The sequence below is a fragment of the Herpailurus yagouaroundi genome, unplaced genomic scaffold, assembly GCF_014898765.1.
Source record: "Herpailurus yagouaroundi ecotype Mexico unplaced genomic scaffold, PumYag 139, whole genome shotgun sequence".
Lineage (NCBI taxonomy): Eukaryota > Metazoa > Chordata > Mammalia > Carnivora > Felidae > Herpailurus > Herpailurus yagouaroundi.
The window spans coordinates 25,416,305-25,488,393 of record NW_024412394.1 but is presented as its reverse complement, the minus strand read 5'-3'; positions in this window follow the sequence as shown (position 1 = coordinate 25,488,393).

The window sequence follows — 72,089 nt, the reverse complement described above, 5'->3', positions numbered from 1 at the left end:
TATGCAAAGAATTCCCTTAGGAGTTTCATTGTGACAGGCACACCAGTGATTCTGATGCAGAAAGAGCTTGGATTACATGTTGAGAAATACTGCTTTAGCGAACACAGAGTTTATACCAACTCATTAGACTTGGGATGAAATATGAAATAAGTAAGAGAAAGAACTTTGACTACTATAAAATGTTATATTCATATGAAGTCTCATATTTGTTAGACTTGGGATTTTCTGTATTTGTTAGATTCTAGGAAATGGATTAGAAATGAATGCAGTGTTAGATGAGATGATGGTGACAGGGCAGGTAGGATGGTGATAGCAGAGACAGCACACTTAATTGAATATGGTCTGGAGGGAGACAGTGGACTCATCTATCTGCCTCCTAGTAATGATGGATGGTGACATCATCCCTTTTCCATCTGTGGCTGTAGAAAGTTAGGTAGGAAGGGAAGGCTTTAGTATATAGCCCATAACAATAAGTTTTTGATTTGGCTTCTTGTTGTATCTTGAAAGGTCTACTAGGGTGCCATGTAAATTGAAATTGGCCTGGTTCCGGTCTCTAGTCTTTGCAGACTTAGAAACCTTATTTTGTCTGAAAGTATATACAACCATTGGAGGCTATGTTTGTTAACCAAAGTAACTCAATTGATGTAAACAGATAAGAATGCCAATTTATCAATTCACAATGAGAAATATTGCTACACAAAGTGGAATGCTTATGTTTCATTGATTAATGCATTTTATTCCTATAGATCATGTACATAAGTCATGAAAACATAATCTAGGATTGTTTACTAGCCATGAAATAAAAAGAAAGAGAGTATATTAATTGATGTATAATGCCTCCAGACTATAAGGAGATGGAAGCATCCATATCACAGCAGACATGGTCTAATAATGGTCCAGAACACCTGCTATCCTATAGCTGGATTTCCTCTCTCCTGGACAGTGTGAGGATGGAATCTGCCAACATTTCCTTCTGTGACTTTCCTTCCATTATGCTTTCATGGCTAAATAAATCACTGTTTTGTAGGTACATTCTTTCTCTAGATATAAGAATGCATTGAATTGGGCTTTAGTCTTGTGTTAGCACTAGCTCCTTGAAGTTGCAAAGAACAGACACTCTCAGATTTCTACAAGAGATAATGAATGAAGGTTTATTATATGATTTCAAGGAAGGAATAATTTTGTAGCTGATATCAATCAACTGTGGAGAAATTGAATGTATTTCATGATACAACAATGATCCCAGTGACCTTGTATTAACCAAGCTGATTTTTATACTTCTTTTCCATTGTCTCCAGTCCTCTGTGAGTATCTCACAGTCAGCATCCTGAGGGACGTTATGATTTTATCTCATTCCTAAAAGAAAACACTCACATTGGGTGGGGTTCCTAGGTCATCTCTCTCCATAAGCTACTGTCTTCTCAACGTTCAATTTGTTGATAGCTGCCTTTGTTAGAGTGCTGGTCTGCGGTCTCAATATGAAAGACATGGATGCTTGTGAACAAGTTCCTGTTTCATACAGCTTCCTTCACGGGGACGACTGTAGACTTGTCAGGTTTAGGCCTTCATAGTCTTTGTTCTACATCCCAAGTCTTACAGGGCTAGGGACGAATGTGTTTTCCTGAAATGCTTCATAACTCTTTTCTTATATATTGATTTTAAAGTTTATGTCTCAGAGAGCAATGTAATTTCCTTTATTTATAAGTTCTTGAGGGAATTTGTCTTCAATACTCCAACAGAGATTAAAATGGACCAACTTATTTTAAACAGAATTTATTGATCAAGCAAGAAAGATGAGATATGAGATCTGATCAAAGTAATTAGGAGGATAAAAAAGAAGCTGCAAAATAACATTTGTGAAAAATCTAAGACACTTAATGTAAAATTTTTACAGTCATCTTAAAAGTTATGGTTATTATTTAGATGAATTTTTATATAAAGATAATTTAAAGTCAGGTTTACATATTATAACACAAAATACAAATTACTATGTACAAAATAAGAAAATGTGCAATTTTTTCATTAGAAGAAATGAATGAATATCTATTATGTAGTAAAATGTACTTCCTGTTCTTTGTAAGATATATAAATTTTAAAGAAACCATGATCTGCATGAATGTAAAATTGTATATATTCTATATTTCATAAATATTAAATTTTGAATCCAAAGTCAAATGCTGCATGTAGTAATATTCAGTAAATTTTTATAAATGTGTCAATTAAAATTTTAAAAGAAATGAATATTAATATCTTATATTCATTGCCATTTGAATTTTCTCAAATCACTTATTAATTATCCTTCCTACAGATATAATTTTTATCCAGTATATCTTACAGAATGCATATCATGTTGGACAGAAAAATCTACTTATGTATAAAGTTAGATGATCTCAGATATTTGTATTTTTGACATTTGCCATCATTATAAAGCAATTCCAGTAATTTATTTCAGTAGTAAAAATCTCAGGGGGTAAGTAGAAAAATACGTAAATTTTGAGTTAAACTTAACTTGCTTTGTATTTTACAATACTATCTTGCATACATTCTATGCATAAATGCTTTGTGTTGCTCCGTTATGCAGGTATAAATGTCAATATAAGTAAATGCTCAGTGTGAATCTAATCTGGTTTGTCGCACACCCACATTATTGAAGATATGGTGACACTGAAATAAATTATTCTTAAAAATAGGAACAGATGTTTTTCCTACCAGAAAAGGGGGAAAACCCACAAAAACTCTGTCAATGATTTACTCATGATTTCTTTGTTAAGAAAACCTAAAAATGAGAAAGCTATATAACTTTTAAAATACCTTTTGCTTTTGTAACATTTTACAGATACTCTGCTACATAAGTGGGTAAAGTGTACTATTTTGTAGTCATTCCCCACCATAAAGATAAGAGAAAATCTTTAAGGTGAGAGGTGGGGAAAACCTTGGACCACACATATATCTTAATTGCATTTACGTGAGGAAAATGAGTCTCAGAAAGTCTTCAGTGCCTTGATCAAAGTTACTTATTTTACAATTATTCTTTTTTTTTAAATTTTTTTTAACGTTTATTTATTTTTGAGACAGAGAGAGACAGAGCATGAACGGGGGAGGGGCAGAGAGAGAGGGAGACACAGAATCTGAAACAGGCTCCAGGCTCTGAGCTGTCAGCACAGAGCCCGACGCGGGGCTCGAACTCACATACCGCGAGATCCTGACCTGAGCCAAAGTCGGACGCTTAACCGACTGAGCCACCCAGGCGCCCCTATAATTATTCATTTTTTTAATGTTTATTTATTTTTGAGAGACAGAGCACGAGCAGGGCCGAAGCAGAGAGAGGGAGACACAGAATCAGGTTCCATCCTCTGAGCTGTCAGCACAGAACCCTACCCGGGGCTCAAACACATGAACTGTGAGATCATGACCTGAGCCGAAGTCGTACTTAACTGACTGAGCCACCCAGATGCCCCAAAGTTGCATATTTTATAGATAGATGATCCAGGAAAGTTCACAGTACTGCAAATCAAGAGTTCTTTCCCTCATCCCAATGCTGTCATACTGTAGAATTCCAAATATTGTTTTTGATAAAGTCTTCTATAGTGGTCTATTTTCTGTCCTAAGGTTGTTACTACACGTAAGGAGGACAGTATCTTAGGCTTGGTTGTGCCATAAGATACTAACTATTCAAAAGCCTGAGAATGGTGTAGAAAGGGAAGATTTGAAAGTAAGTGTAGGCTCTACGACTCTAACTCTTTCCCAAATAGGCGGAGAATTTGAAATACTAAAAAAAATAAAAATAAATTTTAAAAAATCCTAGAAACCTTTCAAAATTAAAAATGGAGAAACTAAATCTTCCTTTAAAATGTCTTTTGTGGCTTCCTTTAAAATGTCTTTGTTGTTAGATGATTGTCAGCATTATGTAACTTACCTGGCTGATTTTTAATACGAAAGAATTCTATATCTCACCCACATGATTCTAGTATATTTAGACAAACATCTCAAAGCTTTATCTTAATGAAAGCAAAATATGTATAGAAAAGGATAAAGCAGTTTTAATTCTGAAAAACATCAAAAGTGCTTGATTTGATTCTTCATATAGTTGAGGCTCTCTTATTGGAAGTGTATGGATTTATGATTGTTAGATTCTCCTAATTTATTGAAATTTAATATGCCTTTAGGCAAGAGTGAATTATTTCAAACACCAAGTGGTGTTTGAAACACAGCTTTTACTTTCTGGTTATACTCTGTGGCTTGAAGTTAATATATATACAGCCACTACAACTTTTCTATATTGACTGTTTTCATGGGATATCTATTTTCCATTTACTTACTTTCAACTGATTCCTTAATACACGACTAACTCCAAGATATTGCAGGTTCAGTTCCAGACCACCAAAATAAAGTGAATATTTCAAGGGCATCTGGGTGGCTCAGTTGGTTAAGCGTCTAACTTTGGCTCAGGTCATGATCTCACAGTTTGTGAGTTTGATTCCTGCATCTGGGTCTGTGCTGACAGCTCAGAGCCTGGAGTCTGCTTCAGAATCTGTGTCTCCCGCTCTCTCTCTACTGACACTCTCTCTCCTTCTCAATAATAAATATTAAAAAAAAATTTGTAAATAAAGGGAATATTGCAATAACCCAAATCAAAATAACTTTTTGGTTTCTCAGTATACAAAAAATTATATTTATGCTATACTGTAGTCTATTAAGTGTGCAACTGCATTATGTCTAAAAAGCAGTTTATAAACCTTAATTGAAAAACATTTTATTGCTAAAAAATGCTAATCATCATCTGAACTTTTAGCAAATCATAATTTTTTTGCTGGTGGAGGGTGTTGCCTGGATGCTGATGGCCAACTCACTGATCAGGGTGGTGGTTGCTAAAGGTGAGGGCGGCCGTGGCAACTTCTTAATATGAGACCACAATGAAGTTTGCTGCATCAATTGACTCTGCCTTTCCCAGGCGGTTTTTCTGTAGCATGCCATGCTGTTTGACAGCATTTCACCCACAGTAGAACTTCTTTCAAAATTGGAGTCAGCCCTCTCAAGCCCTGTAGCGGCTTTCTCAATTAAGTTTATGTAATGGTCTATATCCTTTGTTTTAATTTCAACAATCTTCACAGCATCTTCACCAGGACTAGTTTCTGTCTCAAGAATCTACTTTCTTTGCTCATCCATGAGAAGCAACTCATCTGTTCAAGCTTTTTCATAAGATTGCAGCAATTCAGTCACATCTTCAGGCTTCATTTCTAATTCTTCTCCTCTTGCTGTTTCCACACATCTGCATTCTCTCTGGTGAAATCTTAAAGCCCTCAAAGTCATCCATGAGAGTTGGAATCAACTTCTTCCCAAGTTGATAGTTTGACTTCTTCACATGAGTCATGGATGTTCTCAATGGCATCTAGAATGGTGAATCCCCTCCAGAAGATTTTCAATTTACTTTGCCCAGATCCACAAGTAATCACTATCTATGGCAGTGAGGGCTTTATAAAGTGTATTTCGTAAATAATAAGACTTGAAAGTTGAAATTACTCCCTGATCTAATGGCTGCAGAATGGATGTTGTGTTAGCAGGCATGAAAACAACATTAATCTCGCTGGGCATCTCCATCAGAGCCTTTGGGTGAGCAGGTGCATTGTCAATGAGCAGTAATATTTTAAAATATTTTTTTTCTGAGCAGTAGGTCTCAACAGTGGGCTTATTCAGTAAACCATGTTGCAAACAGACACGCTGTCATCTAGGCTTTATTGTTCCATTTATAGAGCACAGGCAGAGTAGATTTAGCATATTTCCTAAGGGCCCTAGGATTTTCAGAATGGTAAATAAACATTGGCTTTAACTTTGAAGTTTTCAGCTGCATTACCCCCTAATAAGAGAGTCAGCTTGTCCTGAGAAGCTTTGAAGCCAGGCATTGATTGCTCTCTAGCTATGAAGGTCGTGAATGACATCTTCTTTAGATAGAATGCTATTTCATCTACATTTGAATCTACATTGAAATCTACAATTTCAATAAGAAATTGAAAATTTCTTGTTTAGTGTAGCCACCTTCGTGAACTCTCTTAGCTAGATCTTCTGGATAACCTTCTGCAGCTTCTATATCAGCACCTACTGCTTCACCTTGTGCTTTGATGTTATGAGATGTCCTCTTTCCTTAAACCTCATCAAACAACCTCTGCTGGCTTCAAACTTTTCTTCTGAATCTTCCTCACCTCTTTCAGCCTTCATAGAATTGAAAAGAGTTAGGGCTTTGCTCTGGATTGGGTTTTGGCCTAAGGGAATGTTGTGGCTGGTTTGATCCCCTATCCAGACCACTAAAACCTTCTCCACACAGCACTACATTTGTTTCACTTTCTTATCATTTGTGTGTTCACTGGAGTGGCAGTTTTCATTTCCTTCAAAACTTTTCCTTTGCATTCACAACTTGACTAACTGACATCAGAGGCCTAGCTTTTGGCCTGTCTTGGCTTTTAACACACCTTCTTCACTAAGCGTAATCATTTCTAGCTTTTGATTTAAAGTGAAAGATGTGCAGCTCTTTCTTTCACTTGGACAGTTAGAGGCCATTGTAGGGTCCTTATGGGCTTAATTTCAAAATTGTTGTGACTCAGAAAATAGGGAATCCTGAGGAGAGGGAGAGAAATGGGGTAACGGCCAGTTTGGCAAAGGAAGCAGAACACACATAACATTTATAAAGTTCACCATCTTACATGGGAGCAGTTCATGGTGTCCAAAATAATTATGTAATAGTAAACATCAAAGATCACTGATTACAGGTCACTGTGACAAATATAACAATAATAAAATAGTTTGAAATATTGTGAGAATTACCAAAATGTGACACAGAGGCATGAAGTGAACAAATGCTGTTGGAAAAATGGCGCTGGCAGAGTTGCTCATTGCAGGGTTGCCACAAACTTGCAATTGCTGTAAAGTGCAATAAAGTGAAGCCCAATAAAATGAAACGTGCCTTTACTTAATGTAAGTTTTATAGATAGCAGAGTTGGGTTTCATTTGTTTGTTTGGTTGGTTGGTTAAATCCATTTTGGTAATCTATGGGTTTTAATCAGAGCCCTTAGCCAATTAGCACTTAATTATTGATATGGTTATATTTAGGTCTACAATTTTACTATTTGTTTTTTGTCTTCTCTATTTTTCTTTCTGTTGCTATTGATGGTATTTTGCTTTTTTTTTAAAATTTTTTCCTGCCTTGTTTAGAATTGTTAAATATGTATTCAAACTTAGTTTTCATTTATCTATTGTTTTCACCTACACCACTTTGCATTTTTTTTTTAGTGGTAGTTATAGGAATTACCATACGTATCTTTAAAATCACACAGTATACATAGCGTTCATATTGTACCACTTCACATTAAATGTAGAGATCTTACAGAGACTCATAAATATGGAGAACAAACTGAGGGTTACAGGAGGGGTTGTGGGAGGGGGGATGGGCTAAATGGGTAAGGGGCACTAAGGAATCTACTCCTGAAATCATTGTTGCACTATATGCTAACTAATTTGGATGTAAATTAAAAAAAAATAAAACAAGTGACAATAAAAATAAATAAATAAATAAAAATAAATGTATAGATCTTACTCAGTATAGGTCCATTTAACCCACCTCTTATCCTATATAGAGTTACATAAGAGCTATCATACTAGAGTTATTGATACACCTCACAAAACAATGTTATAATTTTTTAAACAGTAATATTTATTTTAATAAAATTAAAAAGAATAACAGACTTTTAAATTTACCCACACATATATCATTTTTAGTGTTCTTCAGATTTTCCTGAAGATTTGATTTCTATCTGGGAACATATTCTTTCAGTCTACTTAGTCTTCTTATAGTACATGTCTCTTGGTGAAAATTGTATAGTTTTTAAAATGCTTTCTGAAAATGCTTACTTTTCTTCATTTTTGAAGGTTGGTTTTATGGGATATAGAATTCTGGTTGACAATTTTTTGTTAGCTGTTTAATGTTGTCTTCACCTAAAGTTAAGCAAACAAAGAAAGAAACACTTGAACCTCAGGATGGTGTGATCTCCAGCACCTGTGTCTGCATTCCATGTCTGTTTAGTTCCATCAGTTGATTCTAAGTAGTAGTTTATAGTTTGTGTAGTTTTGATTTCTTTGTATTAATCAATGTTACTGTGATTCTAACCTCCGTTTATATTAGAATTAGTAATATTCGAATTGTTTTGCTCATATATACCATCAACATACTTATGTTGAAAAATCATGTACTTTCTTGTGCATTTTTAAGTTGAAATAAGAATTTTATTACAGTTTTTAGAAAATAAAGATGTCTTCTGAATTCAATTTTTATAAACTAGAATGTACTCGAAGGTGTTTTTAAGAGATCCAGGTTAGATAATGGCTAACATTCTAGGGTAGACTATTTAATTAGAAATTAACTATTTTTAACAGAATTTTTGGAATGTAAGACATTCTTAGGGCACAGAATTAGAAATAATACTTTTTGATGTCCTTAATTTAAACAGTAATTCAAAAGTTAATTTCTGACACATCTCTTTAGCAATTAGTATTTACCCATCTTTTAAAATAAGTGGTCCTCGGGCGCCTGGTTGACTCAGTCAGTAGAGCATCTGACTCTTGATCTCAGGGTCATGATGTGGAGCCCTACATTGAGGGTAGGGATTACTTAGAAAATGGCTTAAGCAAATAAAGAGAACCAAGAAAGAAAGAAAGAAAGAAAGAAAGAAAGACAGAAAGAAAGAGAAAATGCTTGTATAACTTCCACCCTTAAAAAAAAAACTAGTCCTTGGGGAACCTGGGTGGTCCAGTTGGTTGTCTGACTTTGGCTCAGGTCATGATCTCATGGTTTATGAGTTCGAGCCCTGCTTCAGGCTCTGTGCTGACACCTGAGAGCCTGGAACCTGCTTTGGATTCTGTGTCTCCCTCTTTCTCTGCCCCTCCCCCACTCATGCTCTGTCTCTGTCTCAAAAGTAAATATAAACATTAAAAACAAAATTAAAGAAAAAGTAGTCCTCAATCTTTTTTTTTTTTTTGCCTTATACATGAATAATAACTTCACCTTTTTGTAAAAGATAAAATAAAATCAGTCAAAGTATCACCTAATAAATTTCATGTTTTTCCAACCTGCAAATGCCTTTTGCCTTCTCACTTGTCATATACTTTTTCGGTACTTTTTTTTTTTTTTTTGGTGTTGGTAATTTTCACACAAAATCAAGTCATTTCTTCATTTTCTTAACTTTCTTTTTATTTAGTCTGTTTGCTTCACTTGAATGCAAGATTCGTGTCTAGGTCCTCTGTACCTCCATGTATCTGCTTGAGCACTTAAAGTTTCTGTGAATATAGAGTATTCAGTAAATATTTTTTTATGTGCAAAGAGATTGCTTAAAACTCCTTTTATGATTTTTTTCTGCTAAGGAAAGAAGAAGTTGTCAGCCTGTTTTTACTGAGGAATTACTGAAAGATATGATTTTTTTCTTGGTAAAAGGAAAGTAATATTCATGTTGAAAGTGTTTAAATTTTGATAGTATGTGTGTTTGGGCATAAATGTGTATTTGTGAAAAAGTGAACTAGAACCCATTTAGTGCAATTTAGTGAGATTTGGTCATAAAGATATTCTAATTTTAATGCATTATTCACTTTTTAAAAATATTTATTTATTTTGAGAGAGAGAAAATACACATAAGCGGTGTAGGGGCAGAGTGTGAGGGAGAGAATCCCAAGCAAGCTCTGTGCTGTCAGCACAGAGCCCAATACTAGACTCGAACCCAATAACCGTGAGATCATGACCTGATCTCGAAATCAAGAGTCTGGCACTTAATTGAGCCATCCAGTTTCCCCTATTAACTTGTTATCAAAGTAGTTGAGCTTTTAAACTCTTGCTAATAGTAATAAGTCTTACAAGGAAATAAAATAATGAAAAGTATACTCATATTCCTGATGTAATAAAATTGGATTGTGAATCAGTGAGAGTTAGGTGTGTGTTTGATTGAAAGATGAACAAGAAGGGAGAAGTGGGGCACTAGGAAGTCTCAAGGTTAAGGGGAGATCTGTGTATGCTCTCTTGAGATCCGATGCATCTTCTACAGGCTTCTTCTGATCCATCGTCAGATGTGTTATCCATGGCACCACCGGCCTACTTTCTTAGGCCTTCTTAAGAAACTTAAGAGATGATATGGGAGTAAACTAGCACGTCGAGAAGGAGCCATTACCATTCCACAGACCTCCATCTTCAGTGAGTAATGGCCTACTGTTACAGTATCCTGAGTTATAATAGAGGCAGTAGGAATTTGATGCCATTTGTACTTTTTTTCTAAGTGACCAATCTTAAATTCTCAGACTACTGAGGTCACTGGAGAAATAAAATAGGTTGTTTTTGTTTTATCTGATTAACGTAGAAGCCATCTGTAGTATTAAAATAAGTAGATGAACCAATAAAGGTAATTTTCAACATTATAAATATGCTACGATTTACTTAAAAATTAAGGAGTTGTGTGACTTAGGATGCTCTTGGTTGCAAGTAAAAGAAATCTTGAATATATTGTGTTTCTTAACTCACAGAGAAGGAAGTCTAGAGGTAGGACAGGATCCTGGCTTGATAACATCCCAGGCTCTGATTCCATTTCTCTGCCACTCAGTATTTCTTTCCTTTTGGTCTTGATTTGGGCTTTGCTCATGGTCAGAAGATGGCTGCCAGCACCTTCTGAGTGGCATATATCTTCTTTGTCTAAATAAGAAATAGAAACTCTCTTCTAACTATGGAATTCAAGTCCTCACCTTCAGTCTGATTGATCCTTACATGTTCTCCAGACCAATAACAATCTCTAGGAGAATGCTTTGTAACATTGGCTTAATTCTGGCTTTCTGAAGAAACGTTGCCAAAGTTTCATATGATTGACTTAGGATAATAAAAATATAGATAAATATTTTTAAAAGAGAGGAAGGAAGGAATGGTGTTGGTTAGACCACCTCTGGATTAATGGAAAAAGGACCCTGCTATTGGTAACATAATAAGTGTAAAAGCAGAGAAGTAAAAGACAAAAAACCAAAATGAATCATTGTGTATTTTTCTGCATTGAAATACCACTTAATTTCATGTTACTAACTGCCTTTTCCCATCAAAACATTCAGTTATGTAAATGAACAAAAATATGTTTAAAGAACAAATGCCATTTTAAAATACCATGGGAGGGGCGCCTGGGTGGCGCAGTCGGTTGAGCGTCCGACTTCAGCCAGGTCACGATCTCGCGGTCCGTGGGTTCGAGCCCCGCGTCGGGCTCTGGGCTGATGGCTCAGAGCCTGGAGCCTGTTTCCGATTCTGTGTCTCCCTCTCTCTCTCTGCCCCTCCCCTGTTCACGCTCTGTCTCTCTCTCTGTCCCAAAAATAAATAAACGTTGAAAAAAAAATTAAAAAAAAAAAAAATAAAATACCATGGGAATGAATCACTTTGCTTTTTAGAATATGCGAGAGAACACCTGAAAACACGGCAAGATAATCTTGCTGCCTTCAAGAAAGCCAAAAAGTTTGACAATCCTTATTCTAAAAATTTTCCTGTGGTTATCTTTTAAAACTTATAACATATCCTCAAGATTTATACAACTTGCAATAAGAAAAAGATATAATAGGTCAGATGTATAATTTATGTAAGGAGGTTGAAATATTTCAAATGACTTTTTTAATGGGGCTTTGATAAGTGGCTTACTTTGTTTGGGGACTCAAATCACAATAGAGCTTCCTCTGGGATGAAAAAAAAATGTCTCTTGAAAATTTTCATAATTAGCAGACAGTTGGAGACTCTGAATGACTATGACTAAAACACTATAAAATGCTTCACCTAAATTGGCTTCTCTGTCCAAAATATTTTGCATATTACAGGTCAAAATTTGCACCTTGAACAATTAGGTATAAATCTGATGCAATATATTTAAGCAGTCTTAGTGCTCTTTTAGAAGTTATTATTGATTTGCCTAAATCTATCAACAGCCTAGTCTATTGCCCCCAACCTGTGGCTGCTGCATTTCTCCCACGACACAAATCTGCCTGCCAGCCCAGGGGAAATGAATAAGACCTACCTTAGAAAAAGTGTAGGTAGAAAGAAATTTCCTTTAAAGTAAAAGTGACTTGATTTGGTGCTTAATTCTTTCATAGACTAGGAATTTGGCTCTCTCTCTAAATTCGAAACCACAGTCTATGGTAATGACTTATAGTCATTAGGAAGCTGGAGGCAGAAACTGAATCGTGAAAGGGAAGGGATACCTTGTTTTATCATCTACCAATCATAGGTCTGATTTCTGCCTAGAAATATAATACGCACCAAGTCTGTCGAAATGATTCTATTACTGTAACTTCTTAATCTGCCTCTAAAACTACTGTAACTCCTACTAGTCAAAGAAAGATGAATTGAATAGAAATAGATAACAAAAAATAGGTGACCTGAAAAGATCTCTCTTTTCAGGATCACATAAGCTTTTTAGAAAGATGCTGATAAAGTTTATGCATAAACATGTCAGAAAATAATTATTTAACTTGAATATCAAGGAACTTTGAAACTGCACTATAGTAGTGAAAATTAAATCAATGGCTATTGTTTCTTTTATAGGAACTGAAATCATTAGGGAATTAAAGTTGGCAACACTTTATTTTTTACTGGGAGCTCCATAGAAAATACCTGACGAACATGGAATGTGTGGAAGATGAATAACAAAGAATCCAGCTAAATTTATCTGACTTAATTTCAATAAAATGTATTATTCTCATTGATATTTATGGTATTTTATAGTAGTAAAAATAAGTTCTGTCAACTATCAAGAGACCAGAACCTTTACACCAATTTAATCACTTTTAACCAAATGAGTGGCTCTTCCAGCTTATATAGACATAGCATTTATTAAACAAATACAACAAAATTAAATATGGTTTGGATCACTAGAGATAAAATGGTAAAAATTTTCATTCTTTAGGGGAAAACATTCTCCAATATATAGCCATTAACTACTATATTAGTCTTCTTTATTTTTTCAAGGAAGATTTTATCAAATCTCCTATGAAGGTTTATCTTTTGGGCTTTATAAATTAGTAAGACAAAGACTCTCATTCTTTTAACTATAATACAAAGTTAAAAGCTAAGCCAAACCCTTAGCAGTAAACAAAGTAAACAAAGACCCTTCTAGAATAATTTTCAAGTCTCTCTCATGAAACGTATTAAAAAGAAAGTGGCATAATCAATAGGTTTTTCATGTTACTATTTTAAGTGAGAATGAGTATACATGTGCACTTAATACATAACCAATTTAATATAAGTAATATATTAATGTAGAGTTTAGCAATATATTAAATGTATACTTGATACAGATTTAAAAACTGCTCTTCAAAGTGAACAATTGTGATATTCCTTTTGATGTCTCAGAGATTTGCAACTAGCTTATCAAGTAAGCAAATGAATGAATGATAATCCAGTGGTAATTTACACAAGAAACAGCATTGAACACAAATATTTTTCAAAGTACTAATTTGGAAAACTAAGACTCTGTGTCTAAATGTGTAATTGCTATTTCCTGTGATATAAAAACAAATATAAATATTTACAAGTATGCTTTCAAAGCAGATTTGTATCCAATATTGCTTCTGGTTGAAAATAACCATGTATGTTTTCTTAAATAAGGTTTCTTCAACTTTCTCTTTCCCCCAAAGCTAAGTGCAATGCTAACCTGTTTCACTGTATTAGGTATGGAGTATTTAATGTACCTAAATGAATAAGAATTTATTCATGGCTTCTGGGAGTATTGATGAATTTATACTAAAAAAAGAAAAAAAAAGGTCATGACTAATTACAAAAAGAGCAAGTAAAAAGAGTGCAAAACATATCCATTTCAGCAGACATTCAGCAAAAAGAATGCTGTGTGTTCTCAGCTGACCTTTGGAGTTCTTCAGTGCCAGTCCTGGACAGCATTAGTAATGCCTCTGTGAAGGGAATGGTGGGAGCTGAGTGAGTGAATCAATAACTCACGGTGAATCTATACAGAATTGTGGAGCTAAAAAGACTCAGTCAATTCTTTCATTCTTAGCTAGAATCCACACTGGGTTAAAATAAGGATAAACATGGAAGCACCAACCTCTACAACTACTAAGACATTCTTACAAGTGTTTCTCTACTTCCGTACCAATGCAGAAACCATAGATAGAGCCCTCAACAACCTGAGGGTATACAAGATAGTAGAGAATACAACTTAACTCTAAGAAGACATAAAGGAGTTGACTTCTAACCAAACTGAATTGCATGATTCACATATTTTGCAGGATTGACTTTCTGTCAATTCCTTTGAACTTACTTAAAGAGTACATCAGAATGGAAAATCTGATCTAACTTGAAAACCGTTTTTTGGTTTTTATTGGTAAAATTACACGATATAAATAATGTGATGATCATGTTAAAGGGTATATTTAAAAACCTTATATGCATGGTCTTCTTAAATGTAAACTGAACTTAAAGTATTATATTATTGACAAACCTAGACTTATGTAACTCTCTGAAAACCATGCTGTGTTTTAATTCTACCAATAGCATCACCACAAAAAGTGAAGAAAATTTACACTATTAGGTTTAGTTTTTCACTCAATAAGCATTTATGGGTCATATATACAGAGTGCCTGCCTTGTGCAAAGAGCTTACAATGTAATGGGGAAATCATTCATACACAGCTAAATCTAAAATTGTGATCGATGGGAATAATACTTGGAATTACTAAACAGAAATTTTCTTCTATAAAAGCTTTCTAGTGGATTCAAGATTTTCTTTACTGGTAGATCTAGTGGCTTTCATTTCTTCAGGGACCCTATGGCTTGCAGGTGAAGACAGTAGGCACCTTGTCAAGGACCTAGAAAACATCTAAACTCTGCTCAGACTCCCCTTAATCTTCTCTCAAAGTCTGTTCCTTCCTTACTCAGAAAGGGTCTTGATCATCTTTGCATGTGCAATGAAATTCAGTTTATGTTATATGCTACGTTCTGCTAAACACTCTGATTAACTTTTCTAAACCCTTATCCTTGTCCTTTTCATTTGGCCTCAGATTCTAAAGCTAAGTTCTTTTGGAACTCAAAAACCATAACAAAAACATTTTTTTTCCAACTTTAATATATTGGAAATATAAAATGGTTTGGCCTCAGACTCTTGAGTACACTCTGATTAAAGAAATTCATTCACCCTTTCAATATTCTAGTGTGATATTATGCTATTGCTAGGGTCAAAAAATGAGGAAGAGTCAGTAAGAAAACTGAAAATGGAAAAGTGGGATTCGAGATTAAAATATTTAAATGTTGTCCCATTTTATAAAAAGCAATCACTACTTTCTCGAAATTCTGACTAAAATAGATAAATCATGCCATTTCAAGACCCTGAATCTCTGTGGGCTTATCTTTATGTGGCTTATTGAGGAGAAACTTTAAAAGGAGAGCGAGTGAGTAGTCATTGAGTAGTTGGAGGGAATACAGTAAAACCTTGGATCGCGAGTAACTTTTTCTGCGAGTGTTCTGCAAGATGAGCAAACATTTCTAATAAATTTTAACTTGATAAACGAGCAATGTCTTTCAAAATGAGTAGTACATGATGCCTCTGTCACAGATCATGACTGAGCCAGTGGTTCTTCTCTCTCTCTCTCGCTCACTGTGGAATTATGTGTGATTGTCATTGCAATGTCACATTTCCATGAAATCCTCCAAAAGAGGCAAAAGTAGGTGTCATTGGACAAGTTCCTTGTTAAAGTTGCATGAAAAGAAAAACAATCCATTGAGCAAATAGGTAGCAGTGATTCCGTTAGTGATAGTGAAAGTTGTCCTATCCAATAACCCTCCTTTCTCTTGTCTCCCTCACACCAGGCCCAAAGGTTTTCAAAGGTAAGTGCAGGTAATTTGTTTATTTTTCTTTATATTTTGTATTTTTTTTATTATTTTGTATTATATTACAGTATTTTAATCATTTTTATATGAATATTTTTTGGATTGTGGAATGAATCATCTGAGTTTCCATTATTTCTCATGGGCAAATTTGCTTTGATATACAAGTACTTTGGATTACAAGCATGTTTCTGGAATGTGTTACACTCAAAAACCAAGGTTTTACTATACTTCTGAATTTCATTACTAGCAATCTTACATTGCTCCTCACTACCTCTTTAAACAATTGCTTCAAATGTTTCTAATTATGAGCAACACATGGAGGATATGGAGCTGAAGAAGGCTTTGGAATAATATTCAAGTGTGGGCATAAGTCAAAGAAAATAGTAATTAAATATATTAAAGTGAATGATTTATAGGGCACCTGGGTGGCTCAGTCAGTCGAGTGTCTGACTTCGGCTCAGGTCATATCTCACGTTTCTGAGTTCGAGCCCCACGTCAGGCTCTGTGCTGACAGCTCAGAGCCTGGAGCCTGTTTCAGATTCTATCTCTCTCTCTCTCTCCCCCTCCCTTGCTCATGCTCTGCCTCTCTCTGTCTCTCAAAAATAAATAAATGTTAAAACAATTTTTTAAAGTGAATGATTTATAGAAGAAAATGAGTATTTCCTAGAATTTTGGTTCTGGATGCAGTTGCAGAGCTCCACCAGTTTAGGCATCTTCCTCAGGCTGATGCCCTGATTGGCTGACTGATGGAGGCAGGGAAACACAGATATGTGTCTATGTCACACATAAAGCCAGGTTCCTTTCTTTCCCTTTCCAGGGAAGCATCTAGCCTCAGATGGAGAATCCAGGGGAATAAATAATAAACTGATCATAGTCTTTTCCTTCTCTGATTTGTTGTGGGGCTCCCCACTGATCAACTATAACCAGAAGCCAGAGGGCAAGGAACTCCTATTCCTGTAGGATGATATAGGGTATATATAGGTGAGAGACAGACAGGTGGATAAGGGTGGAGAATAAATCTGGAGGGGAAATAGAGACAGCCAGCATGGCAAGTTTTCTTTTCCCTTTAAGTTTTTATTGTACTAATTAAAAACACTTTATATTGTGATCACTATTCTCTTTTTCACTTTTATAATTAAAAAAATTTTTAAACATTTATTTAGTTTTGAGAGAGAGAGAGAGAGAGACAGAGACAGAGAGAGGAGGCCAGAAAGAGGGAGACAGAGGATCTGAAGCAGGGTCTGTGCAGTGTAAGCAGAGCCCAACTCAGGGCTCAAACTCACGCCCTGAGCTGAAATCAAGTCTGCTGCTTAACCAGCTGAGCCACCTGGGCAACCCACACTTATATAATTTTTTAAGATACGGAACAAATACATTTTACTTCAGAAAACCAGATTAACCAGTGTTTTGCCCACCACTCCTACCTAGTTTAAATGGCATAAGACAAAGATGTTACAAGTAATTTGAGATAGAGTGACATCAGTGAAGTAAAGAATTAAAAGTCATACCTCACCATGCCGATTATGAAACTGAGTTCCTTACTATTGCGTTTAAAAGTAATTCTAAATGTGAGGGACTTGTTTACGTATTGTGTAACGCTTGTGCTATCTGTAAGTGTTTTCTTTCCTCTTAAAATATTTTTATGCTTGAGAAAGTAACTCGGCCACATCACACAAACAAAAATCAAATGCTGAATACATAGGCAAAAGGAAAATCATTCCTGACCCATGTAGGTGAATGGTTCGCATCCTAAATATAATGTTTTATTACCCATATCATTGTCCTAGCTTGAAAATATTTATGAGTGGTCATAAAATTAGCTATCCCTTTTCAAATATTCAACTCGCAGCCTGTATGCTGCTGACCTCCAGGGAGAAGATATTGCTCTGCTTGACTATTTTATATATATTATTGAAAAAACGACTTCTTTTTATTGGCTTAAAATTTGCCTATTTTAATTGTATTAAAAATTTTACACATTTTACAATTTTATATTATGAAAACTTTGAGAGCTTAACCGGTTTTCATTGTATCCTTCAAAACAGTTTCCAGACAAATATATTTTCATGCTTAACTATTTCAGATAATTAAACTTGATGGATATGCATATTTATATAGAGAAAATCAGAAAAACTGATTTCTAAGTATTTTCTTAATAGGAAACTAATTTCACCACTTAGCATCTTTACCTTTTCTATAGAAAGAAATGTTGCTTTCATTCGAGGTCTTAACATAGGGATTTATGCAATTGAGACCATGTCCTAAAAATATAATAAAACAGTTCAAAATTCTGTTGTAATTTTATCCAGGTTCATTGCCTTGTGAAGGTGAAAAGTCTGTGTAATAGAGAAGAAATACAAAATACTGTTGTGTTGCATTTTTAGGCACTTTATTAGACTTGGTTCTTTAGAAATCAAATCCTGAGGCAAAGATTAAAGTACTTCCACTTGCTTTGGGAGGTGCAAGCCCACAGTGCCCAGGACAAAGGAAAAAGGAAGGCAGGCAAAGATATGAAACTGGCCATCGATCACAATTAGCAAAGCAAAATAGGGCCTTGTTTCAGCAAGAAGGCATGTTCCTGAGATTTTTTTTTTTTTTGTAAGAATTATAAGGAGAAAGCAGACTGTAGAGAAGAGTAGGAAAGGAATAAGGAAAGGAATGCATCTGTTTGTGCATCATTTCATGGAATGGGATTTCTTTAAGTTCTGGGTTTTATCATCCTTCCGTTTGGAAGTCACTCAGGAAGCTAGCCCATGCTCAACCGAATGGCATTCCATCTGAGTAAGAAAATGGCAGGGAGGTGAGTACATCAGAGCTTGTAGGGAGAGGCATGGGGAATTTGAAAAGATGGGTGTGGGACTGAAACTTGGACACCAACCAGTTAGGTGAGCTTGTCAGAGGGAGGCTTCTTTGAGTGGGAGGAATTAAAGGAAAGATTCTGAGAAGGCACATAGTTTGTGCACAGGAAAAATAAATTCACCAAAATGGTTTGAACTTGATACTGGCTTTGAAAGAGGGAGCATTCAAGACAATGAAATAACAAATATTTACTGATAATTGTGTTATGTTAGAATTATATGTGTACTTGTCTCTTCCATTGGATTGTGACTATTTGAACAAGACTTTTTCTGACATCGTTGTGCAATCCTTGTATGCTTAGACTTTATAATTAGTGGACAAATACAAATATATATATATATATATACACACACACACACACACACACACACACACAAATATATATGAACATACTTTAGTTACCAAGGTATTTCCAATAATAGAGTTTCAAAAATGCTTTGGATTTTGTATATATTTATAATCTCTAAAGGTGGTAATTTGGAGGGAAATTATGCTGTTTTTTGGTTAAAATTTTAGATAATATTGGTAGGGAAACCTTATTGGAGAACAGAATACCCACAAGATAAAAAAAAAAGTTGAAAATTTAAAGCAGCGAATAAAAGAAGTATCATACTTCATTTCATTTTACAAGTTCTTGATTGGATACTAGTAAAAACTATGATTTATTTTATTCATTAAAAATTTATTCAATAGTGTTCATGAAATACCTTCTGTATTCGATATCCGTATACTGGCACTGATGTCAAAATGAGTAAGACAATATTCTTTCTAGAATCTTAGAATCTAATGAAGGAAACAGGCATATAAACAATTCATTATTCATTACAATAACTTTTAAGAGGTCCTTTAATAGACGAATAATGAACAAGGATTCCCTAAGCCAGCTTTTCACAGCTGCAAAATTACTCTGGACTAGTTCCACCTAAAATCATAGCAATGACAAATAGAAAATCAAAATGATCCTGAACATTTACAACACCTCCAACATATATAATGAAGTAAACAGAATGAAAATACTAGAATAAAATCTGGTACATACCACTGGCATTGCATAATTGTAATTTAGTGCACGCAGACTGCTATCATTTTCTATAAAATAAATCAAAATTTCCCAACATCAGTAGAAACACAAATGTCTATATATAAGAATCCCATATAATTTATTGAAGAAAAATCGAGGTTTATTGAAAATATCATGTGGTCTGAAGTTTCTCTGAAGGTTTTTTCTCCTATATTTTGATTCTAGTGCCTGAGAGCAAGTACCTGTAATTGAGCAAGGAGAAAAGAAGAAATGCTAAATTATAATTTTGATAGTGTAGATTAAAAAAATAAAAACAGAATATACTTACATTTTTTTCTTGTTCCCTTCTACCCCCTCAAAAAAGATGTAAGGCAATTTATGAAGATAAAGCAAATTAAACATGGAAATGAAAGGTAAAGGGAAAATAGAGCTCAAAAATATGTTGTAAACAGCTTATTCAAGTTACTTAGAATAGTATATAGTATACTTCCCAGGAGCAGGGCACAAATGTGACATTGAACTTTTTAGTGTGTGTGTGTGAAAGAGACAGGTGCAGAAAGAGACACTGCAAGTCCTAAAATTAAGAGTTTATAAGATAACACTGTTTTCTAAACAGATACATGATTATTCTTGATACTGAAATTCAAGTTATTTCTGTAAACCTAGTGACATATTTCATAAGGCACTTTGTTAATATAAATTAGTGGCATAATACCAAAGCATAAAAATAAAAAGCATGCTTTGTAGCAAAGCATAAGTACAGAAAAAAGCAAAAGTAATTGGACTAAGGTATGTGGCTCTCTGATGATCTAGCTTATTCCAGGGATAGATTTTAAATGATCTAAAGAATGAATGAATTGCACATCCTTCCTGCTCTATTACTGAAATAAGGAATTGAATATCCATTAACTCCATTTCTCTACTGAGCTTTTAAAAGCTTTCTATTTAGTGACAGAGCTTTTGAAGCTATACTCCTTGACAAGGGCTGGGGTACTTGTATTCTTTATCAAATAAGTGCACAGCTGTGCGTTTTTAATAGCAGAGCTGGAGATAGGGTAAAAATTGAAGGATCCAGCAAAGAAAGGGGGAGCGAGTCTAAATATAATGCCATTCCAAGTTCATGGAAGTAAGCAAAAAGAGAACTAACTGGAGTCACATTTCTGCTGGATTTTTGGCCTAATGGATTTTCAAAACAGATAAAAATAAAGTTTTATCTTATTTTATTTTTACTTAAACATAATTTGCAGATAACATTGTATAAATTTAGGTTGTGCAATATGTTGATTCAATATACGTATACAGTGCAATATGATTACCACTGTAGTGTTAGCTAATGCCTCCATCACATTATATAATTGTCATTTCTTCTTTGTAGTGACCACAACTAAGATCTAGTCTTTTAACAGCTTTGAAGATTATAATACAATATTGTTGACTATAACCTCTGTGTTGTGCATTAGATGTCCAGGACTTATTTATCTACTAGTTGGAAATTTGTTCCCTTACACAACATCTCCCCAATCCTTCCATCCTTTAGCTCCTGGTAACCACCATTCTACTCTGTGCTCCTATAAGTTCAACGTCTTAAGATTCCACAAATAAGTGATATCATGCAGTATTTGAAAAGACAGTTATTTTAGTTGTGATAAAAGCCAAGATAAATGCATGCAACAACACAGTATTAGAAAATATTGATCGTGGAGCTACGTAAGTTTCTTATGTACCTTCTAAGATAAACTAAATGACAAAATGTACATATGGGTGATTAATTGAAGTGACTTAAGTAATATAGTGGAATACCTTTTTTCAGTTTTATTTCCTAATTCAAATTTAGAAATGTTTATGTAAATGGATTTGTTAATAATGGTTCAATTATTTGGCCAGGAATATATATACAATACTAGTTTATAATAAAAATTGATAGCAGAAACATCTGTCTGCAACAAATATTCCTAATTCATGATAACAACCCCACTTGATTTTTAAAAACCATGGAAACACATATAATACAAACAACAGGCAAATAACTTGCATCAGACCATCCAACCTGGTATGAAATCATTAAGAAGCAAATTTAAAAACAAGGTTCAGTTCTCATCCCTTTTTAAGTGCAATAGTTAGATAATACTTTTGAAATTCTGGTTTAAAAAAATCCCATAAATTCATATGGCTCTTCAGCTTTCTGCCCATGGAAATTAAGGCATTCTTTGTTTTGAGAAAGGGAGAAATGGCCAGAGAAAAGGAACAAAGAAAGTTATAGGCAGCTCTGATTTTCAAAGAATGATTTTAATATCCAAAGAAGACAAAAATAAAGTCTTAAAAGTGTGGATTTCTTTTGCAGAAGCGAGGATATTGAAAGAATAAAAGATTTGTGGTCCTCTGAACCAGAGTAAAAAAGAATGCAGAAAATCACATAAAGGAAGTTTCCTGGCATGCAGGGAAGATAATGTTTCCTTTTCAGGCTGCAGATGAAGTGGGAGAGAAAAAACAGAGAGACAAACAGATTTAGAAGTTATGGCCAGAGATGGCCAGAACCCACTGCATCCTGGGACTGCAAATTAGACTTTCCCTTTTCCCAGAACCCCTGAAAGGGGGGCCCTACACACTAGAGAATTAGTTGCTGGCCTCAGTGCTAGGGGCTGGGGGCCTCAGCCACTGCCAAGGGAATTCTGTAGGAGAGGACCCCTAAAGCAGAGTTTGGCTGGGGGATGTGGCTTTGTGTCAGAAGTTAAAAATGTCACCGCAGCTTAAGGAGGACAGAGCTGGAGGATATGTGGGTTTGAAGGCTTGGGTTAGGCCAGAAATGGCGGGGGGGGGGGGTGCCATCACTGTGCATTGATTGCTCTGAGGGAACAGACCATACATATCTTATGCAAATCACAATAACTAAATAGTAGCTGGTATGAGGACAGATATCACTGTCACTGTAAAGCATCATATCAATTATATGCTCTGAGAAATTATCTGATCCGTGTGGACCTCCTCCTTCTGACATTGACTTGTAATTTTATTGTGGTTTCAGTAGGATCATTGGTAGCCACAGATCTACGGTGAGCTCATGGAGGTTAGGTCATAATTGATTTCTGTCCACAGTGTCAAAGAACAAAAGAAGGTCACTGCGAGCTGTTAACAATCCCATACACACGATTTCTTTACAAGGTTGTACATAAGGAAAGAGTGATCTTAAGCAGAGTATTTCATGCTAAAGAACCACTTGCCACTTGTATTATCCATTGTCTGGAGAGGTTTGCAATTTACCAAAAGCAAACATTTATTGAGGCTTATCTTTTTTTATGTTTTACCATGTATTACAACTCACTGTACTTATATGATTTTTGAGTAGGTGGAAGATACAAGGTACGGATTTCAAAAGGTGAAAAAGGTATACAGTGAAAAATACTCTCATCTTGTTCATTTCCCACTCTTATGTTTTTTCTTCAAGCACAACCACCATTACCAGAGTCTTGTGTCTCTTTCTTCTCTTTTTCCTATCAAGTCAGCCTAATTTAATCTGCTTTCTGGACCCATCATTTCATGGAAAAAATATCTCGCTTAAGTCACTGAGTCACTAACTCCAATAGATATTCAAAAACTATTTTGTCCAGGTCTCTCAATAAAAATCAGTGTTGATTCTTGGCATGCGCATCCTTTCTATTTGGAGGAGGTAAGAAGTCCTAAAGGCTTGCTCTTAGTATTTCTATCCTCCCTTAGGATTAAAATCCACATCTGTAGATTTAATTACCATCAGATATAGATGACTCACATTGTAACTCATGCTCAGGTCCAGACATCTTTTTTAGATAGAGAGCCAACTTTTCACTGAATACTTTCTATTGGATAGCCTAAATCCATCTTAAAATCGTCAAGTACAAAGCTGACCTCAGGGCCTTCTCCTTCAAAGTTGACTTTTCAGTTTGTACACCTCAGTGAAAATCAGCACATTTCAGCATCCTTAGAGCAATTTTGGATGTCTCTTTTTCTCTCTCTTTGTCTCATTGTATTCAAATCATTAGGGAAAACAAATTCCTTTATTTCTTTAAAATGAATTGTCCCTTTTCTTCATTCAACCACAGTTACAATTATCCATGCTGCCTTCCCTTTTCACTTGCAATGCTACAATGACCTCCTCAGAACTCAACTTATTTTGGGTGTTATTTTTCAAATTAAAAACTTTATCATGTCATCCTCCTTCCTTGAAAATGTTAATGTCTTGCTCTTGTCCTTAGAATGACGCGAATGCTCTCTAAAATGGCTTATGAGGTTATGCATGATCTAGCCTCTACACATAAAATCACTTCTAGCCAATGTAGCAAGTCTGTGCGGATCAAAACAAGGTGCCTCTTCTGGGAGATAGTCTTCTCTGGGAATTTCTAACTATGATTCAAAGTAAAAATTTTTGTTTGCTCCTGTTCATTGATAATACTTTATTGAATAGCAATGGTTACAGGGAAATCTCTTCCATTACTGGCTTTATGCATATAGCTCTGTAGTCACCCCTAAGAACTGAAAGTCCCAGATGCTTAAATATATACACAGTTGCAATTTACTTGTACTTTCCAAGGATTTGACCTATTTACAGCTTCAGCTTCGACTACCCTTCATATTTTTGGCACATGTAAATTTTATGGCATTTCCTTTCAGAAATCTGCTATGTATTTAAAAAATCTTTGGTAATATTTCACACAGCATTGGTATGATATGTTTCCTTTTCCTTATCAATTAGAAGTTCACTGATAGATTTCTGGTATGGGAAGTTCTAATTTTTCTGGGTAAATCCTGCTTGGACATCATTTACTTAACATATTTTTGAATTTGGTTTTGAAATATTTCATTTAGTATATTTCACCTTAATTGATAGGTGTGGTGAACCTATTATTTTATTTAGTTTTTCTTATATACTTTTTGGAATAAACATTTTATTTGCTTTGTAGAATTATTTAGCTGACTTCCTCTCCCCTACCACCCACACACTCCAGAATAATTTATATGAATTGGAATATCTGTTTCTTAAGTTATAGAGCAGTTTGTGTAGGTAGGGATATGTCTTTCTTTTTTTTTTATTTTTCATTTAAAAAATTTTTTTAATGTTTATTTATTCTTGAGAGGGACAGAGACAGAATGCGATTGGGTTAGGGGCAGAGAGAGAGGGAGACACAGAATCCGAAGCAGGCTCCAGGCTCTGAGCTGTCAGAACAGAGCCCGACGCGGCGCTGGAACTCATGAGCTGTGAGATCATGACCTGAGCCAAAGTCTGACGCTCAACCGACTGAGCCACCCAGGAGCCCCAGGATATCTCTTTGTCAATAAAATTAAAAGGTACAAACTTACAGCTCTAAAGTCAGTAAGACATGGGATGCAGTGTACATCACAGGGAGTATAACTAATAATGTTGTTAACAACTGTCTGGTGCAGGTGGCAGCTAGATTTCTCACGGTGATCACTTCATAATGTATATAAATGTTGAATCACTATGCTGTACATCTGAAACCAATCATAATACTGTATGGTAATTATACTTCAATAAAATAAAATTTAAAAAATTAATAAATTTAAAAAAAGAGGTTAGAGAGGGAGGGAGCCAAAACATGAGACTCTTAAAAACTGAGAACAAACTGAGGGTTGATGGGGGGTGGGAGAGGGGAGGGTGGGTGATGGGTATTGAGGAGGGCACCTTTTGGGATGAGCACTGGGTGTTGTATGGAAACCAATTTGCCAATAAATTTCATATTTAAAAAAAATTAATAAATTTAGGTAAACAAGTTAGTAAACCTAGATAGGCAAATTCCTTGAAAGATTAGCCACAATCCTCACTGAAGCATAGATAATCTGATTGGCCCTATACCTATTAAAGGCATTTAATTTATAGTTTAAAAATGTGCTGTAATAAAAACTCCAGTCCCATATGGCTTGACTGGTGAATTCTACAAAAATTTAAGGAAGAAGAACTGCCAAATCTGTGCAAATGCTTCTGAAAAATTGAAGAGAGAAAAATGTATTCCCACTCATTCCATGAATTTGGGTCAAGAATTATACTTTATTTTTTTTTGCTTGTTTAAAATGCATTTTGGGATTTCTCAGTATCTTTATAATGATAATTGCCACCATGGAATTTCACTGGCACTATTCTGGTTACAGCTGTGTTTTTTGTTTGTTTGTTTGCTTTTTATGATATGATGTTAGGATTTTATTTTAAATAGACCAAATGGGTCTTTCATTTGAGAATTTTCAGTGGAGAATTACATCTTGGTGGATTTGAATTTGAAATTTCTTTAATTGTCCAAAGTGATTTGAGTTTGTAAAGTCTTTTAAATATATTTAAGTATTTTTATTATTTGTGAAAACCGAGATTAAACTCTACTTTATATGATGGTATATGATCGTTGTTTCTCATAAGCTTCTCGCCTTTTTATAATATTGAAATATTTGATAACTGTTAAAATACATGAAATAAGGTAATAAATTATTGGCTTATAAAATGTTGATATCTGCATAATTATAATATTAAAATCAAGTAATTTTTCCTGATAATTAAGAACAGAATAACCACATAGATTGTTCTTTCTATAAAAACAAACAGTAAAAATATCAATACTTGTAGATATTTCTTTTGGATAATTCTAACACATAAATATAATAGGGAGAGTGAGAAAGTACACAAAGACATACTAATGCATATCAGGAAAATACTACTTAAAAGAACAGATTTACCATTCTATCACAAAATACTAAAGTTCAGTAATGATTCAATTTGATTTCATACTTTTTTCACAAATTCTCAAATATAATAATTTGCACTTAATATGAGATTTTTTGGTGTATAACTGACAAATATAATTGTATATATTTAAGGTGTACTTATAAAGTGTGATACTTTAATGTATGTATACATTGTGAAAAGATTTCCCTACTGAGTTAATTACATATCTATCTCTCACATATTTATCTTTTGGGGAAAGGTGAAGCATTAAAATTTCACTCTCTGCAAATTTTAGTTATACAATATAGTATTATCAGACATTATCACTATGTTATACATTATACAATAAGCTCCTCAGATCATATTCATCTTATAATTGAAAGCTTGTACCCTTTTACCGGCGTCTCCCTATTACCTATACCCTCAGCTCCTGGCAACCACTTTTTTACTGTCTCTGTGAATTTTAGTTTTTCTGTTTGCTTTTATTTTTTTTTTAATTTTTTATCTATGTTTTGTTTTTAGATTCCACATACAAATGATACCATCCAGTATTTCTTTGTCTAGCTTATTTCACTTAACATAATGCCCTTTAGATTCATCCATACTGCTGCAAATGGTGGGATTTCCTCCCTTCTCATGGCTGAATGATCTTTCATTCTATGTATATGCCACATCTTTCTTATCCATTCATCCATTGATGGGCACTTAGGTTGTTTTCAGACCTTGGCTATTGTGAATAATACTACAATGAACATGGGAGTATAGATAACTCTTTGAGAAAATTATTTCATTTTCTCTAGATACATACACAAAAGCGTGATTGCTGGATCATATGGTAGTTCTATTTTCAATTTCTTGAGGAATTTGCATAACCGTTTTCCATAGTGGCTATAGTAGTTTATATTCCCACCAACAGTGTATGAAGAGTTCCTTTTTGTCTACAACGTTGCCAGCACTGATCTATTGTTTTTTTGATAATAGTCATACTAACAACTATGAGGTGAAATCTCATTGTAGTTTTCATTTGCATTTATCTGATGATTAGTAATATCGAGCATCTTTTCATGTTCCTGGTGGCCATCTGAATGTCTTCTTTGGAAAAAAAATGTCTATTCAGGTACTTTGCTCATTTCTAAATTTTTTTGTTGTTCTTGCTATTATGTTGTATGGGTTCCTTGTTCCTTGTATATTTTGTATACTAATGCCTTACTGAAAATGTGGTTTGCAAATGTTTTCTCCCATTCCATGGGTTGCCTTTTCATTATTGATGGTTTCCTTGTTCTGAAGAAGCTTTTTAGTTTGATGTAAACCACTTGTTTATTTTTGCTTTGGTTTCCTTAGCTTTTGATATCAAATCCATAAAGCCATTGCTTGAGACTGATTTCAAGGAGCTTATCCGCTGTTTTCTTCTAGTTTTATGGTTTCAAGTCTTAGGTTCAAATGTTTAATCTATTTTGAGTTAACTTTTGTGTATGGTGTAAGACAGGGGACCAGTTTCATTCTTTTGCATGTGGCTGTCCAGTTTTGCAAACACAATGTATTGAAGAGAATCCTTTCTCGATTGTACATTTATTGTTTCTTTGTCATGACTTAATTGGCTATGTATGCATGTCATATAACATGAGATTCTAAGCATTGTACTGGTATTTCATTCTTAATGTGAATTAAGTTAATATAGATAAGTCATATCTGAAATGTGAACAAATGATATAACTGATTGAAAGTTTGGGAAAAAGTTATTTCTGGGATTGGTTACTGGATGGAAATATTTTTAAATAATTTTTATCATAGAATTTAGTATGTTTTCAAATAATAGACTTTAGCAGTGCCCAGTGGTTCAGTTGGTGAAGCATCTGCCTCTTGATATCAGCTCAGGTCATGATCTCATGGTTCATGGGTTCAAGCCCCACATTGGACTCTGTGCTGATTGTTCAGAGCCTGCTTGGGATTCTCTCTGTCTCTTCATCTCTTTCTGCCCCTCCCATGTGCTCCCTCTCACTCTCTTTCCAAATAAATAAGTAAACTTTAAGAAAAAACAAAACAAATAATAGAGTTTGAGGCCTAATGTTCTAGCTTCTGTAGTGTCATAGTGAGCCAAGATTTGGGGAGCCTTTGTTGTCACCAGAATTGGCGGTTTTGAAATGAAGTAATAAAACCAGTGGGCCTTTCCTGCCTAATTTTCCTAGAACATATCTTCAATACAATAAATGGTTCTTTTGAAGTATAAGCAACATATTTAGAATGGATTAAATAACATCAACTATAACAAGTAATTTTTTTTAGGAAAAGCTACAACCACATTTCGATGATTCTTTATATTGAGTTGTATAGAAATAATTGCCTTTTAGGAACTTATTTCATGACTCCAATCTTTTCTAGAATTTTACATGTATATAAAGTTACATATACAAACTAAATTATAAATAAAATTAATATTTAACATTAATGATAATAAACATTAAATTAATTAATTAATAATTAAATAAATATGTATAAATGTCTGATATATTTTTAAATGACTTATTTCACCTGTCAAGATGTAATTTAAATAAGAAATTTAGAGCTTAAAAACTATTTAACCTTGAGGCACCTGGATGGCTTAGTCGTTTGGGTGTCTGACTTCAGCTCAGGTCATGATCTCAGGGTTGTGAGTTTGATCCCCACATCAGGCTCTGTGCTGACGGCTCAGAGCCTGGAGTCTGCTTTGGATTCTGAGTCTCCCTCTCTCTCTCCCCTTCCCCTGCTCTCTCTCTCTCTCTCTCTCAAAAATAAATAAATATTAAAAAATATTTAACCTTTAAAAATTAAAAAAAAAAATTTTTAATGTCTATTATTTTTGAGAGAGACAGAGACAGAATGCCAGTGGGTTAGGGATAGAGAGAGAGGGAGACACAGAATCCGAAGCAGGCTCCAGGCTCTGAGCTGTCAGCACAGAGCCTGACAAGGGGCTGGAACTCACAAGCTGTGAGATCATAACCTGAGCCGAAATTGGATGCTCAACCCACTGAGCCACCCAGCCACCCCATTTAAAAAAAATTTTTTTTAATGTTTATTTTTGAGAGAGACAGAGACAGAATGTGAGTGGGTTAGGGGCAGAGAGAGGGTTTTTTTAAATTTTTTAATTTTTTTAACATTTATTCATTTTTGAGAAACAGATAGAGTGCGAGTGGGGAGGTGCAGAGAGAGAAGGAGACACAGAATCCAAAGCAGGCTCCAGGCTCTGAGCTGTCAGCACAAAGCCCAACACGGGGCTCAAACCCACAAACCATGAGATCATGACCTGAGCCAAAGTCCGACGCTTAACCGACTGAGCCACCCAGGCACCCCAACTTTAAAAAATTTTTAAAAATTAAAATTAAAAAATAAATCTGCTCTGGAAGGAAATTTTGTGTTGTTAAGTATCATTGATAATTTGTACGTTTTGGTTAAAATATTTATTCAGATTCCCAATGTGATTTTTTAAGAGGGAGGCTAGAAAAAGAAATATAAACAGATGCTATTTATAATAAAAAAGCCATGGGGTACCTGGGTGGCTCAGTTGGTTAAGCTTCTGATTCTTGGTTTCCGCTCAGGTCATGATCTCATGGTTAGTGAGTTTGAGCCCCACATCGGGCTTCATGTGATGATGGTGCAGAGCTTGCTTGAGATTCTCTTGCCTTCCCTCTCTCTCTTCCTTCCTATCTTTCTCTCCTTCTTCCTCTCTCTCCCTCTCTTTCAGCCCCTCCCTCGCTTGTGCACACTCTCTCTCTCTCGAAACATAAATAAATAAATACATACATGCATACATACATGCATACGTAAATACATAAATAAAATAGAAAAGCCACATTATTTCAAATATTTAAATACTTAAAAAAAATCTCAAGTGGATTTTCTTTGCAAGAAAAGTAGAATAAAGTGCTACATTAAAATTATTTAGTCTCAATCTGCCCGTTCATCAGAAAAAACAATTTCTTATTATAATTCAAGTAAGTATATTGTTGATAAAAATAGCAAATCTCTAAATATAATCCACTATACACAATGTATAAATGCTATGTGAAATTATGATAATCTGTGTAAACAAATTATAAAGCACTTTTATGGAAATGTAAAGAAAATATACAGCTTATAAAATGGCCAAAATATTTAGCTATCAGGATGCCATGTGATAAATCAAACCAGACAAATTAAAACCTCAAGTGTCATAAAATTGTTTTTAAAATTGTCAATTGCCAGAAATTCAAAAGTGCTCTGCTTTACATTATTAAGTATATGTCAGACAGAACAAGAATACAACCAATCATCCATCCAGAAAATCAGTCAATACTTTTCATTTGAGTTCTGTTTCGAGTTTTTCCAGTTCCACTATCTATATCAAATTCCACAAAATTTCTAATAAATATGGGTTTAACTTATAAATTGTATATTTTATGTGTTTGCTAATTTTGCATTTATTTATTTTATTTATGTTTAGTTTTTGTAACATTTATTTTTGAAAGACAGAGAGGCAGAGCAAGAGCAAAGGAGGGGCAGAGAGGGGAAGACACAGAATCTGAAGCAGGCTCCAGGCTCTGAGCTGTCAGTGCACAGAGCCCAATGTGGGGCTTGAACCCACAAACAGTGAGATCATGACCCAAGCTGAAATTGGACACTTAACTGACTGAGCCACCCAGGTGCCCCCACTACTTTTACATTTATATTGTAGCTTAAAGTCTTTTAAAAAATATTGAGTTTTAATTGATGGGATATTTGCTAATATTCTTTTGTATTAAGTTCATCCATACCATTTTTCAGATTAAAATATTTTGTGCCCTTAATTTGTAAACACTCTCTCCTAAAAATTGGTAAGTAGTTTAAATGACCTATACTCTTTTCACTACATAGCAGGCACCTTTAACAATGATTCAACATCTCTAAATGCTTAATTTCAAATTTTCATAAATGGAGAATAAACAAAAAAAGCAAAGTATTTAGCCATTGCACATACTTTAAAATGTATCAGTTTTGCTTGTAATCAATTATAAATGTCAAAATTTAGAATTATCACTATAAAGTTGTATATTTTATATATTTTAAAATATTAGATATAAATATATTATTCTTTTCTACTCTATTATATGTTATTTATATAAAAATATTATAATGTATATTTTACATATTTTTATATATTTTTTGGATGGAATGTTTTTGAGTATTCTTTCCTATTTGGAATTCCTACTCTTCATTTTTATTACTCAAAAGATATGTTTCCTTTTTGTCCATATATATATATTTTTAAATTAAGTTCAAAGTAGAGTTTCAGTGGAAGGCAGATGTCAGCTAGATTATGACAATTCCCTGAAGAGGTCATTTTTTATGTCAAGCAGATCAATACAGATTAATTATAATTTGAAAACTGAGATAAATAAAACAACAGATTAACAAATGTTAGTGCGACAGTTTTGAAAGTGAAAAGTTTACTTTGATGACTGAGTCAGAAGATTTCATTAACAAAATGCACATTTAATTATGTATTTTGAGCAATATTGTACACAAAATGGAAAAAGAGTAGAACTCATTACTAGTTTACAGATGTTTTGTGCAATTTTTAAACTGCATACAAAAATTGACGGTACTTCTTTGTCTATAAGCCATCTGGTCATATTTTATTAAGACATCTGTCTGTTCTTTGTATAAAAATATAATGAAATCAGAGTAGATTTAACTTAGATGCAAACTGTGGAAATTGAGATTGTAGTTATTCAAAGAAAAAACAATAAAATGAAATATATACTGCTTGCCTGTTGGCAGTGTACCGAAAAAGTCGATACAGAAAACTTCATAAGCAGCACAAAGAAATACATATTTTCTGCCTGGACTGTATTTCTTTTTTCCCTACCAAATCTTCCCTTGCTCTGATCCCATATTACTCTGCTTCTGCAGAACCAAATGTACTAAATCATTCTATTTTAAAATTTTAATGTAACAAAGCTAGTTGGCAACTCCTAAAATTTTGACTGATTTAGCTGAAGTGAAAGAAAACTTTTATAATTCCAGCAGCTGATTGAGGGGAAGCATTAATTATATCCTCCATGATAAAAAGCACTTAAGTGGTAGATCTCTTCTCCTACTTGTCTGTTTCTCATTTCAGATCTAGGATGTGAATCCTCTTATTTCCCAGAAGGTATTCGATGCTGAAGCCCAAGGCTGGTGGAACTCCTGGTTTGTTCTCAGTTGTCTCTGATGTAACTTTTCTCAGTCTGATCTATGGTCTTGTTATAAACTGAATGTTGTGTTCTCTCAAAATTGTAATGTTAAAACACCACCTCCCAGGATGATAATATTAAGAAGTGAGGCCTTTGGGAAAGAAATAGGATTAGATAAGGTTATGAAGGTTGAAACCTCATGGATAGGATTAGTGCTTTTTTATAAGACTCACAAGCGAGCTTGCTTCTTTTCTCTGCTCTCCACCATGCAAGGATAAAATAAATCTGCAATCCAGGGGCGTCTGGGTGGCTCAGTGGTTAAGCATTTGACTTCATTCAGCTCAGGTCATGATCTTGCGGTTTAGAACCCCATGTTGGGCTCTGCACTAAGCGGAGTCAGCTAGGGATTTGCTCTCTCTCCCTCTATCTCTGCCTCTCCTCAACTTGTGTGCACACATGTGAGCATGTTCTCTCTCTCTCTCTCTCTTTCTCAATAAATAAATAAATAAACTTAAAAAAAAGAAGCCTGTAATCCAGAAGAGAGCCCTCACCAGAATCTGACATGCTGGCACCCTGATCTTGGACATCCAGCCTCCGAATGGAAAGAAGTAAATTTATATTGTTTGTAAGCCACCCAGTCTATGGTATTTTGCTATAGCAGTCCTAACTAGACAGAAACTGGCAGCAAGAGTGAAGGGCTTCTGTAACAAATACCTAAAAACATGGAAGTAGCTTTGGAATGGGGTAATGGGCAGAGTTTTGAGGTACATGCTAGAAATATGAATGCTAAGGGGGATTCTGGTGTGGACTCCGAAAGAAAAGAGAAGAGCTGTAGAGAAAGCTTGAATTTTTTTAGACAATGCATAAATAATAATGAATAAAATGTTGGTAGAAACATAGATACATAAAGGCCATTTGATGAAGTCTCAGAGAGAATGATTTGTGTATGTGAGTATGATCAAAAGCAGTTCAGAGGTCTTTGGCAATGATGAAAATAGATGGAGACTTGACAGAAAAATAGGAGGAACAAATAGAATTCCAAAGGCACACAGCAAAGGATATACCAATTGAGTAATCTGTGATTGAAAACAAACAAACAAAAAAAGACCAAAACTGTGTCATGCCAGACAGGAAATATCTCTGTGGTGTACACCTTCAGGGCATCTCAATTTAACTCTGCTACTTGATTTGTCCTCTGGAAGGAGGCCAGCAGTGGCCAGATAAGTCCAGGAATAACACATTCCACAACATCTCAGGAAGTTACCTTCAGAAACCTGTGTGGTTCTATTATTAAGAAAGTCTCTATCTCTATGACTGACAGTTGTGGGTGGGAAACAGGTAGCTTACTTGTTTGTCTTCTATTATTGGCTGACACATCCCAAGCAAAAGTTCAATGCTTGAAGAGGTTCTGATTTAGGTTTATCCTCAGTCAGGGGAGGAAAATATAAATGATGGTAGATACAGAAAAGTGATTTATATATTTGAGAGTTAGAATTAATCTTGGAAATAATTTAAAATTCAGTTTCCATTAACTGTAGTAACAAAGAATGTTAGCCCTTCATCAGTGGGCCAGTGGGGAAGGGGACGAGATTAATGGTATTAACACTCATTTAATCAGATCTTCAGATAAGAATCTCTGAGCACCTATGGAGAAATCATTGTATTTCTTTTGGGCTAGAGAATTAAGATGGGAAATGATTGATAAGATTCAGACAGTATATCTAAACCCAGTCTAAGCAAATGAGATTGAGAACCGGGGTTAATCTCTTACATTAGGAAACTGAACTGAAGTCAGGAAACCAAACCCACCTGTATCACCAGGGCACATGACTGTGGAGTTAGGAAGAGAGAGTGGCCAAGTGCTCAAGTGCTGTTGGATACCTTTAAAGGAGTAAATTTTATTCTAGAATCCACTTAGTAATTCATAACATAGTACAGACTTGGTCAGAACCAGCTCAAACTTTGGTTAGGGTGGTCCTACAAATATAAGAGTTAGAGGAAGGAGACTTGACATCTGATATTCTTCATTCATATTAAAAACTTCAACAAATTTTAAATCCACTTATAGTAGCTTCAAATACAGCTTGAAAATGAGAAATTCTGATGTTCCCAGAATATCATAACAGCACAAATAAATATTTACTGTATCACCTTGAGCTTTTTTATTGCTTAAGCATAATATTTGACCAAGCTAAATAAATGCCTGAAGCATTTATGATTTAGTTTAAATATTTTTTTTTACATTTATTTATTTATTTTTGAGAGACAGAGACAGAGCACAAGTGGGGGATGGGCAGAGAGAGAGGGCGACCCAGAATCCGAAGAAGGCTCCAGGCTCCGAGCTGTTAGCACAGAGCCTGACGTGGGGCTCGCACTCACAAACCGCGAGATCATGACCTGAGCGGAAGTCAGACGCTCAACCGAATAAACCACCCAGGTGCCTCTATGATTTTTAGTTTAATAAGAAGTTAGAAATATTGAATGTCTTAATCCAACTCAGAATCAATTGAAGAATTTTACTATTTAAGTTGGATTTGAAAATCACCAATTCTTTTAAAACATTTTCCTTATTATTATTATTTTTTTTCCTGTATGGATTATTCTCTTCTATGGGTACTAAAACCTGATTTGCACAGACCTTTCATACTGAACGATCCCTGGACAAAGACTGAAAGTCACTGCTATCCTGTGCGATGGTGGGCAATAAAGGTTGCCTGAGTATAGAGTTAGCCCTACCCAATTCTTTTACTTAATAAATGCTTCTTTAGTACCTTGTATGCATCAGAGACTATGTACCATGCCAGAAATATGAATAAGGAACAATTATATAATCTAGTGAAAGAGTTGTTAAATATACAAGCCAACTAGTGAATATAATAAGTACTAAATAAAGCAAACACAGGGTTCATTGGGAGCCTTCTTTGGACTCCCTCTTCCTCTTCCCAACTGGATAAGATTCTCAAGTAGGAAGGGGGTGAATTCTGAAAGGCTTTCCCCAATATATGCCTGAGTCAAAAGCTGAAACAAAGCAGGATTTGGCCAGGTAAGAGAGAAGCAGTGCTTTGGAAGATTATCTCAAGGGGAAGTAATAACATAAATTAATTCCTATTAACATTAGAGATCTTGGTCTCTAACTGATGCATATTTCAGTAATGTTGAAAGATAGTGTATGGAGAGAGGCATAGAATGGTGGGTAGAAAGATAGGCTTCGTAAATAAGCAGATGCCTGTTTAAGTATATTTTCAAGCTAGACTATTACATAGCAGTATAGTTGGAACTTCTCCATTCATCTTAGTAAGTGGAGCTTGGAAGAGTTCTGCTGCCTGCTCAAAGCTAATCTGTAAAATATGTGACCCATCTGCAACCCTCCTGGTTTCTACTCTTCTCCTCTGGGACAGAAGATTTTCCTCACTTCTATGTGGCTTGCCCCCCACCCCTCACTTTTATGGACCTCTCCCCCGGTTTTCATATCTCTCTAAACTTGGTTGGTGTATTAGGGTACTGCAGATAAACCAGAACCCATAAGATATATATAAAAGAAATTTATTATGAGGGATTGGCTTATGTAATTATGGAGGCTGAGATGTTCTATGATTTGCTGTCTGCAAACTGGAGGCAGTGGTGTAGTTCTAGTTCTAGTTCTAGTTCTAGTTCTAACCTAAAGGCCTGAGAACCAGGAAGCCAATGATGTAAGCTCCAGTCCAGGTCAAAGTCCTGATACAAATGCTCATCTTCCAGAAATACCCTCACAGGCACACCCAGAAATAATTTTTTTCCAGCAATCTGGATATCCTTTAGCTCAATTAAGTTGACATATAAAATTAACCATTATAGCTGGATGCTATTTCCTTTTTTTTTTTTTTAAATTTTTTTTTCAACGTTTATTTATTTTTGGGGGGACAGAGAGAGACAGAGCATGAACGGGGGGAGGGGCAGAGAGAGAGGGAGACACAGAATCAGAAACAGGCTCCAGGCTCCGAGCCATCAGCCCAGAGCCTGACGCGGGGCTCGAACTCACGGACCGTGAGATCGTGACCTGGCTGAAGTCGGACGCTTAACCGACTGTGCCATCCAGGTGCCCCAATTTCCTAATGCTTTCTAGCATTGCCTCTCCTGGTCCTTTCTGGTCGTTAATTTACCCCCTCAACACCATCTTGGACATAGTCAGTTATCAGTCAGATTTAGACTGCAGTAGTCATTCCTTATCTGTTCTGAAGATTATCAATTCTTACGAAAAAGAAGTGTTCCATGTTCAAACATGTCAGGACACTGCTGTGAAGGGGACAGCTCTTTCATGGGCCCTGCTGAACTTGCACATATCCACATAAACCACACAGGCAGGGGCTTGAACCACACAGTTAATCTGAGTCTTGGCAGAATGCCTTGTGGATTCTTCATAAGGGATGGGAGACTTAATAAACAGCTACTACAAGATAATCTCCCATTTGCTTACATATGTCCCTTGAGGGGCTATCAAGAGATAATTTCTTATCACCTCCCAAGATTCTGATGGAGTTTGGGCCTTCTTGCCATACAGCTGCAGAATGTAAAACCACTTAGCTACAGTCTAGACTTTGCTCTTCAACAATGGAATCCATCAAAACTCACTGTAGTTATCTGGCCCCTTTTATTTCAAACCCTTTCTTGTGTGTGGGATACAGACTGCAGGGGCTGGTACCTTTGGCTAATCTTCCTTTCACTATGTAAATAATAAACTGAGTCTAAAAGTTTCTTGTCATATCTTTCCTAGTCAAATCAGTCAGATTTTGCCTTGCCTTCTCTTGTGTGTGTGTTGATCTACAGTAGCCAATGTGCACCTCCTGGAAACTCATAAGGTGGATCTGTTCTTACTGAGCAGCCAGTAAGAAAGGCATCTATTTAACTTTGCTCAACTCAGTATTGCCTAACTGATTTAAACACAAAGCTTTGTTTCTCTCACTAAATCCCTACTAAAACCACATGGAACACACTCTTAGAATCAGTGGACAAAATAGTACTTTGGAGTTAGTGTTATTTCTTCTTCTGACAGGTTTATAAATTCCATTTATCATTCATTTAAAAATTAATATTTCCCTTTTATGGTCTAAAGACTCTTTGCATCTTCAAAAGAGAAGCTCTAATTCCCTAAAGTAAATATCTGCATTTATTTATTGATTTTTAAATGCTTATTTATTCTGAAAGAGAGAATGTGAGTGGGGGAGGGGCAGAGAAAGAGAGGGAGAGAGAGAATCCCAAGCAGATGCTACAATGTCAGTGCTGAGCCCAACACAGGGCTCCATCTCATGAACCTTGAGCCAAGATCATGACCTGAGCCAAAACCAATCATCAGACACTTAACTGACTGAGCCACCCAGGTGCCCCCAAATACCTGCATTGAATTCATTCTCTTCAGAATTTCTGTAAATACTTCACAAAATGATATTCTCTGGAACACAATGGCACAGGTTTTCTTTTTCCATCCACATTCCTAAGTCTCAGATTCATAAGACAAATATGATCTTGGATAGCAAGTAGTCATTGTACTTGAGGCACTTGCCATTTCTACACAAACTAGTTTTCTTTAGAGGTAGGGTCACCAAAGGGTGCTCCTTGCTGTTTAAAATGTTAGGTTAATGGAAAGAAGGTGGGACAGTTGTTATCATGTGGAAATATTGTATTCCTCCAAACTCGTAAATTTTCTCCACTAGTACATGATTTAAAAAATCTATTTAATCTATTTATTTGGAAGACAAATTATCTTCTTTTTTGACTAGCAAGTGATCAACTGCTTTTGAATAGTTCAAAGGATAATTTTGGATGATAAATGATGCCATAACTGATGATGGTTAAAGAAAAACTGTATCTGGAAATATTTCCATTAATTAATCTATTAGTTAAAAAAAACCCTCAACTTCTAAAAGGTACTCTCCAGAATCCAGAAAATGATATGAGGAATATTGACTACTTTATATAAAAATCATAGGTTTATATTTTATTTTTAAATGAAGAGTAAAATGTAATAGAAGTGAAGTGATATTTTAATAACTGATGTAATTAGTGAGTGGGTTTCACAAAGGCACATTGACATTTCACTCACTGACCATATTAGTAAGGACTTCTGGTTGGCATGTTTCTGTTGTGTGAATATTAACCAATATAAAGTTATGAATGCAGTAATGGTTTATGTTAAAAGCAGGGGCATAGATTTTTAATTAGTTATTAAATGTTTAATTATTAAATCAGCATTTTATGACTAAACTGATATTCAAGAATAAAAGCCTTGAGCCATTAAAAATAGATATTATGAAGATATATAGATGTACATATATCCTTAATTTTGAGAACTTAAAGTTCTTAATAGTTAATCAAATTTTACTTCATAATATGAAATTTATAGAATTTAGTAAGCACTTCATAAAATATTTACTAAATGAATAGGTGATTTTAATATTGGTAGTCAATTCTAATAGGTTTTATTGAGTGGAATAAAATCTTAATAGTTTAAGAATTTATAATATTTCTGACCACTAGAATACTCCTTCCCTTTCTCCTTCACCCACCCACCCACCCACAATACAAACACACTTTCAAACTCAAGTACATAAACTCTTGCACCTGAACAAATTTAAAGGATGCCTTAATGAGACATATAGTTAATTAAAACTTGAAAACATCATTCAACTGATCCCATCCTAAAGAAAGGATGCAGGTGGATATATTGGTCACTGGCTTCTCCTTAAGTTTGGAAGATAGAGTAGACAGATACGGAAACAAGGAAGACCTTTCAGATATGGTTCTTGGATATTGTAGAGAAGAAGCAAACAAATTGTGTATAAGGGAGGAAAATTAAATTACATTGACATGAATGAAATACTTATGTTGTGGAGGTGTTGTAAAAGGAGTTGATGAAGTGAAGGTAACAATATAGAATAAAATATTAAAAAATTTTAAGACTTCTTTTACTACAGCAACAGAGAGAAAAAAACTTCCAAAAAAGAAATAAACAATGTGTAAGTTACCTGAAGAAGGAAGGGGATTATGCATTGTTAAATCTCTTTGCCTATCAGTGTCTGACATAGTGAATGCTCAATAGCGATGACCCGAGTCAGATACGAGCTTCCTAGGAGAGCAGTGCATAGTGGATAAGGACAAAGATTTGGGAACCTGGCTGCATGGGTTCATATTTGTGCTTAACCACTTACTATGTGACATTGGACAATTTTCTCATTAAAAAAAGGAGAAATGATAATATTGTCAAGATTAAATGAATGAATATATGTAAAATGCTTTAAACTGTGCTGGTATATTACTTGCTATATGAAGTATAATGTCAAATTTTTTTGTAAGTTAAGGGAAGTTTCTATAAAACTCTAAGGAACTTGGCAAAGAGAGTAATTGATTTATTTTCTCTTTTTTGGAGTATTTGATTAGATGCTGATTGGAATTGGACTTATCAGAGTTTAGTCATCAAATATGGGACCAAATTCACACAAAACTGTGGTAAATTCTTCCCCAAACTTCTTGAACAAGAGACCAAAAAGACATGAGCTATTGTGTTAAAGATAACTTTATCAGATATGCATACAAGTTACATACAGAAGTATGTATAATGTATAGAACTTTTTTGACTTTATAATTAATGATATGCATTAGTAACAGATTTTTTTTTTTATTTGTTTATTTTGAGAGGGAAAGAGTGTGTGTAAGCAGAAAGGGGCAGAGAGAGAGGGAAAGAGAGATTCCAAAACAGGCTCTGTGCTGTCAGCACAGGGCCCAATGTGGGGCTCAATCTCATGGACCATGAGGTCATGACCTGAGCTAAAATCAAGAGTCAGACACTTAAACTGAGACACCCAGGCACACCAAGAATAGAATTTTTTAAACATAGGAACCAAGAGGAACATCCATACCTTTTTAAAGAGTGGCTGCACTCATTTTCATTCCCACCAACAATGTAAGAGGGTTCCCCTTTTTCCACATACACACCAACACCTGTTGTTTCCTATGTTGTTAATTTTAGCCATTCTGATTGGTGTGAGGTAGTTTTGATATGTATTTCCCTGATGATGAGTGATGTTGAACATCTTTTCATGTGTCTGTTAGCCTCGATGTTTATAGCAGCATTATCAACAATAGTCAAATTATGGAAAGAGTGCAAGTGTCCATTGACTGATGAATGGATAAAGAAGATGTAGTATTTATATACAATGGAATATTAGTCAGCCATTAAAAAAGAATGAATTCTTACCATTTGCAACGATGTGGGTGGACTAGAGAGTATTATGCTAAGTGAAAGAAGTCAGTCAGAGAAAGACAAATACCATATGATTTCACACAAATGTGGAATTTAAGAACCAAAACAGATGAAAGTAGGGAGAAAAAAAGAGAGTCAAACCATGAAACAGACTCTTAACTTTGGAGAACAAACTGAGGGTTGATGAAGGGAAGTGGATGGGGGATGGGCTAAGGGAAGTGTGATGGTTATTAAGGGGGGCACTTGTGATAAGCATTGGGTGTTGTATGTAAGTGATGAATCACTAAATTCTACACCTGCAACTAATAGTACAAGGTATGTTAACTAACTGGAATTTAAATAAAAACTTGAAAAAAAAGAAAAAAAATGTAAGAACCAAGAGGTTCTTAGATTCTTTCATTTTTCAGATACAAAAACAAAAATTCAATGAAAGTAATCAAGATATCAAGGATACACAGCCCTTGAATCTGGAATAATTCAAGATCTCAGTGCCTTTTTCACTACAGCATGCTGCCATTCAATCACAGATCCTTTTTGTTGACAAATAAGTCGTCCCTGTAGAGAGAGAGAGAATTTGTAAATATCATTTGTCTTAAGCCATGTAAATCTTACATTCTAACTTTTTAAAGTAAAAATTTTGTTAGTTATATAAAAGTTATGAACATGCCTTATAATATATCAAGCAATATAGAAAAGTACCAAAACACTTCCTACAATGAACTCAACTCTACACTCCAGAATAATAATCTTCAATAGAAGAAGAATATACTTCCACATATCTTTCTAAGGATAAATACAGATACAAAGCCAAATTGTAAGATACATAGAAACTGTTTTATGGAAATATATTAGAATATAGTTAGTGTATATTTTAAAATTAAATTATTAAATATATTTAAACTTAATTTGAATTTAACTTGAAAAATCAACTAATCGGAAACTAAAGGAATTGTTGAATTATAGCTAGCTTCTCAAAATTCAAGTTATTAATTTTGATTCATATTTTGGTTAACTGAATTTTATTATTTCATTCTTGAAAGTTCCTGGTTACAAACAATAGAAACTGACTGGGTAACATGGAAATAAGGAATTTATTTTAATGGTATTGAGTATCTCAAAGAATATACAGGATTGTTAGAGAACTAGTCTCAGTCAGGGATCAAGGAAGTCAAGATGGACAAGATGCTGCCATAAGACCAATATTCTCATAATGTATTTGGCAGTTGGATATCTGACACTGCTTTGATCATTGAAATGGTTAGATACACATTGCAATGATGATGGACTTTTCTGCCATAACATATTCTTTTTCCAGGCTTTTAGACATTTAGCACCTTACAAAACTACTTTTTATTTGACCTTAGCGTCCATGAAAATATCTAAATATGCTTACACTGGACACTGCATTCAATATTGAATAGAAGTATCTAGGCCACATTTCAGCTGTCAGGGCATTGGGAAAGGGAATGACTAATATTCTTTATATATTTTTATCTGTAGAGAAGACCCAGAACAGATCTCCCCTCAAAATAGGTAGTGGATTCAAAAGCTAAATATCCAGATTGACAATTATCCATTAAATACAGTCACATTGCTTTTTTTTTTAAACATTCAAAAGTTTAGTATTTTCCAAGTTCATTTTTGCTTGAGGGATTACTTTTTGTTATCCTATAAAACCAGTGCATTCTGAGTTAGCTGTTTGTAAAAGTCTTGATTTATACTTGCCCTTCAGATTTTGAAGATAATATCCCATTATCATCTGCCATCAAGCATGATACTAGTTCTTTTATCACAGCTTCTCTATTCAAGGTGCCTTGTTTCTTCTCCATAAGTATTTTTTTTTGTTTATTCTTGAAAAACAACCACAGAAGGAGAAAATGTTTCTGATACATGATGATAAACGTTATTTGTCTTAGAACATAGTGTGCTCTTACAGTGTGCAGATATCATTTTTTACCTTTAACTTGGGTAAATATTCTCCACTGGAAGAGTGTGTGATCTTTGTTGAGAAATTTGTTTGTTTGTTTGTTTGTTTGTTTGTTTGTTTGTTTCTGGAATTTTGTGAAATGTTCTATAGCAAGATTCAATATACAAAATTGGAAAATTACCTTAGAGCCACCCAGCATATTTCCATATTAGTTTATTCTCAGTCCCTATCAAAATTCTAATGGTACTTTTTATAGAAATTTTAAAAATCTAAAATTCATGTGGTGCCATAGAGGATAACAAATAACCAAAACAATCTTGAGAAAGAACAAAGCTGGAGACCTCACACTTCCTGGTAAAATATATTTTGAACATATTACCATATTACAGTAATAAAGTCAGTATGTATCTTCAGAAAGACAGACGTAAACTAATGAAATGAAATAAAAAGGCCAGAAATAAGCCCACGCATATTCAGTCAACTGATCTTGAACTAGTGTGTCAAGAATATAAATGGGGAAAGGATAGTCCCTTCAACAAATGGTGATGGGAAAATTGGATATCTCTATGCAAAAGAATTAACTTGAGTCCCTATCTTACACCATACAAAAAAAAAATCAACTCAAATGCATTAAAGTCTTAAGCATTAGACTTGATATTATAAAACTCTAAGAGGACTGCAAGGGGAAATCTTCATGACATTGGTCTTGGCAATGATTTTTTGGATATGACACCAAAAGCACAGGTAGCAAAAACAAAAGTAAATAAGCAATACTACGTCAAACTAAAAAGTGTCTTCACGGCAAAGGAAAGAATCAACAGAGTGAAAAGACAACCCTTGGAATGGGAGAAAATATTTGCAAATCATACATCTAATAAGGAGTTAATATCCAAAATATGTAAGAAACTCTTAGAACGCAATAACAAAAAGCCAAATGACCTGATTTAAAAACTGGCAAGGAACTTGCATAGGCATTTCTCCAAAGAAGATATACAAATGGCCAACAGTTACATGAAAAAATGTTCAACATCACTAATCATCAGGGAAATTCAAATCTAAACCATAAGGAGATATCATGTCACATCTGTTAGGATGGCAATTAAAAAAATATATATGAAGAAAAATACATGGATCCTGACATCAAGAAATGTATTCTTAACTTTATAACAGCACTGGGGAATGAATGAACTGTACTCTTAGTTTAGAATCAGAAGATATGGTTGCTAATTCCACCTCTACCAGACGTGAGGTTTTGGCCAATCACTTAATTCATATATTAATTCATATATATTCACCATTCATCCCTCAATATTCTGAGCTCTTAGTTGACTCACCTTTGTTGTGCCATAGTTTAATTGTCTTCTAAAAATTATCTCTGGGTATAGGAGCATCAACAATCACTCTGATGAAGACCCTGGATATCATAAATACTCCTCCCTTCCCCCGTTTTTAGCATCAACTGTGGGTCCTCATGGAAATCAGAACTGATTAGCCATCCAGTTTAATGATTCCTCTCTTTGCCTGTTGATTCAACCAAGAATCCAGTTGATCCAGACAGAATGTGAGAGTGAGCTACAGAACCAGGTGAAATATATGCAAAGACATAAGGGAAAATTTAGCATTTGGATCACTGGACAGTAATAGTGAGAGGCCCAAATCATACCTCTTTCCCTTGTTTCTGAACCATAGATGCTAGCTGCTTGGGGAAAAGCATTCTGTATCAGTGGTTGGTCAACAATATATACTCATCATGGAGGACAGGACTGAGCGTTGTCTCTGAGCTGCCCCTTTAGCTGAGACTTTAACAAAATATTCACTGTTCTATCACGTAGGATGCTTCTAGACGAAACAGTATGTAGTAAGACAAATAGACCCCAAGGACATAGTACCTATTGCTGCAACTCCTTTGTGTTAAAATGAGCCCCTAATCTGAGGCAATCTGGTGGGGGATATCAGACAATAAATCAGACAGCAGTTCAGATGAAGATATTGGCAGAGACAGTAGGGGCAAGAAAGACAAATCATAATTAGAAGAAAGTAGGTTTCTTCTCATGAAGGTGAGTTCTTACCCCAGAATCTCTGGAGTCTGTTCTGTGACTCTGAGACTTCTGTCCAAGAACAATAGTGCATGCAATCACTGGTATCCACAGCGACCCCCAAAGCGCAACAATTCTTTATTAATTGAAGGTGATGAAAGTTGAAGCAATTTGTCCTTTCCTTAGAATATATGTCCTGGCATTCTTCAGATCACTGGGCAGCCACAATTTTCACAGATGTTGCTTTACTTTGAATTTTTAGGTTGAGAATGTATCTACAACTTTCTGGAATACATGTAGCCTTTTTTTTTTCTTTTTCTTTTTTTTTTAATTTTAATTTTAATTTTAATTTTTATTTTTTATTTTTATTTATTTTTGGGACCGAGAGAGACAGAGCATGAACGGGGGAGGGGCAGAGAGAGAGGGAGACACAGAATCGGAAACAGGCTCCAGGCTCTGAGCCATCAGCCCAGAGCCCGACGCGGGGCTCGAACTCACGGACCGCGAGATTGTGACCTGGCTGAAGTCGGACGCTCAACCGACTGCGCCACCCAGGCGCCCCTATTTTCTTTTTTTTTTTTTTAATTTTTTTTCAACGTTTATTTATTTTTGGGACAGATTTTTTTTTCTTTTTAAAGTAGACATCGCATCCAGCATGGAGCTGAATGCAGGGCTTGAACTTATGACCCTGAGATCAAGACCTGATCTGAGATGAAGAGTTGGATCCTTAACCAACTGAGCCACCCAGAGGCCCCTGGAACACATGTATCTTAATGTTTATTCTTTAAGAGCCCTGAAACCATGGGACAGTAGATGGTACTTTGAGTTCTCTGTTATTAATATCAGTTTAGGCCCCATGTCTAACAGCTTTCAACAAATCCAGAGTATTCTCCAATCTCCAGGGCACAATTACCAAGAAAATTGTTTTAAGTTTCTTGGGGATATGATCATAAGAATATTGCTGTATATATGCAGAAACAACCTTTACCAGCTCCCCCCCCCCCCGCCATCAATAAAACAACAAAACCTTACAGAACTATGTGTATATTGGGAGTAGATTCAGGATGATCAATAAAGAGGTTTAAGAATGGTTTTGAGCTGTAATTAAAACATGGTACTTAAGAAGACTAATTCTTAGAACATATGAATGGAAAATGAAAATGAAAATCCAAAGGATACAACATTTGAACTCCCTAGTCTTTTGTTCTTTTTAACTTAAAAAAAGTGAAATACTAGCATATTGCAACAAATTTGTCAATACATAGGACAGTTAATAAAAACAATTAATATTTTTACATCCTTGGCCCCCAATCTAGTCTTTTGAATTATTACATTAACAATTGGATGTATATCATATTTCACCTTTCACTAAATCCACGAAACGTGTATGCCTTCAGATACATTTGTATGCATTTATTCACATTTGTTTTGCTTGTCGTAAATTGTGGTTGGGAACTGAGACTGTCTTTGCCAATAATTTATTTAATGCAGGTTTGCAGAAGTATTATAACTTATAATAGTGTTTCATAAGCCAGTAGCATACAGGATAATGTCTCTTAATAAGCCAATAGAGAAATAACATACTCCAAACCAAGGATAGATAAATTATACTATTGTTTCAGGCAAAGGGGAGATGAAAAAAACAAAGTCCACATTTAGTTGAAGTGTACTTGTCTACAAGTTAGTTCTCTGAAGAGTTGGCCAGTGCATGTCAAGTCCCTTGGCAACAGAACACAGTGTTAGTGGAACAAAGGAGCCAGGGTTGGTGAATGGAATGATCTCCTTCAGGAGCCACTGTAGTTTTCACCACTGCCACAAAGAGCTGCCTTGTGACATGAGCTATGGTCCCAAGGTCTTTGGAGAGCATTTAGATCAGCAAAGAATAGCCTTGCCAGAACTAATACTTTCTGTAAATTCTACAAATTCTTGGTATTTAAAGTTTAAATGTCCATTATGTCATAGTTATATGTTCATACGCCTTCACATATTCATATTGATAAGCACTCAGTAGCACAGCCATTTTGATAACATCATCCTCAGACAGCCTCCCCAGTGTAAACAAATTCACCTTATATCAAAACAACAAATAAGTGGATTTGAAATCATAAAAGCTTTAAATAAATAGTTGTAAAATTTTTTTCATGTTTTAAAAATAGTTCTGTGATATTCTATATCTTAGGACTATTATATACTAGATTACTATTAGGTTTTTATTTAAAATAATCTATAGCTTCAGGGGCTTTCTTTTGTACATACATTCTAATACTCTGCCTGAAGGACATATTTTTAAAAGTGGATTGCTAGGTCAAATGAGATACATATTTAAAATTTTAATAGGTACTGCTAAATCACTTCCTAAAAAAGTTATTATAATTCACACTTCTCCCTGGATAATAATAAATAATAATTGCAACAGTAATAAGTAGGTAAAATTAATGAATAAAATAAAAATAAATATAATTTTCTGTTTATATACATCCCTGCCAGTTCTTTACATAATCTATCAGTATTTTGATTTAGGTTAGATTGACATATTAGAAGAAAGTATATTGAAATGAGCAAAGCAAATATGATCATATGTGTAGACTTTGAATATATGAATATAAAGGCTTCCACGAGTCCTTAGGATACTTTGGAAAGCAGTGTTTCTTCCTTAGGACAGACAGAACCCCCAGTAAAGTCTTAGTGAGAAGAGGTTAAGCTGGATTTCAGACACCATTCAACCTTTAACATGAGTACCCTTATGGAGAACACAACATTCACAACCTAAGTAATAGCCCTGGTTGTATTCAATTGGAATGAAACCTGACTGAAAAGCACTCACAGCTTGGAGAGGGGTCCTTAAGCAATTTATTTCTGGGGAAGGGTAATTGGAAGGAAAATGCAGTCTACATAGTTGACTAGAATAATCTGGTTTTTTGTTTTTGTTTTTGTTTTTGTTTTTGTTTTGTTTTGAGAGAGAGCGAGAGAGAGAGTGCGAGCAGGGAGGAGCAAAGGGAGAAGAAAAGAGAAGAATCCTAAAAAGGCTCCATGTCCAGCACGGAGGCAAATGTGGGGCTCAGTCTCACAATCATGAGATTATGACCTGAGCCTAAATCGAGTTGGGTGTTTAACCAACTGAGCTACCCAGACACCCTTGGAATAATTATATTTCAAACAACCTGTATAATATTACATGGTGATGGAGAGATTCTAGGCATAAGCATTACTTATTTTTCTCATAAAATAATTATTGCCAATTAGAAATTAATATCTGAAAGTTATCGATAATACATATATTTTTCATTCAACCTCAAAATTTGTTAATGTTTTAGTTTCAGAGCTAGAGAAAGAGGAGCGTATCTTGTTAACAAACCTGGTATTTCTATATAAAGAAAATTTTAAAAGGCAGAAAAAATAGCACATTACTCATAACAGGTTTCCATTTTTATGGGCTAATGTTAGTAAGTAAAAATTTTAAACATCAAAATTAATAGCTATGGTAACTTGTTGGTTATTCTTTGCATAAAACCTACTGGGTCTGCATACTTCAAAGCGTTTAGTAGAAGTATTCAAAATCATGACATGTATCTCATTTCTTAACTATGTGTCTCAAGTATAAATGTATAGATTATGTTTATTTAAAAATATGGCTAAGTACATAAAAAATTCCACTCAATTTTCCTCATTTATATTCTTGCACATGTCAAACCATTTGCTTTATTAAAAAATGTATGCACACACTTGGTTATGGTAAATTGTTTCTCATAATCTCATAATTTAAGATAATTGAAGTTAAACTTATAATAAATATATGAAAGCACTTATCTGCAAAAATAATAACCAACAACAACCCCCTCCTAAGACACAGTTCATAGCCATGGGAAAATACTTCCCTAAATGAAATCAAAATGAGAAAGGCATTGCTGAAATTTAGTCAAGTAATTTAGGGAAGTAACTGAGGAAGGCAGTTTCTCAGTTACTTCAGAAATACAATTGATATAAAAAAACCATAATCTAATAGGTGTTATTTTGGCATTTTGAATGTGAAATAAGAATATGCTAAGTGAAGGTAGAAGTTATGTATGGAGTTCATGTAATAAAAGAGCAAGAATACATCAGAGTAATTTTAGGACTGTCCAAGGAGAGGGACATAGATTTCTGATGGCTGCCTCAGACCATCACAAAATGGTAACACTAACCGTTACAATCATCTTCCTAATTGCCCTTGCTCACCAAGTAATGTTCTGATTATACCTGCTCTCCATAAAGACTTTATTACTGTGATCAGGATGTACTGACCAGCTGACAAGAATATTCTTGACCTTTGGAAGTTCTATTTCACTTGTGTTAATACATCAGCAACCTGTTTTATAGGTTAGTTTCTCATGAGCTTAATTAATGTGAGTTTGTCACTGAGTCTGACACATTGTGGATGTCCTGACAAAATCAAATTCTTTTTGATGTGAACCTGGAACATGGACTCTTTCCATAGTGATTCTGGCTTTAGGAGTCTTTGCTTTTGTAGCCATCCCACTTAGACTTCTCTCTTAAATGTAATATTCTGTAGGCACACATTTTCTGTCTCTCACTCTGATGTTCTTAGGAAATAAAAGTGTCAGGATAAGTGGACAACGCATGCATTCATCAAGAAAAAAAATTCGTGAGCATCCACAATAAATCTGGCACTATGCTAAGCACTGAAGTATGGGAGGAAAAAAGAAACAACAGTTCTTTTGTCATTGGGTCTTGGAACATGACCAATGTTCCAGACTGAAGCTTTGTTACTAAATTTGAACCTGTTTGGTTAAGCTCTGGATTGATTCTATTGATTACATGAAACATGGTATGTATAGAACCTAGCATGGTCCCTGGCAGATGGGTGCTCAGTTGCTTAGTGTCCTTGCTTTTCTTCTTTACATTTCTTCTTATTTTGTGAACGATTAAATATTGCAAATTTTACATTTATTTTTTGAAATTCAGTCATTGTCTGTCTGAAAGATAATGATATATTGCATGTTTATTGGGTGACATTTTAAGAAAAAAGTATTGAATGTACTAGTACATTTTCACTAATATTTTAATCACCTATGGATCATTTAGATGTTCAATACCACCTCATTTAACTTATCTTCACCTAGATACATAATTATCAATTTTATTCATATATTTTTCTGAAACTGTATGAAGACCGATAATATATATTAAAATGTTAGTCCTTTATTTCAGATATATATGTTTAATTTGCCAATTATTCTAAGTAAGTCAGGAGATCCAAGAAATAAACGATGAACATTTATCACTAAAGCACTTAAAAATTACTTTTGACATTAGTACTATTTTATACCTTAGCAGTTTGCTAGCAACTTATGAAAAAAAATCACAAAACTTAAGAGTATATAGTAAATAATCTTCCTAAAAACCAGGCGAAGATGTCAATTCAGTTGCTGGTTATGAAAGTACAGCAAATAATAACAGAAAACTGAGTGTTAGTATAGTATTAAAAATATGTGTCAATTCATAAGTCAAAATTAATTTTCTTGCTCTTTTTATGCCTCTCTCTGTCTAGTTAGTAACACTTCAATTGAGGTAAAATTGACATACAACAAACTGCATATAAAGTGTGCAATTTGATAATCTTTGTGTATGTGTGTACATTTACAAGACCATCACCGCCATCAAAATGATAAACATATCCCTTACCCCCCAAATTCCCTGGTGTTCCTTTGAAATCTTTTCTCATACCACCCCTGCAGTCACAGGTGTCTGCATTACATTAGTTGTCTATCATATAATTTAATATAAAAGGAAAAATGTATTATGAAATATTGTTTTTGGTTTCTTTCAGTCATCATATTTATTTTGAGATGTATCTATGTTGTTGGTGTATAAACAATTTACTATTTTTTATTGCTAAATAATATTCTATTCCATATCATGATCTACTTACCATTTTCATGTTTATCAATACTTGTGATGCTTTCAGTTTGGGGCTGTACAAATGAAGCTGCTATGAATATTCAGGTAAAAGTCTATATTGATATATGCTTTTATTACTATTGGGTAATACCTTGTAGTGAAATGGCTGTGTATATGGGGAGTATATAGTTAACTTTTAAAAACAACCAAACTTTTTTCCAAAGTGGATATACGATTTTACATTCTCATTGGTCATCCATAGGAGTTCCCAGTTCACATAGTTTTGCCAATATTTGATTGGCAATGATTGACTTTTCCAATTTTATTTATTTATTTATTTAAAAATTTTTAACGTTTATTTATTATTGAGAAACAGAGAGAGACAGAGCATGAGCATGGGAGGGGCAGAAAGAAGGGGAGACACAGAATCTGAAGCAGGCTCCAGGCTCTGAGCTGTCAGCACAGAGCTCAATGCGGGGCTTGAACTCACAAACCGTGAGATCATCACCTGAGCTGAAGTCCAACGCTTAACCAACTGAGCCACCCAGGCGCCCAGACTTTTTCAATTTTAGACTTGGTGGATTTAATCTTCATTTCCTTAGTAATTAATGATGTTAATTTTTTCATATGACTCTTTCTTGATGAAGTGTCTGTTCAGATCTCTTCGTTATTTTCTTTCTTTGTTTTTGTTTTTGTTTTTTTTGTTTTTTTGGTGTTTGGATGTTGTTAATATTATTATTGGAGTTGTTTGTATATCTAGATACAAATTCTTTGTCAGACAAATGATTAGTAAATATGTTCTCAAAATTCTGGCTTATCTTTTTTATTTTATTTTTTAAAATTCTTTTTTAACATTTATTGATTTTTGAGAGACAGAGAGAGATAGAGCATGAGCGGGGAGGGGCAGAGAGAAAGGGAGATACAGAATCTGAAGCAGACTCCAGGCTTCGAACTGTCAGCACAGAGCCTGACACAGGGCTTGAACTCACTGTGAGATCATGACGTGAGCTGAAGTTGGACTCCCAACCAACTGAGCTACCCATGTGTCCCTGGCTTATCTTTTTTTAAAAGCAGTTTTATTGAGGTATAATTGGCATGCAATAAACTGCACATATTTAAAGTGTACAATTTGAAAAGGTTTGCAAGTTTTTCTTTTAAAATTGTCTTTCAAAGAGCTTAATTTTTAATTTTGAAAAAATCCAATTTATAGGTTTTTTTTCTTTATGGAACATGGTTTTCATGTTGTAGCTAAGAAATCATTGGCAAACCAAGGGATACTGAGCATTTCTCCTTTGTTTTCTTTGAGAAGTTTCATAATTCTGGATTTTACATTTAGGACTAGATATATTTTGACTTAAAAATTGTTAAATGGCGGGGCGCCTGGGTGGCGCAGTCGATTAAGCGTCCGACTTCAGCCAGGTCACGATCTCGCGGTCCGGGAGTTCGAGCCCCGCGTCAGGCTCTGGGCTGATGGCTCAGAGCCTGGAGCCTGTTTCCGATTCTGTGTCTCCCTCTCTCTCTGCCCCTCCCCCGTTCATGCTCTGTCTCTCTCTGTCCCAAAAGTAAATAAACGTTGAAAAAAAAAATTAAAAAAAAAATTGTTAAATGGCATAAAGTATTGGTCAAGTTTTGTGCTTTTTTTTTTTCATATATCTATCCAATTTTGTTAGCACTATGTAAATTCATTGTTCATTTATGTGTGGGTTTATTTCTGGACTCTATTCTAGTCTATTGATATTATTGTGTATCTTCACAACAATACATATTATTGGTTTATAATAATGCTTGATATGAGGCAGACTAAGTCCTCTAACGTCATTATTATTTTTTCAAACTCTTTTGACTATTCTAAGTCCTTTACATTTCCATACACATTTCAGAAAGAGATTGTTAAGGGGCCCCTGGGTGGCTCAGCCGGTTAAGTATCTGACTCTTGATTTCAACTCAGGTCATGATCTCATGGTTTGTGGGTTTGAGCCCAGTGTTGGGCTCCACACAGACAATTTGGAGCCTGCTTGGGATTTTTCTTTGTCTCCCTCTCTCTCTGCTCCTGCCTTGCTCATGCTCTCATCTGTCTCAAAATAAATAAATAAATAAATAAATAAATAAATAAATAAACTTAAAAAAAGAAAAAGAAAGAGGTTGTCAATTTCTATAAGAATTCTGCTAGGATTTTAACAGACATTGTGTTGAATTTATTGATCATTCTAGGAAGAGTTGACACCATGAACATTGTATATCTCTACATTTATTTCTTTAATTTCTCTCAACAATTGTTTTTAGTTTTTAGTTTACAAAATTTGGATATATTTTTGTAAAATTTATAACTACTCATTTTATATATTTGAATGAACATCATTGTTAATTTCCATTTGTGGTCATTATTAGTAAATAGAATACAATTAATTTTGGTATTAAGTTTGCATATTACAACTAGGCTAACCTCATTTATTAATTCTAGAAGCATTTTTGCAGATTTCATAGTTTTTTTTTTAATTGATGACCATAGATCTGTGTGTGAATAAAGGAGGCAATTTTATTTTTTCCTTTCTGATCTGTGTGTATTTTATTACTTTCTATTACTTTTTTAAAATCCCATAGTGAGAATTTCCAGTATAATGTTAAATAAAAGTGTTGAGAGCAGGCATCTTAGACTTGATCCTGATGTCAGGATGTCAGTGTGAAAGTAGTCAGTCTTTCATTATTAAATATGATATCACTCAAATGTCCATTAACTGACAAGTGGATACAGTTGATTATATATATACTCAGTCATCAAAAAGAGTGAAATCTTGTGATTTGCAATGACATGGGTGGAACTAGAGTATTATGCTAAGCAAAATAAGTCAGAGAAAGACAAATACCATATGATTTCACTCATATGTAGAATTCAAGAACCAAACAGATGAACATAGGGGAAGGGGGGAAAAAAAGAGAGAGAGAGAGAGAGAGAGAGAGAGAGAGAGAGAGAGAGAAAGGGAAGCAAACCCTAAGAGACTCTTAACTATAGAGAACAAACTGAGGGTTGATGGACGGAGGTTGGCAAGGGATGGGCTAAATGGATTATGGGTATTAAGGAGGGCACTTGTTGTGTCAACCACTGGATGTTATATATAAGTGACGAACCAGTAAATTCTGTCCTGAAACCAATATTGAACTATATGTTAGCTAACTAGAATTTAAATAGAACTTTAAAAGATTAAATAAATAAATAAATAAATAAGGTATTAAATGTAGGTTTTTCAAGATGCCCTTTACAAACTTGAGAATATTCTGTTCTATTCTTAGTTTGCTAAGAGTGTTTATTAGGAATGGTTGTTAAATTTGTAAAATCCTTTTTCTGCCTTTATTGAGATATTCAGTTGTTGTTGTTGTTGTTGTTGTTGTTTAGTCTATTAACATTAAGTCTGATTAAGTTTTCAAATGTTGAACCAATGTTGAATTCCTTGGATAATCCCCCACGTGGTCATGATGTATCACCCTTTTATATTTGTTGGATTGATTTGATAAAATTTTGTTAAAATTGTTTTGTATATGTTTATGAAGGATACTAGTCTATAGTTTTCATTTTCTTTTTTGTGATGTTTTAGGGTGGTGTTGGTATTGGTTTAATACTGGCCTCACAAAATGAACTATGGAGTATACTATCCTCTTCAATTTTTCTGGAAGAGTTTGTGAAGAGGTTTGGTGTGATTTGATATAGTCTCTTCCACAAATTTTTGATAAATTTTGCCACTGAGGCCATTTGTGCCTGAAGTTTTCTTTTTGGTAAATTTCAAATTCCCTTTCTTTAATACATAGAGATTTATTCAGACAATCTATTTTTAGGAGGCTTGTCTTTTAGTTTGTCTCTTTTAAGAACTTTATCCATTTTATCTAAGTTGTTGAAGTTATTATCACAGAGTTATTGATGTTTCTTATTACTCTTTTAATATGTGTAGAATCTGAAGTAATGTTACTGTTCTCATTTCTAATATTAGTAATTTGTTTCTTCTCTTTTTCTTGGGCAGTTTGCCTAGTGACTATCATTTTTATTGATTTTCTTACAAACATAGCTTTTTATTTCATTGACTTATTATATTATTGTCTGGCTTTCTATTTCATTGATACTTGCCCCTATATTTATTATGTACCCTCTTCTGCTTATTTGGGTTTGATTTGCTCTTCATTTTTTAGTTCCCTATGTTGAAAGCTGAGCCTTCTGAATTGAGATATTTTCTTGTCTAAAACAGGCTCGTAGAACACTTTCCTTCTAAATACCACTTTAGCTCATCCTGCCAAATTTGCTATGTTGTGTTTTATTCTGTTCAATGTAGTTCCTTATTTTTCTTTAGCCATTTTCTTTGAAACATAGGTTAGTTTCCAAATATTTTGGATCTTTCAGATATTCTCTTATTGATTTCTTTCTAATTTAATGCCATTGTGGTAAGTGAAAATAACATTTATTAGTTTAATCCTGTTAAATGTATTATTGCCTATACTGTAGCCCAGTATATGGCCAATGTTGGTGAATGTTCCATGTACATTTGAAAACAGTATGTATTCTGCCATTGTGTGAAGTGTTGTATAAATGTCAGTTAGGTCATTTGGGTTAGAGTGTTTTCAAGTTTTTTATATTCTTATTGAACATCGATTATTCTATCAATTACTGAGAGAGAGATGTTGAAATTTCTGACTAAATTTGTGGGTTTGTGTATTTCTTCTTCCCATTCTGTCAATTTTTCCTTCCCATGTTTTGAAGTTCTGTTATTAAGTGTAGAATTGTTTAAGATTGTTTAGTCTTTTGATAATTGACTTTATCAGTATGTAATGATTCTCTTTATCCATGGATAAATGTTCCTCTGAAATCTACATTGATGGTAACATAGCTACACCAGCTGTATTTTGATTGCAGTTAGTATCTTTTTTATCCATACTTTTACTTTTAGGCTATTTATATCTTGATACTCAAAGTGGTTTGCTTATAGGCAGCATATAGTTCTTACCCAATATCTATGTTTTTTTTTTTAATGTGGGTATGGAAATTACTTAAATTAACTTTGGTTATTGATTTGGTTGTGGTTAAACTGCTATCATTTGGGGCGCTTGGGTGGCTCAGTCGGTTAAGCGTCCGACTTCGGCTCAGGTCATGATCTTGCGGTCTGTGAGTTCGAGCCCCACGTGGGGCTCTGTGCTGACTGCTCAGAGCCTGGAGCCTGTTTCAGATTCTGTGTCTCCCTCCCTCTCTGACCCTCCCCCATTCATGCTCTGTCTCTCTCTGTCTCAAAAATAAATAAATGTTAAAAAAAATTAAAAAAAAATAAACTGCTATCATTTTTATATTTATATTTGTTTCATCTTGTTCTTCATTACTCTTTTCCTCTTTCTCTGTTTTATTTTACATTAATAAAGTATTTTTTAAATATTTATTTATTTTGAGAGAGAGATATTTATTTATTTTGACAAGCGAGGGAAGGGCAGAGAGAGAGAATCCCAAGCAGGTTTCACACTGTCAGCGCAGAGGTCGCTGCAGGAGCTTGATCTCAGGAACCGCCAGATTATGACTTGAACTGAAATCAAGAGACAGACACCTAACAAACTGAGCCACCCAAGCCACCCTTTAATAAGTATTTTTGAAGATTCTATCTTCTTTGTTGGCCATGAGCCAATAATCTTTGCTGTGTGACTTAGTGGTTGCATTAAGGTTTATAATACAAATCTTTACCTTATGCCAGTATACTTTCAAATAATATTATTAACATTTTACATATAAAATCTTACAACAGTATATTTAGATATCTTTTCTTCCTGCCTTTGTACTATTTTGACATCTAGTTTACCAACATAACTGTTACTATAATGCATTGTCAATACTTCTACCTTAAACAATCATTTCTATTACAAAGGGATATTAAAAATAAAAATGAAATCTTTTAATTTACCCTTTTTATTATTTCTGGTTTTCTTCGTTCCTTTATTCAGATGCAGATTTTCATCTGGTATCATTTCCCTTCTGCTTAAAAGACTTCCTTTACCATTTCCTTGATTTTTTCCTTCAAGTTTGTGTTTAAATTCCAGTTAGTTCACATACAGTGTAATATTAGTTTCAAGTGTACATGTAGTGACTCAGCACTTCCATACATCACCCAGTGATCATCACTACAAGTGCCCTCCTTAATCCCCATCACTTACTTAACACATCCCCTAACTGCCTCCCCCTTGGTAACCATCAGTCTGTTCTCTATAGTTAGGAGTCTGTTTCTTGGTTTGCCTCTTTCTCATTTGTTTTGTTTCTTAAATTCCACATATAAGTAAAATCATATGGGATTTGTCTTTCTCTGACTGACTTATTCCTTTACTATTTCTTGTAATAAACGTCTGCAGAGTTTTATATGAGAAGCCTGCTTTCTGATCCTTGTTCCTCTATATGTAATATTTCCCTTTTCTTTAGATGTTTTTAAGATTTTCTCTTTATCATTGATTTTAAGCAATTTTATTATGATGTGCCCTGGTGTAGTTTTATTCATGTTTCTTGTGCTGGGATTTATTGAGCTTCTTGGATTTGAGGGCTTATAGTTTTCATCAAATTTGAAAAAATTGGCCACTATTTCTTATTTACAGGAATTCAAAAATATCCAGCAAATAACAACATAATTGTCACAGTGTCTGGCATCTAATTAAAATCTACCAGTCATACAGAGAACTAGGCAAATTTTTCCATAAAATGAGAAAACGCCAATCAATAGAAATGAATTCTGAAATAATATAGATGATAGAGTTACTAGTCAAAGATATGCCAGAGTTATAATTAAATCATATATGTTCTAAAAGGTAATAAAAGACTGAAAAATTTAAGGTAAGATATGAAAGAGATTAAAAAAACCCAGATTGGGGCGCCTGGGTGGCGCAGTCGGTTAAGCGTCCGACTTCAGCCAGGTCACGATCTCACGGTCCGTGAGTTCGAGCCCCGCGTCGGGCTCTGGGCTGATGGCTCAGAGCCTGGAGCCTGTTTCCGATTCTGTGTCTCCCTCTCTCTCTGCCCCTCCCCCGTTCATGCTCTGTCTCTCTCTGTCCCAAAAATAAATAAACGTTGAAAAAAAAAAATAAAAAAAAAAAAATAAAAAAACCCAGATTGAATTTTTGTGATGAAAAGTATAATTCTCTTAAAAATATACAGGATATTATTAATAGCATATTAGACACAGGGGTGCCTGGGTGGCTGTCAGTTAAGCCTCCGACTTTGGCTCAGGTCATGATCTCCAATTCATCGGTTCCGGCTCCTCGTCAGGCTCTGTGCTGACAGCTCAGAGCCTGGAGCCTGCTTCAGGTTCTGTGTCTCCCTCTCTCTCTGCCCCTCCCCTGCTCATGCTCTGTTTCTCTCTCTCAAAAGTAAAATAAACATTAAAAAAAATTTTTAAATAGCATATTAGATAGAGCAGAAAAATTTACACAGGTAAATTTATTTACCTGAAGACATAAGTAGCAATATAAACTATCTAAAGAAACAGGAAGAAAAGACCAGATAAATAATCAAAAGGTAAGCAGTGAACTATGAGATAACTTCAAGAGGTGAATTATTTATAGTATGTATATTGGGGATGGAGAAGAAGAAAAAAAAAATTGTATTCTTGAGCTCTGTTCTGAGACACACTTAAAGTGCTTGGAAATAGTTTGGCTACATTTAGTTCTTAAAGTTTTCTCAGAAGGGACCAGAACAGCCCTTAGAGCTAATTTTCCTCCAGAAGTGAAACAATACCTTTCTGAGCTCTCCAACTGATGCCCCAGATTTGTGAAGTTTGCTACTCCTGCTTGTAGGAACATGACCTATTCCCTTCCTTGTGTAAGCTTCCAGGAAAGCTTTTCAGTGGCTCTTTTCCCAGGTTTGGGTAGTTTCCCCACCTGTGCTGATTCATCAGGATAAAGCTGATGACTCAAGGGGGGGGGCCCTGCAGGTGTCCAACACTAGCATTTTGTATGCCTAGCTCTCTCTTTTCTGATACTCTGTTCTGTGAACTCTAGCTGTCTTTGATTCCCTGGACTCTCAGCTTAACCTTCTCAAAGTATTGAGACTGCTGAATTTCACCTGAGTTCTTGTGCATGCGCTGTACCTTGGAAACCCTCTGCAAGCAGTGACCTGGGAAATGAAACCATAGGTCTAACCTCTTTGTTTTCCCACTCTTAGGGAACATTGTACTTTTGCTAGATGTACAAAACAGGAAACCATCATTTTGTTACATCATGCCCTGTTTTTCAGTTTTTTGGAATCAGGGATAGCTCCTGTCTTGTTACTCCATCTTGGACGGGAGGCTAAGTCTTTATGTGTTAGTCCATATAATGTTCGTTATATGTTTATATTGAATAAGAAGATAACTGCACTGTGTCTTTAAATGGAATGAGTGCTTCTATTTGTTATGCTAGTTTTTAAAAACTGAAGCTAATGAGCAGTATTCTGTGCCAATATTCAAGTAACCTTTGTACCTGCATCATAACAATTGGGAAATAAAACTATTTAGGCTTTAGAAAACTTTCATTTCAAAGCAGAAAAATATACTGACCGGGCACAATTTTTTTGTGACTATAATAGAGTTAAGAATAGTTTCATATAATTTAAGTAGTTTTCCCAATGAAAAAGATGGTTATTAGCTTGTAAATTACTCATTCTTTAGTTCTTCTTGGTCTTGACATGGACAACTTATTATAGAGGACCAGATACTCTAGAAAGTGCTCTATTATTTCTAAACAATCCAGATGGGATAAGGGATGGTAAAAACTGAAGGGTCAGTGTACATGAGAGAAAAATTCCTCACTTTGGATAAGCAATTGCCTACTTGAATATTCAAACACAGTCCTTAAGCTTATACAAATTTTATGACTGTGGCTTAAGGAACATCCTTGAAAAGCCTCAACTGATGTTCTTAAATGAAATTCTATTTATAAATTCTGGTCAAAGCTATAGTTATAATTACACTGTTTTCAGTGAGTATAATATGAATCCTACACAGAACCTTCTGATTTTTCTTTATATATTAGTGTCTTGATCACAATGAAACATCTTTTATTTGTGTTTAGGAAAGCAAATTTCAATATTACATTTCACTAGTTTGAAATGTGTGTTTTTCCAGGGCTTATCACATACCTTTTAACCTACCAACTCTACTTCAGATTTATACTGACATAATTCCAGTGAGATATAGAAATGTTACTCCTATATAATTCTATTCTTTCTTATGCCTTCTTCTGCTATTATTGTTATATATATTATATCTATATATGTTACAAATCCATCAATATATTGTTATAATTCTTACTTTATATAATTTTGAGAAAAGACACAGTAAAGGATAAACAGAGGAACAAAAATTGACTTGAGACATAGAAAACAAAACATAAAATGGTAGATATAAATCTAATTATATCAATAGCAAATGTGAATTAATTAAATTATGAAAAAAAGGAAATGTGTATTTTTGTGTGTATTTTTAAAGAAACTAGATTAGGCCCAAGATGGAGTTGCTCAAGCAACTATGTCAGCAAATCAAAATTTAACTATGTTTAGCTTTTCCAAAATAGGAAGGCTTATGTGAACCAATCAGTGCTTACCTGCTCAACCAAGCTCCTAATCCAACTCCAAGACTTCCCTTTGCTCCATAGAAGAAAAGTCATCTTGCAAATACCCAGTAGAATTTCCTTTATCCTGTTCAAGTTGGTCTTTGAAAGTTTCTTGCCTTGTACAACTCTTCAAAGCACCTTTCTATCGATTAGATTGGATACTACTTGATACATGAATCATTGACTACGAGCCTACTAGATCAGTAAATAGTCTGTGGAAATTTCTCTTTTAACAGTATGTACAATAAACCTTTTAGTTCAAATGTATCAGGAGACATTTTTTATGAAATATAGTTGTTGAATTGATAGGAAAAGATAGGATTCAGTAGGCAGAAAGGGAAAGATTAGGACTGAGGTCCTGGGTGGGGAAAACACATTGTTTTGGAACAATGCTGGGAGCCTCTGACTACAGCAAACCCCCTCAGGCATAAACTTCCTGTTAAGAATGTAATAGACACCACCTACTCCCTCCTCAGGTTTCCCTCAGGAATTTGACACAAGACCTAACTAAAAATAAGTAGCAGACCCTAAAACATATGCCACCCAAGGAATGATAGGGCCATAGACCACCACTTATACAATGGAAACGAGCCAATCAGGAATGGGCAACCCAGCACCTATATCTATCAAGCCAATAAGGGTAGGACAGGAGAAGGACCAAGGGGGAAGGCAAGGAAGGCTAACCAGAATGGTATAAAACAAAGACCTTTGTCTATAGTCACAGGCATTCATTTTTGAATGTCTCCTCTCTGTAAAGAGAGCTTTCATACTATTCTTACTTTCTAATCTTATACTCTAATAAACTTTTGCCTGCTGTTTTGTGTCCACCTCTTCATTCTTTGAAGCAGCGAGACAATTAACCCCGGGTATTGAGGTAAAAATCCTACAACAGAATCTCAATAACTTGTACTCCCACTTAGAAGCCATACTTTCCTAGATTTTTCTTCCCTTTTAATTTTAAAAGTTGAACTTTCCCTTTTAATGTTTTGTGAAGATTTTAAAAAAGAGGTGTAGTAGACATTTTGGATTTTTCCTGACAGCCACTTTCCTCTTCACTTTCTTAATGACAACAGGGCAATGAACACAGTGGCTGTTGAGTGCCTCAGTTGAGGTTTAGACCACACAAGATGGCTGCCAGAGGCGGGAGAGACTTGTTTTCACACATGGAAATCTCAGTAAGGGAAGTTCTCTATTCTCCAGATCAGTGCTTCTTACTCTTCAGCATGCATTAGAAACACAATCCTCTGGAAAGCTTGTTAAATAAGCTACAAATTACTAGGCTTCTCTCCTAGCTTGGGAGAACCCAATGTATTACATTTCTAATAAACTATAAGCTATTGATATTGGTGGATGACATTTTGAGAGCTGCTGCTCTGATCAGCTCTGATCAGTTCATAACTCTGTCAGCACTTTGGAGATATCTGAGAGTTTATGAATACAGGAAGTGCCCACTTTGCATGATCGTACAGGATTGTAGAAATGACCATGCAACCTGACAACGATCTTAACAATCATTAGGAAAATTATAGTTGCTCCTTTATCTTTAAATAGTTTTGACAAAATATGAAAAAGGCCTCTTACTGTCTTTTTTGTGTCGAGTAAAAATTTTAAAGTGAAACTAATATTTATTTATGACTTGGTAATTTAAAATGTTATAAATATTGAGAATAATGTTTTCTTTTTTTTTTTTTAATTTTTTTTTTCAACGTTTATTTATTTTTGGGACAGAGAGAGACAGAGCGTGAACGGGGGAGGGTCAGAGAGAGAGGGAGACACAGAATCGGAAACAGGTTCCAGGTTCGGAGCCATCAGCCCAGAGCCCGACGCGGGGCTCGAACTCACAGACCACGAGATCGTGACCTGGCTGAAGTCGGACGCTTAACCGACTGCGCCACCCAGGAGCCCCTGTTTTCTTTTTTTTTTGTAGAAAATTTACTAAATATAATCTGAACAGTGCTTGCCTTCTTGTATAATGTGATAGGAAGTGTGCATTTCTCTAGGCAAATGAAAGGCAAATTTTCATACCCTATTCTGAGTTTAGATTCGCTTCCAACATTGTATACTTTGGCCTTTCCGTGTTGTGAAATATCTCTGAGAGTTTTTTTAACGTGAATTTTTTTGTCAATGTCACTTCCTCAGTGACATCTTCATTCTTTTTTTCACAACAGGTTTCCTCATTTATGTTGGTAGATTTGCCTTTACTGAATTCCTCTGGCTTCATATTTAGAATCTATTGAACAACGTTAGTGTCAAAATTCCTATGGTTGGCTATTTTTTTCATAATTCCATTACATTTGATTTGCACTTCACTTCCGCTATTTTCACTTTTTCTTTCTTTTACTACCCTTTTGTCTTTGTTGGCCAATTTCCTTTTTTGATGATCCATTTTTGTAATACATCACATGGGTTTATGACTGAGTAACACACCTTGCTGTTTATTACTGAGGAACACACTTTGTGAACTGAATAACAGATATGCAGGGACCAATCAGAGACATGCTTTAAAGAAAAAAATGTTATTGGTCACTGAATCTAAGGCCTTTTTGTTATTTAAGTAGAGACTTGTGGACTGAAGAAGTAGCAGTGAAGTCTACACTTTATGCAACTACTAGCAGTTAATATGACATTACAACTGAAATTTCAACCACGTTAATGGGGACTGGTGTTATTTAATGAAACTGTGAAATCTGCATACAAAGCAAGGACTGCCTTCAGTAGCACTGCCTGGTCCTTATCTCAGACCAATAAAACTAGAATCTCTGAGATGAGACTCAGGCTATGATACTATTTTTAAATCTCCCTCAGGTGATACTTATATACACCCAGGTTTGAAAACACTGCTCTAGAACAGTGTTTCTAGAAAATTTAGTGGTTTTTTTTTTCAACATTTTTTATTTATTTTTGGGACAGAGAGAGACAGAGCATGAACGGGGGAGGGGAAGAGAGAGAGGGAGACACAGAATCGGAAACAGGCTCCAGGCTCTGAGCCATCAGCCCAGAGCCCGACGCGGGGCTCGAACTCACGGACCGCGAGATCGTGACCTGGCTGAAGTCGGACGCTTAACCGACTGCGCCACCCAGGTGCCCCGAAAATTTAGTGTTTATAAAAATCATGTGGAGGGCTTGTTAAGACAGATTTGGGGGCCCCATCTTGGAAATTCTTATTCAGAGATTTGACCTATTGACAAATGGCTTGTTCTAATCACCTGACATATTATCTAGAATTTAAACTTTTCACAGTCCCCTAGGGGATCTTGATGATGCTCGTCCATGGCCCACACTTAGAGTAGTTATGTGAATGTGAAGCCTGGAACAGTGGCACTAACTCTTGTTACAAGATGGAACTCTACAAAGAGGACGTATTTGGCACAGGAAGGAAAACAAGGCAGGGAGTTACTGTAGCTCAAGATGGAAATCTTGCGACTCAGTAAACCTCAGGATCAAACCACACCAAAGTTCCTTTCTTGGACTTGTCAATGATATAAACCCGCAAATATGCATGAATTTAAAGCAATTTTCTGGTAGAGCTCAATATTTAAAACATTGAATTCAATCTCATGAAAAGTTTGATTCACTGTTGTGTAAAATTTCCTTTCATTTTACTAATTTTGTTATTTTTCATTACATTTTAGAAATAGACAAAGTGTAAAAGACCTTCACGTTAGATGCAAGTAGGAACTGAGAATCCCTCATTCAGTTTTTCTTTATGATCAAGCCCACTCAAGTCAGGCTTTCCTGTCTTTAAGGATGGTATTAGGAGTGATAATATTATCCATAAATTTGTTCAGTAATACCACTTTATTGGCTGATTTTGAATGATGGGTTGTTGGTTTTTGTTTTCTGTTTTTTTTTTGTCTATGAAGTTGATATTAACACTTCATTAATGAAAAATTATGATGAATTTTTAGTGTAATTTATTATAATCAGCTAGCAGTCCACTTAAAATGTCGACCAGAAACACCAATTATTTGCCCTTTTCATTTCATCTAATTATGGACACCCAATAAATTTAATGAAAGCTTTCCATTTAATAAGTTTTATAATTAAACACATCTATTACGTTGATACTAAGTATTCTTTCCATTGCCAGTGTATTAGTTTGGTGGGGTTGCCATAACAATGTAACAGACTAGGCATGGTTTAAATTACAAAAACTTATTTTCTCACAATTCTTGATACTAGAAGTCTGAGATCAAGTGTTGGCAAGGTTGGTGTCTTCTGAGGTCTTTCATTTTGACTTGTGTATTGTTGTCTTTTCCATTTGTTTGTGCATGGGCTTCCCTCTCCTGTGTCTAATCCTCTATCTGTGTCTAATCTCTTCCTTTATAAGGACAGATTATGCTGGACTAGGGCCCCCTTTATGATCTTATTTTAACTTAATTCCGTCTTTATTTTTAAGATTCTACTCCAAAGAAAATTATATTCAAAGTTACTAGGGGTTAGAACATCAATACATGAATTATGTGTGTGTGGGGTGGGGGGGGGTGCACAATTCGTCCCATAACAACCAGGTAATTTTAATCTCCTAATCTATAATTTTAGGTTCTGTTTATAATTCCTTCCTTCCCTCCTTTGTCTTCAGGTTCTATGCTTCCTTCTTAATAAGTGGAAGTGGATGTTGGGTCTGATAATTTAATGCCCAGTGATGATGCTTGTGCTGTGCAAACTACAGGAACATTTACTTCTTCACAAATGACACTGTGCTTGGTAAGGTCCCAGGAAAGGTTAAAAATGTATCATAGCACAGAATCAACCTCCAAAAGCCATTTTCTTTTTTTCTAAGAGGAATGACAAATTACCTGTTCATAAAATAAAGGTAAATTTATACCAAGCCTTGCTACAAGGTTTCCAAAGGTGACATGGGAATGTATGCTTTGACCTTGGCTGAATGTGAAACTTGTGAGTAATATAGCAAGGTGTGCTTTGTGGTGGACATAAAATGACTTATTTCTGTTCTTGGCAAACAAGCATTTCCAGTGCTTGGCGCTTTATCCCACCTTTAAAATAAAGTTCTTAAAAATATAGCTGTATCATACCACTAAATGATTACTTGGACAGTGTTTGCCAGATGACTCCATTAAAAGCTTATAGTTAATTAATGACTGTCAGTTAATGAATGATCTGCAAGGTAATGCATATTAGATTAACTTATTGTTTATAGATATATTGAAATCCATCATAGAAATGCCCCTGACAGTGATTCTCCCCTCATGAAAAATTACAATTAAGACAATAGCAAGAGCCTGTCATTCACCTATTTTTATTGAAAATTAACGGGAAAACTTTTGATTTACATGCTTTGAATTTGAACAGATGTGTCAGACATTTAAACATTTCCCTTTAAAAGGGATTTCCAACTTGTTTTTTCTAATCTATTTATTACAACATTTTTTTTTTCTTTTTCGTCTTTTTTTTATCATAAAAATTCATCTTTCTTTCCTTAACGTGACATTTTAAACAGTGCCTGTTTCCTTCGGTAACAACAATAAAATATCTTGTTTGGTATTTTCTTTGACATTAAAACCTTAATAAAAAGCAAATAGTATATTTGAAATGATAGTATTTCAAAACAATATGTAGCTTTTTGTATAGGAATACAGTTGATTTGGACACTATGGTTCCAGGAGTGAGTATTTTTTAGATGTTTTACATAAAAGAACTCTTATATGTAACTCCAAAATGTAAAATAATAAAAATGCATTTGCTCTTGTTGAAGCAGGCTTCTCCAAGTTCCTCTTGACTCCAAAGAAACTCTGAGAGACCCTGGGTTCCTAATGAGATGAATTTTAAACCATCAGTTTAAGAGTGGCACATGTTCTAGAATATTTTCTTTTCCCAGAATTTCTTGCAATCCTTGCTTTATGGAAAGTCTAATCTCTTGTTAGGATTCCTACATAATAAGATTATGGGAAATATTTAATTCATATGAAACACAAGTGACACATGATGTGGGACCACAAAGCAGATGGTCAATAAAGAATTATTGAGGTGTTTTCAGTGCAAAAAGGTACTCTTATTAAAGCACAGGGTCAGGACCCTTGGGCAGAAAGAGCCGTACTAAGATTGTGAGGAGTGACTGATGATATATGTTTAGTTAGTAGGGATTAGGGATAGTGTAAATCTCTAAAGAATCTGTGCATGTTAAAAACAAGGTCTCCAGGACCTTGGAGGGGCTAGTTGCTGTTAAGATAAAGTTATTTACTACTGTCTTGTAAAACATTAGTCATGAGCCCCTTCAGATATATATCAGTGGGCTGTATCTCTGAAAGATGATTGCTAACATATATCTTGGGGGGGGGGGGAGCAGTGTTTACAGTTATCAGAGGGAAGTAACACTAACAAGAACAAAGCTATAGTGGTAAAATATTAAAGGAAATCCTTGAGGGAGCTGTAGGAGTGTTACAATCTGTATACCTCAGGAATCTTGCCTGAAGACTGTGAGCTTCAGCAAAGTCTGGCCTTTGTTTCTTTTTCTCCCATCAATATATATGACAAATAAAGATTACATTATTGGGGCACCTAGCTGGCTCAGTCAGTTAAGCATCCAACTTCAGGTCAGGTCATGATCTCACGGGTTCTTGAGTTCCAGCCCCACTTCAGGCTCCCTGCTGTCAGCCTGTCCACGCAGAGCCCACTTCAGATCCTCTGTCCCCTCTCTCTGCTCCTCCTGTGCTTGCACTCTCCCAAAAATAAATACATTAAAAAAAAGATGACATTATTATACCTAATGGTCTCACCAAATATTGATATTACTAGATGAAAACTCACAGGTGCGCAGGAAAAAAAAAACCCAAAAAACGAAAACAAAAACAAAAACAAAAACACAGATGGGGGCTGGAGGGATTGCTCGAGCGGTGCTGGCACCAGAGCCTGCATCCAAACTGCCTGTATTCTACCGAACTCCTCTGTGGGCTAAATGCAATTCTAGGAGGTTCCATTGTTGTTTATCCTTCAACTACCCTTCCACAAGTGCTCTGTTTTCTTTCTCACTGGCCCATTCACATGGCCATCCCTGGACAGAACTTGCTTGTTCCATACCGCTCCCCCCAGACAATTTCCGGAACAGCAGTGGGCACTGATCCTATTTGTTATTTCAAGGGAGCTCATGAAGATCTTCTATTGGACAAAAATGAAGGGAAAAAATAAGCCAAGTTGTAATCTATTCTGATCAACAGATATTTCCCTTAAAACAGTATTAACTTTACATTTACCGGATAATATAGTAGCTTTGTCTTTTGTTAAAATCTCCTCATTTGGATGTTTTGAGCTATATTCAATGAAATAATCATTCACTTCTTTTTTTTTTTTTTTAAATTTTTTTTTCAACGTTTATTTATTTTTGGGACAGAGAGAGACAGAGCATGAATGGGGGAGGGGCAGAGAGAGAGGGAGACACAGAATCGGAAACAGGCCCCAGGCTCTGAGCCATCAGCCCAGAGCCTGACGCGGGGCTCGAACTCACGGACCGCGAGATCGTGACCTGGCTGAAGTCGGACGCTTAACTGACTGCGCCACCCAGGCGCCCCTAATCATTCACTTCTAATAAGTCTTATTCATAACAGTTGTGACAGAATCTTTTAAGAAAAGACCGGTAGCAGCAACTCTGGTGAACAGAAAGGATATCCTATTCTTCTGTACAATGATTCTTAGATTAAATGATTTTTCACATAGGTTAAGCCCATATATAGTGTAGTCAGTAGCCAGCTGAATTGATATAAGAGATTACGCTATTCAAATGGAAAAATCTATGTAGAGCCCGTACCTAGGAATACATCTAATCTTATAGAGCATTTATTTATGAATACACTGAGAGCCAGTGTTTGAAGACCTTTATGTGAGGGGGATAAAAGATTATGGAACTCAATTCTAGCAACTTAAAAGTAAATCATTAAATAAGAGTAGTTGCATAGTTAGAAAAAAAATTAATAATGAGACCCAGAGAGCACAAGTGACTCATTTAAGGTTAAATGGCTAGTTCATAACAAAGCCAGGGTAGAAATTTTGTCTTCACATACTATAGCAGTGTTCTTTATGTATATAAAGAATTAAAGATTTGATTAACATAAATACTCAAAAATGGTAAATACGACAAATCTTACATTTATTAAATAATTATTTAAAAACCTGCATACAAACTTGTTATTGTCATCTCCATTGTAACGTTGAGGAATCTGAGTCTTGGTGACATTTAAGTTGCTCAAGGTTACCTAGATGGAAAGTGACTGAACAGGGTTTTGGATTATATGCATTCAAACTCTATATTCTCTTTACAATGCAGTATTATTTTAAATCTTTAAGATAAAAGAAATGTTGACTGAGTTTACATTCTAAATAGACTGTTAGACAATCATGATAAGCTGGATTTATTCAAGGTCTAATAGTACAACATGTGCAGGGAAGTCATCCTGTGGTTAGGATCCAGGTACCTGTGTTAGATCACAAGACTAGATGCACAATTGATTTAGATAAACTTCTGGGTCTATGTTTCTATACCAATAAAATATTGGATCGGGGGGAAAAGATAGAGTTCAAGACCAGCAGCTGACTAAAAGCTTCAGACAATTCAGATTAACTTTACTTTTTGGGTCAATATCTGATTGCCCCCCAGAATAGTGCAAATGTGTCTGCCATGTATTATGTACTTCATATCTTGATATGTTCACTAAAATTGTGATCAAAAGTTAAACAGATTGGACAATACTGTTACCACTTATCACCTAGAGATGATGTAGTGGTACCAACCAGAGGCTGGTACATGAGGGAGACTAGTAGACTCCAAGTGAGAAGCCCTGAGTCTTAGTTTCTGGGTCTACCACTCAGTAGTCATGTGACATTGGGTTAATCCATTCTTTACCTTTCAACTTTAGTATGTAGTAAAACAGGGACAATTATTTTGTCTGCTTTGCAACATTGCAAAAATAAATGAAATAATGTATTTACAACATGCTTTTAAGTGGAAGGAATATTATTAATCAGTATATTTTACTGATGGGCCTAGTCCATTATGAATTAATTTAGACATTTGAAGCAGACATTTACCAAATTGTGCCTCATATAGTAACTATAGCTTTCAGAGAACAAAGTAATAATTTACTATTAGCAAACTATGACATTTTATTATTTTAACTTTTTTAAATGTTTATTTTTGAGAAAGAAAGAGAGAGAGAGAGAGAGAGAAGCATGAGCAGGTGAGGGGCAGAGAGAGATAGAGACACAGAATGCAAAGCAGGCTCCAGGCTCTGTCAGCACAAGCCTGACAGGGGGCTCAAACTCACAGATAGTGAGATCATGACCTGAGCCAAAGTCAGATGCTTAACCACCTGAGCTACCCAGGCACCCCAGGAAAATATGACATTTTAATGTGTCCCAGAAGAATAAAGAGAATGATCGTCATTTTGGGGGATGATTTGAGGAGAAGAGAAAACTCAGGGCCAAATCCCTATGATACAACTGGTTGTTGATAAATTATAATAAAACAGTAAATAATTAATTTAGAGAAGAGAAAGTAGGGAAGCTAATTATCAAACTTGTAGGAAGGCACAGGTGATATAGTGGATTAAAAAAATAAATTTAGAGTATTATTTTTTAAGTAGGTTTCATGCCCAGCAGAGAGAGAGAGCCCAGCGCAGGACTTTAATTCATGACCCTGAGATCAAGACCTGAACTGAGATCAAGAGTCAGCAGCTCAAATGACTAAGTCACCAAGGCACCCCCTAAAGTATTTTTGTTGATGCGTTCTATCAAAATTTTTAAGAATCTAAAAACATGCCTACTAACTTACATGAAGACTACAAATTCTTTCCGTTTGCACCCCAGAGGACTTAAAATATACTGATTTGCTAAACCTGACATTGGTCTCACTTAGAATCATTTATGAAAAGATCTGAATCTTGCTGGAAAGAGGCTGTAAATTGGAAACTTGAATAAAAAGAATAAAAATTCTCTTTTCCTATACCTCTGCAGTTTGGTGCATTTTAAAGTGGACACTTGGGGACAAAAGACACTGAAAACATTGAGGCTGGAAATTAAATATGCTCTGATAGCTGCAGTCTTATGCTGTTAAAATGATGAAAAGGAAAATGAACACCTCACTGTATACAACTCAGATTTTGCTTTGCTCAAGTTGTGCAGAAACCATTAAACCTTTCTATTTAATATGCAATTTAAAGAACATATTTTAGCATCTTCCTCAAATCCCATGATTTTTCAGATCTCATGCTTCACCTCCCTATCACTTGGCATGCTCTATTTGTCAAACTAGTGTTATTTTCTACAATCAATCCTCATGTTCATGCTTAAAACTTTTTTAAATTTTAGTTTCAAATTTTTACTTTTCTTTTAGATAGAATTTGACTCTTTTTAATGTTTATTTATTTTTGAGAGAGAGACAGAGACAGAGACAGAGTGTGAGCGGGGGAGGGGCAGCAAGAGGGGGATATAGAATCCAAAGGAGGTTCCAGGCTCTGAGCTGTCAGCACAGAGCCCTATGCAGGGCTGGAACACGTTGAACTGTGAGATCATGACCTGAGCCAAAGTTGGACGCTCAACTGACTGAACCACCGAAGCGCACCTAGATAAAATTTGAAATGGACTATTTCAGTAGTCAACTGTTATGGAAAGTCTAGTTTAATTGCTTTAAAACATCAGGGGCATACATGACATGTGGAAGCTTGTTAAAATGCATATTTATATCCCCTATTCTCAAAGATACATTCCATAGTTGGAGCTCATGAATCTATCTATCATCCATCTATCTATAGATCTATAGATCTCTATATATTTTATACTAGTATAGTCATTCGGATGCAGGTGATTTCTCAATACATTGAGGAAACCATGAACTGTATACATGTGAACGCAGGTGAGAGGAATTCGAGATTCGGTATTCTGAGGAATTTAAAAACTTGTCTCAAGGGAAAGAGGAAAGGATTAACATTAATTGAGCAGGAGTTAAGTCATTGTGCTAAGAGCTTTACACATGATGTCTCAATTAATCTTACCCAAACCGTCTTAGGAGTGGACATTATCCTAACAGTTTTAGTATCATGAATCGTTAAGTAGTGGAGCTGGAAATTAAATGTATTTTTTAGCATCAATGCCTACTGAGATTCTGCTTTTTACTATAATCCATTAAAAACTTTCACACCAGGGTGCCAGGGTGGCTTATTTGGTTGCATGTTTGACTTCGGCTCAGGTCATGATCTCACAGCTTGTGGTTTTGAGCCCGGGGCTGGGCTCTGTGCTGACAGCTTAGAGCTTCAGATTCTGTGTCTCCCTCTCTCTTTGCCTCTCCCCTGCTCACTCTCTGTCTCTTCTCTCCCTCAAAAATAAATAAACATTAAAAAAAATTATTTAAAAACCCCTTTCATACTTAAAAAACAAAAAACAAAAAACCTCACAGGGGCATCTGCGTGGCTCAGTTGGTTAAGCATCTGACTTTGGCTCATGTCATGATCTCATCATTTATGGGTTCGAGCTCCACATGGGGCTGTATGCTGTCAGCAGAGAGGCCACTTGTATTTTCTGTCCCTCACTCTCTCTCTCCCACTGGCTTTCTCACTCTCTCTTCCCCCCTACCTCAAAAAAACAAAACAAACAACAACAACAACAAACCCTCACAAGTACTGTTAAGTAAATCTGTCAATATTCAGTGTGATGAGGGCAAGGAAAAAAAAAAAGACTTTTACAGGAAATGCTTTTACAGATATTGTGAATTAAATCGAAGGAACTAGTAGGATTCGGGGCACCTGGGGACTCAGTTGGTTAAGTATCTGACTTTGGCTT